The 72,089-nt window shown below is 33.7% G+C and overlaps 1 protein-coding gene across 1 annotated transcript; it reads left to right on the top strand.

Moving 5' to 3' along the window:
- Nucleotides 1-37,134: 37,134 nt before the first annotated feature.
- ANXA1 (annexin A1) lies at nt 37,135-54,084 on the top strand. The gene is made up of 13 exons (XM_016146196.2): nt 37,135-37,300; nt 43,366-43,445; nt 43,541-43,649; nt 44,169-44,263; nt 45,732-45,845; nt 46,251-46,341; nt 47,892-47,971; nt 48,162-48,218; nt 49,778-49,871; nt 50,734-50,829; nt 51,999-52,057; nt 52,960-53,082; nt 53,731-54,084. The coding sequence occupies exons 2-13, from the start codon at nt 43,380-43,382 to the stop codon at nt 53,785-53,787; spliced, it is 1,041 nt and encodes a 346-aa protein (XP_016001682.1). The 5' UTR covers nt 37,135-37,300; nt 43,366-43,379; the 3' UTR covers nt 53,788-54,084.
- The last annotated feature ends 18,005 nt before the right edge of the window (nt 54,085-72,089 follow it).

Genomic DNA, 72,089 nt, shown 5'->3' with positions numbered 1-72,089 from the left:
TGATCTTACTCAAATGATTACTCCTCTTGGGGCACATTCTCCTCATTTGAAAATTGACGAATGCTATCCCTGCTACATAGGGTTGGTGTGAAGATTAAATGGGCTCAGGTAAAATGAAAATACATATAAAGAAAATTTGGTGGTGACAAACATGTTTATGGCATAGATTGTGGTGATTTTTTCCCACAGATGTATACTTAATTACCAAGCTTATCGAGTGGTACTCATTAAATACGTACAGATTTTTGTCTGTCAAATATATCTCAAAAAAGTGATTTTAAATTTTTTTCACTGCATATTTATTAAGCCATTACATAAAAAGGTAGCTATTATTTTTTAGCATTCTCATTCTTATTAATAATAGGTAAAAGAATATCTACATTTTTTGTAAGACAGATTATATTTTACTAGCTTAATATATCAGTAGAATACCTGTATATGATTTATACCTCTCCTTACTCCTTTAAACTATTTCAATTCTTGAAACCTTTAATTTCACCAATATCAAACCAAAAACTGTTTTTTGAATATCTTAGGTAATGATAAGAAAATTAAAACATTCTTTATTGTGCTAGAATTAGTAGGAAGAATAGGCTAAGAATGTGCTGTGTATCTTGGTTTTGGTGTGTTTTATCAAACCTGTTCTTTACAGTTGTATTTTTTTCTTCCATCCAATGAGCCACCTGAAAAAACTGAGCTTTCTTTTGATGCCAAGTATACCCATCCAGGACACTCTCAGCTCTTTAGCTTCAAAAGAGACAAGTAAACTTAGGTGAAAAACATTCGTGGGAATATATCTAGACATGATCAAGGTCTAACCTCAAACCAGTAGGGTTAGACTCTAAATGACAGATGTGGTAATAAATTCCACACAGTAAAAAAGAAAAATTGCTCCTCTAATGAATACTTCCTCATTATGGCCCAGGATTTTAATATTTCATATGAAAGATGCTCATATCCACTGAACAGAGGCAGATTAGAACAACTCTACCACAATAACACATAGAAATGAAATGTGTTAATGCATGAAGTGAAGAATGATGGCAGCAATAATCAATTGTGTTATTTCAAATGTGCCCAAAGGCACATTTAGTTAGCAGGTAGCAGAGGCTGTGTTCATTCTACTCCGTTTAGTTGGAAACCTCTCAAGTTTTCAGATCTTCATCATCCAAGTGGAAATGTAAAGGCTTGAATCATGACCCAAACTAAGCTCAGTCTGTGCCTACTTAATTTACATTGTTTGATTTTATTAGGGATGTTAAGATTATATAAATACACACGCTACTTCATATTGGCAATAAAATCCTTGATGACACAGCTTTCCTTTTTTTTACTATCCAAGAGGCAGTTCACTTTGAGAATAAAGAGCCTGATTTTTTAGTGGTACAAAGATATGCCGAATTGCTTATGTAGATAATGTTTCAGAAAAAGATTTTTATTTCCAGAAGACAGTGGATGGAAGGGACAAGTTATGCTTCAGGTTCCAGGTACATCCTTATTTCCTGATTCAACATGGTATTAACCAGGCTAATTAGTAATATCTGAATAGTAAGGATGCTCATAGGAAAATCATAAAAAGTCAAAAATATTGCTCCCTGTTGGACACCCCTAAAGGTCAAACTTGACATAAGTAATACTGGACTATACATAAGACTTTTTGTTGTCTTCCCAAGCCTCCTTTTCAGAGCCTCTCCATTTTCTATGTCATCCTCTCCCTTTGCCATGAGCTATAAGAACTCAACTAGTTTTTCTCTCATCTTAAGGACCTGCTGTGGACAAGTGGCAGGCACTTCTTAATCATGAGAGAAAGGTAAAGAAGGTAAAAGAAATACTAGGTGTGACACCATTGAGCTTCTGAACGAATGACAACAGAGGCTTATTTTGAGATATCTTGCTATATAAAAAAAGCATACCTCTCTTGTTAAGCTCCTATTAGATATATTTTCTGTTATTTCCAAGTGAAAGCATTCCTCACATAAAAATGTATCTTGATCCCAGCCCGTTATTTGGAGAACTTTCATTAAGTGATTGACTATGTTGATCTATATTTTTTTTTCCTATTGGTTTAGTATAGCAAAATGATGTCTGGTTGACTATTTTTCTAGAAAATAAAAATATATTGTTAAAAGTCAGAGCAACCTATTTGGCCCATTTTAGCATTTCATTACTTATAGAAAAATAATCTCATATTGGAAAGAGAGAGATTCTTTAATTTTTACTGTATCCTCTCTTGAAAGAAAACTTCCATTGATAACACACAACCCAACATCAAAAATCCTCTTCACTTATCCTTCAATTGCCCCAAAGATTCACTCATCGCCGTATAGCAACTTAGTCCCAATCTTCTTCCTCAGTTCCTAAAATTTTCTTATATCTCTTCACTGAACCCAGTCCAACCTCTTGCCTATCCTGTTCCTGCCTTCAAACTTTTTTTCTATAGATAACTCCTGCCCCTGAGCAGCGAAAATCAGTCAGATTGATTTTAGCTCACTGTTCTTACTGTTTCTTTCCTTAGTCATTATTCCAGCTTGCACAACCAAGCCCCAAATTATGGAGACAAAGAAAAAAAAAAATCTTCTGTATGTGAGAGATGTAGGAAGTTCTGAATATTCATCTGTCTTTTTGTTTCCTGTACCATAACAAAGGGTGACAATTTATAAATCCTAATGTATTTCAAAGTAATTATAAGCAAAGGGAAAAATATTTTAATATCAATCAGTTCATAAATGACTAATTTACCATATTCTCCTATAAGAAACATCTTCAAGACTTCTCTCTTATGTTGCTTTGGATGTTAAAATTTTCTAGATTTGTAATAGTCCTATAAATTTTGTTTCCTGTTATTGGCTTTAAAGGAAAGTACTTGACAGTTTAGCAATTCTCTCTGTTAATCTCTGCTTAGCTCTAGCTAATTGCCATTGTCTCTGATTCATTGCATGAGAGGGAAAAAGTGGCTTTCTTAGTCATAAACCTGACTTCATATGTCTTGACTGAAACCAAAAGATTAAAACTCAATGCAAAATTATAAATAAACTCTCATGGTTTCTCCGAGTGCACATTTTCCAGTCATGAGATTTGGCTCTCCCAGAGGCTAGAAAGAGGGCATTAAGTAATTTCAAACTATGTATAACTTAGATTTAAGCTAAAATCTGCATGGTTATAAAAATAGTTTTATGGCATTACTACTGCTAGGAAAATATGGCATAAATAATTTTCAGTTTTAAAGAGGGTCAGGCCCTTTATTTGTGTAATATGTGAAAACAATCTGAAGCCAACACATTAAAAATATTATATAAGGAATGAGATTATAAATCAACAATTCTATAATCTACATCATGTCTAATTAAAAAATATACTTGAAATTATTTTTGACATGTCAGAATAGACAACTGGGAAGACTCATTCTAATAAAAGGGTTAAGTGAATGAAAATTTATTATTTTTTACTGTGAGAAAATGACCTCTCAGGTCTGTTATGAAAACATCTGTCAGCCATCAGTTAAAAACAACTTTAGTTGAATTTTTATAGATTCTTAAGGAAAAATGAAAAAAAAAAACATTAACAGTAAGATAAAATCTGGAGAAGAATTAGCTGTTAGATTTAAGATGTCTCATTTCTTCTAAACTAATAGATGCATTTCTAGCCACATAGCCTTATTCCTATTCCAGTAGTGCTATAACTTTGAGTTGTAATACTCATCTTTCAATAATAGCATTCTAGGAAACTGAGCTCCTTAGAACCTCCTCTATCTGAGGCATTCATCTTCACTGGAGTATCAGTAAAACTAGCTTGGGTTATGTTGTGGAAACAAACTCCAAATCTCAAGGCTCAGCACACTCTACTGTTCTCTTCCAAACAACGACTTGGGGAATAAGGCTTTTCTTTTCTATTCTTTTCTCGTTTCTAATCTTATAGCTCTCTCATTTGGAACTGCAGTCACATAGCAGGGGGAGAAAAAACTTGAAGAACCACATTGGCTCTTGAAGGCTTCATTCCAGAGGTGACACACCATTTCTGGCCAGAAGTAGTCTCATTATCCCAAACTAATTACATGGAAACTGGGAAGCACATGGACTATTTGATGAGTTCCATAGTTTGCGCTTCAGTACACATGTCTTTTTTGAGCCTCAGCAGTGAAAAGTCTGAGCAGAAACTCCAGCTCTCCCCACAAGACACAGCCATATTGAAAACCAAGAATTTCTAATTGTAGAGCTTCCAGATAGAAATAGCCTGAATATTGGTGGTAACATTGCAAGGAGTGCTGCTCTAAAGAGCTAACGAATTACAGCAAACTTTGGGCAAACAAGATGTAAACTTGACATATTAAGGTGGTGAGATTGCAGGGATCTTTTATATCTACAATATAGCCTATCCTATCCTGAATAATACAATTAAATTGAAAAATGTCTTCTGTCTTGCTTTGCTTATCCGAATCACCAATTTTGTTACAAATTCTGCCATTTCTACCATTTCTATCATCAAATCATCCCATAGTTTTGTCAGAAACTATTGCTATAACATGGCTCTATACCAATTCTCAGCTTTGTCCTGGCACTTCAGAGTTCAATGCTCTCTGATGTTTTGACGTATATGGGAACGTGGCTTCCCGTTTGCTGAAGAAAAGCAGGAAATTATTTTAAACTATTGACCTACAGAAAGCTCTAAATACCCAGCAGTATAATTAGATCTCATCAAAACTGTTAATGCCATAAATATGACAACTTGGGAAAGTTTATACCTAATTAATTTAGGTTAATTTACTAGAATTATTGCTATCATTGAGTTGGAAGATTACGAGTGGAAGTTTTTAGGAAGGTAAAAGAACATGTTTGAATCAATGGTTTTAAAGGTGTGTAAAAACATCAGACATCTTTTTTTTTTTTTAACAAGGAGTATTAAATGCTAGGATTCATGTACGTTTTGGATTAGTTTCATCACACTAAGCAATTAATCATAGTTTACACTGTCCGTATTCTTTATTTCTTTTAATATCTTTAGTCACACAGGGTGGATAAGTTTGCATTTCATCTGGAACAATTCCGGGTAAGAGTGCATAAAGGACAATTACTACCTGTGTCATGGCTGTGTGACAATCCTTTTTAGGTAATCTTTACTCCTTGTGAGAGTCATTGGATTTCTTGCAGTTGCCAAGATTCTTCAAGCAGATTAATTTCTTGATTATGTGTAAAGAAAACCAAATGCTTAAGTTTGGAACTTCTTCAGCCAGTTTGATTGTTATTTTATTTTGAATATTTGCATTGAATTTAATAAATAGGTGTTGAGATCTTAATATGTTCAAATCATTCTGTTAGGCCCTTTGGGGTTTGAAGTGGATAAGGAACTTAGGTCTTTCCCTTAATGTACTCACATTATTCTTTTTTAATATATACATATTTTTATTTCTTTTTATTTTTTGTTCTTATCTGTTTCATTTTGTTTTGTTTTCATTTTTATCGCATTTTTTAAAACTAGATTTTAATGCAGAATTACAAGATCACGTTCTTTAGAGCCATTAAGTAAAATAAGTAGACATTGTATCATAGGAGAGGAAATTTTAAAGTAACATAACCCTTATTAAGTTGAATACATAGATTGAGCAAGCTATGTAGTCACCGGATACAATAAAATAAAACAACATTTCCTTCCCACATTTTCACAAGGAGTGAGCCAGGTTATGTAATCTTTCCCCTCTGGTTGCAGGTCAGGGTGGAGGTGCCCTGTCTTTCTCACTCTAGAGACTGTTTACGCTTTGGAGCAGCACTTTAATTTGATAACTTACTCGGGGTGGCCTGAGAATAGAGGATTAGACAGCCCAAATATATCCTGATTAATTCCTTATTTGAATTATTCCTGTTATTGGTTTTCTGAGGATAAATGAGTAGGAAAATAATTTTCTGGAGCCAAATAACATGAGACCAAAGATCCTGCTAACATGAGTGGGTTTTCTCACATTTCCCTACATTAAACTAAAATGCAATGCCAGATTTTCACATTAATGTAGCTGAACCCAGAGACAGTCTTCAAGTTTATTGGGGTAACATTGGTTAATACAATTATATAATTTTCAGGTGTACATTATAATTTGACATCTATATATTCTATGGTGTGATTACTACACAAAGTCCACTTTCCTTCAGCTACTATATATTTGATCCTCTTTACCCACTTCATCCACTTCCATCCCCCTATATTTGATCCCCTTTACCCTATCTACCTCTCTCTTCCTCCCACACCCCTTACCCTCTGGTAACCACTAGTACATTGTCCATGTCCCTGAGTCTCTGTTAGTCCTGTTCATTTGTTGCTCTTAGGTTTATATCTCACATATAAGTGATGTGATTTTCTACTTTTTCAGTCTGGCTTATTTTGCTTAGCATGATTATCTCAAGGTCTATCCATGTTGTCACAAATGGCAGTATTTCATCTCTTCTTATGGCTGAGTAATATTCCATTGTATATATGTGCCACAGCTTCTTTAGCCAATCATCTATTGTAGGACACTTCAGTTGCTTCCATGTCCTGGTCACTGTGAATAGTGCTGCTATGAAAATTGTTGTGCAAATATCTTTTCGGATATGGACTTTCAAGTCTTTGGGGGTAAATACCCAGTCGAGGGGTTGCTGGATCATATGGTAGATCAATTCTTAGTTTTTTAAGGAACCTCCATACTGTTTTCCATAGTGGCTGACTAATTTGCAGTCCCACTAGCAGTGTATGAGGATTCCTTTTTCTCTGCATCCTCTCCAACATTTGTTATTACTTGTCCTGTTGATTATAGCTATTCTAACAGGAATGAGATGGTATCTCATTGTGCTTTTGATTTGCGTTTCCCTAATAGTTAGTGATGTTGAGCATCCTTTCATATGTTTGTAGGTCATTTGGATGCCCTCTAGGGAGACGTGTTTGTTCAGGTTCTCTGCCCATTTTTTGATTGGATCATTTGGTTTTTTGTTGTAATTGAGTTGTATAAGTTCTTTGTATATTTTGGATATTATCAGAGGCGTTGCTTGCAAATATATTTTCCCATCAAGATGGTTGTCTCTTTACCTTGTTGACAGTTTCTTTTTCTTTTGCTGTGCAGCAGCTTTTTAGTTTGTTGTAGTCCCATTCATTTATTTTTGTTTTTACTTCCCCCGCCTGTGAAAATGCCCATTATTTTTATGTTTCCTCTCCTGATGGTATCAGGTAGTTCTTATATTTCTCTTTCATTACTTTTCATTCTTCTATTTCTCTCTTCTTCTTCTAATTTATTTCTAGATTTCTGTCTTCGATATCACTGATCCGTTCCTCCATTTGGTTGACTCTATTTCCCAAGTTTGTTATTTCATTTTTCAAGTCTTTCAGTGTGTGTTTTTTTTTTATCTCCAAAAGTTCTATGTGCTTCTTTTTGAGGATTTCAATCTCTTTCCTCTGCTCATCTTGCTGTTTTTGAAATTTCTGAAATTTTTGATATGACTCGTTTTGGAACTCATTGAGTTTTTTCAAAAGCATCATTCTGATTTCTCTGTCACTTAAGTCACATGTTTCTATGTCTGTAAGCTCATTTTCTGGACATTTTTCTCTTTCTTTCTGAGATGCTTTGTCGCTTTGGTTGTTCATGGTGTTTAAAGGACTAGTTCTCTGCCTGGGCATTAATGGAAGTGTATTCTGTTGTTTTTACAGAAAGAAGATTTATTATATGAAAGTCTCTTTTTAGCCTGCTGCAAAAAAAAAAAAAAAAAAAAAAAGCGCTTTTCTTTTGGTTTCAAGTCCCTGGAGTCTAAGCCTCTTTGATCACTGCTTTATATAGAGCATAACGTCTTTTATTTCCTTGTAGATTTTAATCACACTCGATACTTTCAGTTTCAGTCCTTGTCAGTGTTAGGAATGGTTTTGGTAACATTTGCTCAGATTCCCTTGGGGCTCCACAGTGATTGGTCTTGGAGGGCATGGGGGGAGGGGCCCTATGGGTTAAGGGTTGGGAGCTGCAATTCAGCTTCAATTTTTCAATCAGGGCTGGTAAAAATCAACTGTTGTTTCTCTGTTGTCCAGTCTCGTTTCTCTGCTTTCTGCCCTGATGACTGGGCCCTACCGCTGGCTGCGTAGAAAAGTCCCAGCAGTTCCAGGCACGGCTGATCAGGGAAGTCACCACGCTTTCACCCCGCCCTCTTCTCCTGCAAGGAGCTCGGGCAGCTGTGAGAGTCAGCTTCTTTATTTGTCCCAGTCCACAGCCTGACACCTGGGTTTCTGAACTGTGGTAGCTCTTATGTGCAAATCCTATGCTCAGATATGCTGGTGTGAAGTTTGGGTGTTTTTTGTTCAGGTTTAGATGTTCACTTTATTGTTGTTTCAAGGGGAGAGATCTGAAGACATCTCTCACTCTGCCATGTTTTTCCAGAATCCAGTATTAATTAATTCTTTTCCCGATGGTCTCAGGTCAGTGAAAGCTGAGAGATCTGGGAAGCAGGAATAAAATCTGGTAATTATAAAAATTCTCCAGGCATACTGAAGATCTCCATGTATAGAATAAACAAAACTACAAATGGGATGGAGCAATGTGATATCTAACACAAGGTGTCTTGTGGGTCCTATTCATTCCCTTCTTTTGATGCTTTACAACTACTAGTATTTCTCCTGGTTGAATATGAGTTATTTTCTTTTTGAGCCTGCTTTAGTGACTCTCTTGTCCCAATTTAATGTAATTGTTTCCTTGTCTTTTCTGGATTTTCCCAGGATACCATGTGACTGTTCATGCCTTGTTAGAGTCATCAGTGCCTTCTGAATTTGCATGAATGAAGCAACATGAATTCCTGGAGCTCTGTCTTCTATTTCCTGGCCTTGCTATTCCAAGCTTCAAATCCACTCTTGCCTGCCTATATTCTCCCTCAAATTATCTTCGGATTCAGCTACAACCTCTAATTCTGCTGCCTTGAAGTTTCTTGGAACTTGCTGGTCATCTGCTTCATGCTAAATAAATTATGGCATATTCCACTGAGAAATTAGATTGATGACAAATTCTAAAACAGGATCATTTATTTATAAATTCAGTGTAGGCAAAGCATGTCTTCTGCACCATTCTGCATCCACCTTCAGTGTCACCTTACCTTTCCTTGTCTCTTTTGGGTTCTGTAAACCAACAAGCAACTTTATTTAGCAAGTAAATATCTCTTGGAACCTATACTGACCCAAAGCCATTAGGAAGACTAAGAAAATCAACTTTTAGTGGTTTTTAACTGGTAGAATATTGGGGGTTGGAAGATATTTTCGAGCAGATTTATCTCCCCTATTCTCAAGAAATTGTATAAATTAAGTCAGCACCTTTGTCGTTAGGAAACCAGTCTTGGAGTAAAATATTTTTGTACTTGATAATTAAACTTCTTACTTTTCTGGTCTGCAGTATTTGAAAAGCTAACTCATTTATTTTGTCAACAAATTTAGTCAACAAATATTTATTCAGTATGGATACCTTGGAATAAAAATATGAACCAGATATGGATTCTTCCCTTAAGTATACTCTGCTGGGCAAGATAAAGCAGGTACGCAAATAATTATTCCAGAAGGTAAAAGGTAAAAAAGTGGTAAGGACTATGAGAAAAGTAAGAGGAGAAAGAGACATTTGGAAGATGGAGAGTACGGATATGGGCCTGTTGAGGGTGGGGCAGTGGGTGGGGCATTCCAGGTAGAAAGGAAATGTGAGTCATTTAAAAAAATAGCAAACGTGTTGTTTTAACCAGAATATAGTGTTCATTATGGAGCCTAAGAGGAACTAAAATTAGAAAGGAAATGAGAAACTAGGAGGCAGTGGCAGGTCTTAAATTCCTGATGTAGGTGTGAACACATCAAAGGCATTTGATTAGAAACCTGAATGGTCCAGAGTTGTTAATGAGTTACCCGGACATTTAATCTGGTGGTAGTATATAATATATATGACAGGTGGGGAAAGGTTAGCTATGGGAAAACCTTTTGGGAAACTATGGCAAATATAACAATGCAAAAAGTATTAAGATTCTAAATTGTCTAAGCTCAGTGAGGATAAAGAAAGGAATTAGATAATAATGGTAGCTAACATTTATTGAACATTTACTATATACTAAGTAGTGTGCAAAGAGTTTTGCACGGATTGTCTCTTTCGAACTTTATAAGTTTATAAGGTAATATGGAAGAAACGAAGCTTTGTATTGTGTTTAGGGTCAACAAGCAGACAAAAGCCAACTTTAGTACCTGCCAATGACAAGCAGCTGCTGAGAGAACTGCTTTCTCTCTCATAAGAGGTTTCATATGGTTGGAAGATCAAAGAAAGGAAAAGGATAAAATAACTCTGAGTTTATTCCCAAGCTAAGTGATTAATAAAAATCAAAATTTATAAACTAACATCATTTCACATAATAGATAGCTATGATTTTAATACCCTTTTTGTAAAAACAAAACAAAACAAAACAAAAAAAAACACCTATGATTTCTAAGTTTTGGAGTTAACGCAAATGATGGTGTCTTTAGAAAAATGATTTAATATGTTGGATAGTCTTTACCTTCTTCACATTAGAATGCCAGAAAAGATACAGAAAGAGCTTAGAACTTATGATAAAGAACAGAACACATTTCAATTTTCCCTGGGGGCCGGTGCCTCCATACAAGCAGTCAGTTAACAAGGTTCTTTGTTCATTAGATTGTCTATAATTCATATCTTTCTTTATATTTGACTATGTCGACAAAGGCAATTTATAGCACAAAATCTGATTAAAGTGTATGTTTATGTATGTGAACTTGATTTCTATCTACATAAGGCTTCTTGCCCAGTCTAATTGTGACTCACGATTCTCTCTAATGAAGACTAATTTTATCTCAAGGAATATATATCCTTTCTTTTATGTATAGTCATACACACACATTCCATTCCCATCTGGAACCATATGATCATCTTCATTTTATAAGTTTAAAAAAATCTAAGTTTTAATAGGTTAAATAACTTACTCAACATTGAACAATAAGAAGAGTCAGGATTTTAAGATCGTTATTTATTTATTTGTTTATTTATTTATGTCTTTCATACCAAAAAGATATAACCTTGATGAAAGCAAGTATATAGACCTTTGTTCACTACTATATCATCAGTACCTAAAATACTGCCTGGCTAGATCCATACTGGTTGCTTGGATGAGACGGCAGGTAGGTCGTCCTCTCAGCAGCTATGCTCAGCTGGTACACTCTACTACTTCTCTGGAGACATTCTGTGGGTCAGAGAAAATGAGGAGGATGGTAAATACATGAGTAAGAGTATATTTAAATGAGATAATATTAGAATATATACTGTTTGTGTTTTCACACAGTTTCCACCATCAGTTTATAATTTGTCCAATTATGCAAGAATTATGTACTTTTTGTTCTCTTCCACCATGCACCAATAATCTATAAGCATAAAGTTATTCAGCTTTAAGAATTTTCTTTAATCTACTTTTTCCTGCATGTATTCATTGGAGGTTAGCTAAGTTGGGACATTAATACTTTTGTCTATATTTTGTTTATAAGCTCTGAATGCTAATTTAGTTTTGCTCCCTTGAAAAACAATTGTCTATTTGCATCACAACAGGAGATTCTGCTGTTTTAATGGATATATTTAAAAGTTAATTAACACTGAGTGTGAATAAAACATTTGTGAAACTGTCAAAATAATTTTCCATATAGAACTAAATGTAAGATTTATTTAGATATTTATTTTATCTCTGAAAATTGTTGAAGATTATTCTGTCAGAGGTTGAGTTGTTTTGGGAGTATTTTGCATTCTGTAACTATAAAAAATGTCTCAATGAATTCATTCCTGCAGATAACCTATAATATTCTATATCACTTATAGTCACGTGAAAATTTTAATTTCCATTATTAAAAATAGTACTAAGTGATTTCATATTCATTGTCATATTTGACAGAATCTAAAATATAAAAGTTTGATTTTATATATGTTTTTACAAAGTACTCCTAATTTAAAAAGATCAATGTGCTCTTTTTTTCTAAAATAAGAATTGCATCTCTATATTTTATCCTTAAAAGTTGAATTATTGTTTTTGTGACATTTTTCCTTAAATAGATAATAAGAAAAGTTATAGATCTGTAGTAAATCTTTTCTTTTGGGAATGAAAATATAGAATTATAGCCCTAACTAAAGATAAAAATTGCACAAGCAATAGATTTATAAGGAATGACTAAAATAAGATCAACTTTAACATTGCATTATATAGTAGAATGCCAATGCAATGAGACATTATACTAATTAGATTTAGAGATATAAAAGCATATAAAGTCATATTTAACCTAATAGACTACGATGTGAGTCTTATAATTAGTCCCTTAGGGAAGCAAAAAAATTCTTCCATTTATGTAATTGTTTAGTGTATTTTCCCATATATAGACAATGATTCCTCAAACTTGGCTATGAATTTTATTTTTTAGGCTGTGATGTAAATCCCTTGTGTATACAGATATGAAAACAGAATTTAAGATGTACGGAATTAAGACAACAGTTTTCAAAAGCAAACAATCAATTAAGGGCTCTTCTCACACTTCCATTAACTATTCTAGATTTTCCCCATCCTTGGTTTACATTGTACCTGGTCTATGCTTTGTGAAATGACCCATTTCCTCAACTTTAAAGGGTTTGTGCCCTTCTCACCTTGCCCTCATTCAACTGCAATTGCTGCATTTACCCACTTACTGTTATTATCAGGGGTAGAAACCAGGATAGAAACAAATGAATTTTCCAAGGTCCAGACATACTTGTTTCTGAGTCCCATAAATAAAAGCAAAGCTTGGTAAATTTTTCAGAGCCCACATTGACAAAGTATAAGTCACAGCTTCGGATTCCTTATTATGTTCTTTCTGGAATCCAGAATGTCCGATGGAGCAAAGGCTGGAGTTGTGGAGACAAGAAGCACACGTTCTAGAAATGGTTCACTGGGATTATGGATTAAGTCCAGAGCAAACACCATGAGTACTCTTCCCACAACCCCTCAGATTCCTCTTCCAATCCATGCATGCCTGTCCCCAGCGTGCTCTCACTTCTACAGGCTGGCTCCTGTATATTTTTCAGTGGCTACTGTATTAATTTACTAGCTTGCCAAATCTAAATACTGCAGGCTGAATAGCTTAAAAAACAAAAACTTATTTTCTCATAGTCTGGAGGTTAGAAGTCCAAAATCAAGAGGTCAGCAAATTTGGTTTCCGACTCAGAGTTGTGACCTACTTGTCCCCAGAACTCCATGGCCAGGTCAAGCAAAAGCTATCCTCAATTAAACACTGCTTGATAACGTACCCTTGACTGGGTATTTTCTTACCATTCCCATTTCCTCACTCTCCTGTTTTATGTTTTTTTGGGGGGGGGACTATATCCTAATAAATCACACACAAATTTCCAAAACATGATTTGTCTTTATTTTGTCTTTGCAAAGCTAGTGTGGGTTGAATTATGTTTTCCAAAAAAGATATGTTGAAATCGTAATATATAAATGTGACTTTATTTGGACATAGGGGCTTTACAGATGTATTCAAGTTAAGACAAGGTTTTAACTATACTAAATTGATCCCTAAGTCCCTTATGACTGATATCCTTAGAAGAAGAGGAAATTTTAGACAGAGAGACAGAGACACACAAGGAGAATATCACGTAAAGATGGAGACAGAAATTAGAATGACGTATCTATAAGCTAAGAAACATCAGAGATTTCCAGTAGGAAGCCTGGAGAGGGGCATGGGATAGATTCTCCCTTGGAGGGCCCAGAAGGAACCAATTCTGCTGACATTTTTGTTTTGGGTTTCTAGCCTACAGAAGTGTGAGATAATACATTTCTATTGTTTTATGACACCTGTGATATTTTGCAATGGCTGCCTTAAGAAATTAATGCAGAAACCCAACTGAAAGTAGGTAATTTCAGAAGTGGATCGGGGATGTAATTCTGGAATTCGATCAGTTACTACCTGGATAGCAATAGGAATCCTATTGTTGGAGATTAAAAACAAAACAAAAGAAAACAAAACAAAAACCTATTAAAAACCTCCTGCTCATTATATCATTACAATTACTATAACTTTCACCAGTGTTGAGCTGGGATGGGATACAGGTGATAGGAGATGCACTGACTTGCACAATGTACAGAAGATTTCAGAGATTTGGAAGGATTCATGATTCTAAGGACTGAGTTGGCTGGTTGTTGCTAAGTGCCACCGTTTCTTTGGGGAGGAAAACTGACAAATTTAAATTTGTCATTTATCAACCTGGGGCACTGTGTGAAAGTTAGAAGGCCTCCATGGAAACATTTAAAGAGATTCCAAAATTTCTATAGCTAGAAGGCAGACTGAACTGCAAGTCGGCTGTTGCATCTTATTGTAAAAATAGTAGAACTACAATGAAGGCTGAATTCATCATCTTAGCCAATCTTTTATGTTAAAAAAACAGAACCCTGATATCAAAGGAGTTAGACCCTATCGAATGTAAACATATGGGTTGATATGCTCAAGAACATAGGAACCCCAGATTCCTTGAACCCCCAGGGCCTACAGGTATGGCCTATTTGGTTTTGCTGGAGAATGGTAGCCTTCTCTTGCCGGAAGAACATGCCAAAACCACAACTGATAGGGATATGTTGAAGGATAATATTTTTCCTCTTCAAGATCTGACCCCACATCCTCTCCTGTCTCCTAGTTCTATAATTAGGGTCAACTCTCAGCATGGGCCAAGTAGGAGAATACTTCCCTGATAGACATAAAAAGGAATTATTCACCAATGAAACTTCAAGACATGATTAAGTGTAGCAAAAAAAGTTTGGGGGAAAGCATGCCAAGGAGTAGATCTTGATAGTGTTGAACTGGGGTGGGGATAGTAGTGGTGGAAGGTAAGTTCAGAAAAAGCGAATTGGCCAATAATGAAGCATTCTCCCATGACTGAAAACTCCCTGGCAGGAACACCTGGAAATGGTCCTAATACACTGTGGAGATAGTTACTAGAAGCTTGTGGGAGACAAAAGACTCATATTAAATAAAACAGAAATGACAGAAGTGCCTTGGCAGAGTTTTGAGGAAGGAATCAATGGTCTCAGAGAAGTGAGCATGCTAGAAAGATTCTATTGTATAACACTTGAAATCCTCCCAGCTGGATATGTTTTTGAAGAGCCAGAGAACATTCTCATTCCTAAGTTTATGAGAAATGTACTAGTGATGGAGGTACTGGCAAGTTTGAGCTCAGTGGTGGCTGCACAAGGGTTGATGATAAGCAATATTGTTAGAGAACTCAGTTCCCTGTTGTCAGTAAGAATGATATGATCCCAGAATAGCAGAGATCTAATGGCAAAACTCGACCATTAGGGATCTATGTTGATGGCTAATACACAAAGGTGTTTCTGAAGGAAAAATAGATGGACAGCTGAGAAGAGTATGGCTTGATATATCTGATAGCATAATAAAAATTATTAAAATTGAGTGAGCAAAAGCCTGATATCATTAGTGCTTATAAAATATCACTTTCTTATTTAGTTTAAAAACTTAAACTGGTCCTCACACTCACAGAGGGACCCTACAGTGCCACAAGTATATATCGTAGAGACTTCTGTAATGTCATTTTATATATTTTGCAAGTGATTCACTTATAATTTGAAGTTTCAAGCCCACTATACACATTCTTGTCTCTTTATATTGACCAATGATTCATCTCATCTCCTGAAGATGTTCTTGCATCTCTTCTCTCTGAGTACTACTCTAAGGCTTAATAAAGCCTCTCCCAATGACCTCCATCTCTTAAAAATGACTCCTTCCTCTAAACAGCTATCTTGTTCATTTAACAGCTTTGATTGGTTGTTGAAATTTTTATATGTAAAGAAAAGTTCATTTTCATAGCTCGATTCTTAGACCCTTGTAAATAGGATTAATCTTATATCCCAGAACTAATTACAATGCTCTATTTTTAACAAATTCTTAATGAGAATTTTCCATTTAGCATTTTAATTCCTTTCATTTTTTGAACTAAGAATGAACCTGTTTATCATTGCTTATAAAAATGCAAATATTACAGCAATATATTTATCTTACATTCTAAACTGGCAGCATTACTTGAAATCCTTGAGATAAACTTAGGAGTACTTAATATAGAATGCTTAACTTGGGCATACATGTAAATTAAACTCAGAGTTCTTTTTTAAGCTGGAACTATAAATTTTTAACGCCAGATGAGTCAAATGAAAATTGACAGGCACTGTAGCACAGATATACTGTTTGATGACTTAGGCCCTTTGGTAACTCTGTCATCTATTACTTCATAATGACTAAAAAGCCACAATTACTATCATAGGATCCAACCATAAATTATCATGCTGAAATGAGATAGCTGCTGAAAATTATCAAAGTTTCTTGGCCCAGAGAGATTTGAAAAAGATGTTGGGATGGCCCTATCCCATATCGAAATGTGTTACATAACTTTAGAAATTATGATACTGTGGTACTGGTTAAGAGAAAGGTCAAAAAATGGATGGAAAGTGATAGAAAAAATAGAAAGATATCTATTTATATATACATACACAAATACATACATATGCACACATGTATAAGCTTATCAAATCTTTCTGTATAATAAATCTCACATAAAAAATTTAAAAAGAAGAAATAAAGTTAATATGGTGTTCACAAAAAAAAAAAATGGCTTTGATTTTTTGGGGAGTTTTTTTCAAGGTAGTGGCATCCCAGCATATACCAGAAACTTAAAAAGAGACCACTCACAGGATGATACCATCCCCTTCAAAGATATACTTATCCTCAGTTTCTTGATTAAAATCAGACAGTCTTCAACTTGCCAGAGGCCCTAATTTCCTGTTTTCTTTAGCATTTGCTGGTTACTCTGAGGGCTTCAGTAAACAGCTCTCACTTAACTGGTCTGTTGTGCTGAAATGGAATACTTGGTTAAATTATAAAACATAATTCTAAATGTTCCTTTCAAAAAACAATGCCTTTCGCTTTTAATTTTATCTCCTTTTTAATCTTCAAAATATTAGAACAAACACACAAAGCTTACAGCATTTCCTCTTTAACATTCAACTGCTTTGAAGTCTCAAAGTTGTGTAGTATTACTATTTCTATAGCAACCAACAGAGGAAGTGCCTTGACAGCATACAGACTCAAAAGAAAAGCATGCTGTGACAGACTGAGAGCTCGACAGGGTTTCTATCTCCTAGTCTCCTGTTTCAGTACTACCACTGCAGAAGCCCTTGCTGTGATTCTTCTCTCTTCCTCAATTTCTAGTATTAGTGATATTTCTGATCTTACGGTGTCCATGGTATTTTTTTTCTAACATGCTGCTCCTTTTTCTTCAGTGTTTTTCATTGGATTTCTTATAATACTCCCCTTGTTCTTGTCTTATGCCTTATAGTCTTCAGATAACAAATTGATAAACATTTTGCTTGCTCTGAATGACAGTTCATAAACACAGTAGGAGAAATGCAGTAATAAATGATTCACTTCTTTCAGCTTCTTAAAACCTCTTTTAAATCTATTTTCCTTAAGGGCCAAATTCATAGAAAAATTGGATTATGTATGTTTAAAAATGCAGAACGAAGATCAGAGATCACCAAAAAAGTACCAAAAAGGAAAGCATTCTCCCCAAACACTTCATTTTCACTGTGAAAAAAAAAATGCAAAATGGTAAAATAACCATTTCCAATAAAAAAACTAATCTTGTCTTATTTTAAAACTCACTTTTATCTTAGAAAATTATTTTCCTTAATATGGTCTAATTAGGGACAAGTTTCATTTTTATTTTTATGTCTAGTTTTTAGTTCATTTGTTGTGAGGAAACAAAAATGAATATTAAGAACTATCTAGGTACTAGATATTGTGCTATGTTTTCTACACAGACTGTCTCATGTAACCCACTAACAACTATATGAAATACAGACTGTTACACATATTTTGAAGGTGGGAAATTAAGGCACTTGTTCAAGAATCTGGCCAACAATTGGCTTGATATTTGCATTTTGTGTGTGAGGTAGTTTTTTCCTTGGCCCCACCCTGATGAGCCAATTTTAGTAAGCCCTATTACTTGTGTTCAGAATATGCTCTGCCTCTTGCTCACCAAAGCAGCATTCTATGTTCATGACACCTGAGAAAACTGTCTACAATCCAGGTACTTTTAAAACGTACTTTCAGACCGGTAACTCCCTATGTTTTCGCACATGTCCTGCCATATACTCAGAGAGTACTCATGTCGTCTTAGCATCAGGCATGCATCATGTGAAATAGTACAGGATATTTCCCAGAATATTTCTTAATTGCATTGCTCCTTTACTTGAAATTGTGCTGAAATAGAAACCAGTGACCACACTCTTGCGGAAAAAAATGTATGGATGACCCATCAGAAGTTTCCAAATCTCTCATTTGAGAGTGATGAACTTATGGTAGATTGGTTGGTGTTTTTCTTTCTCTAACTTATTTCTTTAAGAAGAAATACAAAGTTTCCTAAATTTAGTTGGTTTCTTTAAAATTATTATTATATTTTAAGCCCAAAATCTGCAGAAAGTATAAGGTTGTTTTTTTCTTCTGGAGTTACTATCTTGATGATTTTAAAAAAAAAAAAACAACTAAGATTAGTAGCTTGAGACATATGAAAACCAAATAATTAATTTTGCTCTTTAACAATTAGCAAGGTCTTTAAGATGAAATTTGTATGACTTTCTCCAAATTATATCATTCATGGCCTTGATACAAACAAAGTATTTTATATTATAAAAGTTCGCAAATTTCTTGAAAGATGAATAAAACATAAGTTCCAGCCAATAGTATCATCAATTATTTACATATATATCAGATATAAAGTAGCAGAGTATTTAGAAGTTCATTTAATTGGATTATTCTCCAAAACATGTGAGATCAGAGGAAACCATATCTATCTATCTGATTTAGTTCATGCTTTAGAATTTTTCTGGTTAGTTTTGAAGTTAGAATATGGTATTTTTTATTACATTTGCTTTAATCAATAGAACGTATTCTTAGCAATTTTGTAAGAGTTATGACTTATTTGAATCCAAAAATACAAAGAAAGTTGTCTAGAGAGTCAGCTTATTTATTCGTTTTTCTGAAAAACTCTAACAAAATTAGAACTTAAGCATTTATTTATCGTCAACGATTTCAGTGAATAAGAGCAAAGAAATAATTAAAGATTTCAAAATAAGAACTGAAGAGTAAAAGGTAATTCAAGGATGAAAGAATTTCAGAGATGATGTCAAAAAAAATGAAGAAAAACAGTAGAGTTCAAGAACAGTCAATCCAGAGAAAGGTTCTTAAATGGGCAAAAACTAGGTGTGCACGATGGCTTCTCATTGTATTCTTTTCATTATAAAGACAATGAATAAATCAAACTGTCTCATTATTTCATCACCTGGCTTTGTGTTTCAGCTGTCAGGTATGAAAAATTACTGCAAAGAACAAAAGTTTTCAAAAGAAAGAAAACTGAAAAATATAAGCACGCCATGAGTGCTAATTCCAGAAGAGCTGGTTTTTCAAGAATCATACGGGAAATTGAATAATGATATAATAATTAGAAACATAGTGTTCTTTTGGGATTCCCACACCTTCCCAAAGAAGGGAAACAAAGCGGATGCCTGTGATTCTATATTATGAGAATGAGACTGTAGATCCAGGAGTTAAATGGACAATTTTTCAGTATTAAAAAGTAGCTAGCTGTACATATGTAAATTCATAGTCACTAAAGTGGTTACATTTTCTGATCTCATTTTTGTATTTTATTGTCAATCTATAATTTTGCTTTCTATTGTCAATCTATAATTTTGCTTTCTATAATGTTTTATTAATTTTAATTTAGAATTTTAGATAACTTTATGCCTCCAAATATTTAAGCTGAGTTGGACACTATACTCTGAAATTAAAGAAGGTAAAAGATTTGAGTTCAGGTCCTAACTCTCCTATTTATTTATCACTGACTTTAGCTAAATCTACTTCATTGGGTTTCAGTTTTGAAATCTATACAATGATTATATCTCATGCCTTACCTTTCCCACATTATAATTATGAGGATGGAATAAATAGGTGACAAAGTTTTATAAGCACTAAAGTGTTAAACAAATAAAGTTTCACCCTTAACTGATATAGCAGACAGGATTTCATTTTCATCTTTTTACTTTAAAGAACTTCATAGTTACATATTTGAGAAGAAAACACTAGGCACTTTTTCTGCCTTCAGGGCAGTTTTGTCTCAGCTCAAGAATCAGGCAGTCAGAAAATAAAGTTTCAGATAATCAATGATATACTTCTTTGGCACAGTGACATAATTCTCAGCATGAAGACAACTTTATCAACTATACTTTAAAATAAGTATGTGTGTGTGTGTGTGCGCGCGCGCGTGCGTGTATATATATATATATATACACGCGCGCACACACATATATATTTCACACAGCAATGTAGTTTGAAATTCATTGCGATGTCTCCTAAATATAGCAAATTACTAAAAAAATTAACAGTTTTTAGTTTTAGTAAGTACAGTTCTAGTGTTATATTTTCTTAATAAAACTTCCTTAAATTGAATAGTGACCATGATTAGATCTACCTTTCTACATCAATATTTGCTCTATTATTCTTGAAAAAAATTATATAATGTTGTTCAGCAAAGTGTCAATAAAACTTCTATGCAGAAATTAGAGTAAAATAAACATAAGAGGATAACTGGGGTCCCCTTTGATCCAGATCCAGTATCAGAATCCACTACTCCAATGTGTTTAAACCTTTCCAGGTGAAATGCTACCAATTGTTATTTAGTCAAAAATGTTGAGAAAATTTGTTACAGCTATCTATGGACCTTGACTTTGAGTGAATGTTGAACACACACACACACACACACACACACACACACACACACACTTGCCTGTGCTATAGCAAAATAGAACCAATTCAGTTTTATAACCTAAATGATTAAACCTTGTCATAAGAGGTAAACATTTCTATTATAGCAAGATGGATCACTCAATGTAAAAATCTTAGAGAATAACAGCTGTTTATACTCTGAAAATTGCCATGGACAGGCTCGGATCTGCTGACATTCCTCTCTATCCTCCTCAGTTTTCATTTACCTCTTTGAGGAAAGTTCAAAAGTTTCCTTGCCTCAGGGATCTCGATAGGTGCCTGAGGATATAGAGGGTAGGATCTGTTGAGTTTCAGTCTAAAACTACAAAGAGTCAGCTGGTTGACCAAAATAAACACAATCACATTATTACCTTGTCACTTGTCCGCCTAGGCACAACACCCTACAAAGTTTTATGTTTCAGTTTCAGAGTCATCAGTAGATAAACACTGTTGATTGATTGAAAATGTACATTATATCAACAGTAGTCAGAACATTAAAGAAATAAAGAGTATTGAATCAGGTTTACCATGAGGGATTGAATTCCTTTCTTACTCATTTGATTGCAAATAGCTCCGCATTGGTCCCAGGTAAAATATTTATTTACTCAGGAACTTATGAGTGTTGACAGTGCTTCTTTTATCTTTGATATTTCCCCTTTAGCCTTAGTACCTTCTCTCCAACCACCCACCCTTACCTTCCAGTCTTGTTTTTTTTTTTTTAATTATAATCAAATAACATTTATTTTTCTTATAATGAGATCATTCTAAATCTCATTCTTATCACTCCAAATTTTGTTAGTTAATAACATGTCTACAATAAGTTATTAAACAAGAAAGCTATTCTTCATTATTGTCATCGTATCATTAATTAACAGTGAAGGATTTCATTTTAAGATGAAGAAAGGGAGAACAAAGAATGCAGAAACTGAAACTAGAATGGATTTCACAGATATAAATTTTCAATACTTGTTGCTCAATCACAGGGCCTGTATTCTATTATGTTACAGATTAGTGTTGGCTCACCTGTCCCCTATCTAAGCACTCCTGGTAGATTTTCTGTAGACTATTGTAAGAGAATATTATCATCGTCCCAATGGTGGAGCATAAATTAGATCGTCTTGTCTGATTACTTATTAAAGAATGCCTTAGACAAACGAGCTCATTCTCATAGAGACATATCTCATCACTCATTATTCATTTAAGTGTCTCCTATGTGCCAGGCACTGTGTCAGGAAATGGAACTAGTAAGAAATAAATCAAGGAACTTAAAGTTTGTTGAGAAAGATAGCTATCAAACACATAATTACATAGATACTACACAAGTGACTATATATTTATACCTAATTCATTAAGAGTAGTTCAGCACAATCTTCCTCTTAAGCCATAATGGTAGTTTCCTAATTTTTTCCTTTTGACTATGAATAAAATGTAAATAACAACTAATCTAAACATCCACTATATATTGAGCCCAGCTCTATGTGGTAGATAGATATGTCATTTATAGTTCTAAACAAAGTGACCTGAATTCAAATATTGTCACTAAATTCTCTGTTCTTTTAGGAAAATAAATGAAATTCTGTGAGTTTCATCTCATTTTTATTCACAGAAAAATGGAGAGAGTGATAATTTATCACATGATTTTTTAAAAGTATAAATTAAAGAGACATTTAAAAAGGAGTTTCTAAGACTGTGGAAGTATTATTACTAATATAAACAAGAACATATATGATTGACTATTCAAAAGACTGAATTAGAAATTATAGTTAAGGAGTATATAGTGTATGTTGTGGCTGAATTTTAAAGTATGCAAAGATTTATGAGAAAAAAAAGAGAGTGTCATTACTGGGAACAGGATGAGCAAACCTACAGCAGAGGAATCGAGATTATTTAGCAAATGGTAGAGAAATGGTCTTGAAGACAGAATGGGAGAGGAGAAAGCAAGTCATCATAGTCTTAGCTCAACTGCAAGATGAGAAGGAAAAAACAAAACAAAATAAAACAAAAATAATTAATCATTGTGTTATCTTCCCATTTTTAGGTCTTTTTAAACATTAAGGCAAAAGACAAAACTCATATTTTTACTTCATAAAAAATGTGTTCTGTATTTTTCCTCAGAAATGATATTGAGGGAAAGAGTTTTCCCCGAGCCTGCAAAATAAGATTTCATATGAAGGATGGGCTCTTAATGAACATCATGGTTGCTTAAACTGGTCAAGTAGAAATAAAAATAATTTTATTATTTTACTATATATATTTCATATGCATTCTCAACAGTGATAGAATGTATGTAATAAATATATACACATAACTTTTATTTTCTTCCACAAAGTTCTACCTAAAACCATCATTTTTCTTTATAATATTGCAATTACCATCTATGAATCTGTGTGAAAGAGGATCATCATGACTTCAGGGATCAGAAAATAACATGAAAATGTTACTGTTGGGGCCGATCTGGCATTTGGTGTAGCCCCAACGGCAGGGGGAGGGAGAGGGATAACAATGGCGCAGGCGTATAATTAGCATTTTGCCTCGGTTCTTCCTCATTGAAGCAGTGAAGAATCACAGATCATTGAGATTTAGTAGTTTTATTAGAAGTATATTTTAGAAAGACAAAGTATGCCCCATGGATGCACACGGTCCCAGCGTAGTAACCAACACAAAGGGGTCAAAATGGCTACAAAGGAATGAAAGGCCACTAAAAAGAGAAAAAATCCAGAGGGCAAAAAGGGACAAAACGGGGAGAGCCAGAAGGGCAAAAAGGACTCAGAAATGGAAATGTCTGCCTTATATTTGGGCTGTGATGGGTGGTTCCACTGGCATTCCTAGGTGATTGGCAAGTGATATCATTTTGATTGACACCTGATTGACTCTAGGCAATAACTTTGCCTACTGCGTATGTGCATACCCAGAATTCAGTCTGTTATAATTAGATTCATGAACTTCCAGGCATAGTCATGAGATTATAATGATGGTATAGTGAGGCTGAAGTTATGGGGCAGTATTTTCTGTGCATGCGTTGGTAGCTGGTTTAGGCCAGCAGCTTTTATGGCCTTTGTGCTCTAGGATTTGGTGAAATTTACAGCCCTAAAGGGGAAATATTTCTGGGAGGTCTTTAAGGAAGATCTTCAAGGGAAGTTTTTATGACTGCAGAGCTGTTTCCCTATTCCTTTGTTCCCCTGTCGCTCATGTCTGACTAGTTAACTAACAAAAAGATCAACCATTAGGAGGAAAAAAGATTTTAAAGCGAGGAATATTGGCTAATGTTCTCGGTAATATATTGAAAATCAAGTGCCAATTTTGTAAAAATATTATTATTTTTTAGTGGAATAGTATCTTCCTTACTTCTTAAAACAAACAGAAAAAAAACATTTTTTTTTCTTTTGAAGGAAATCTAAATTTAATATTGCACACCTGGCCTCCAAGGCTTTGAACAATTGCTTTGTATTTTCCAAGACCTGAATCAATCCCTCTTCTGGAGATACACACACACACACACACACACACACAAAGAGAGAGAGTAATAATTATAAAATGATTTAAATTAGTACCTTTGGTAAGTACACCATTGACTTAAGTGTGGATTCTAAGAACTCATATAAACATAAATTTCAGATTCCATATGAAGAGTGGTGTTTTTCCTAGTGAAAAAAGATGGACATTCCTCCAACATCAGCATTGAAATTCTAGAATTTGGAGTAGATTGTAAACCTTAATAGGATCTTTCTTATCCTTTCTGATGACTAATGGACCTTCGAGCTAAACAGTAAACTGGCAGAGATTGGGGCCATTACAAACCCACCATGAAATATCTAACAAAAGTGATGCTTTTAATAAGCTCTATTATCTCAAATGTGCTACCTTTGAGTACTCTTAAGTTGAATGTACATTTTACAGAAGGTCATGAAAATTCAGTTCTAATCTTTATTTTATTTCCAGCTATACTTATACAACAATACAAATCTTATTTAAAATTAATCACTCTCTAACCCTAAAGTGTTGGATTGAGCTGAGTTAAGAAAGTACATGGCCATCAATTATGATAAAATGAGATAATTATATAATGAGAGGATTTTGCAAATAGTGAGGTACTATAAACATTTTAAAAATTGTGAGTAGAGTAACAAAAATGAAAGAACAACAAAAAGATCATGTTGGTGGCATGTAGTGAAAGGGACTATATATGCCCCACCTTTATAATATTTCACTAAAATAAAGAGTGCAATGAAGTTCCATGACAATTGTAAAAAGAAAATAGGTCTAATTTATGTTGTCAAACTTTGTCATGTTATAGCTTTTTATAACAAGCGGTTACAGAATTTATACCACTTTTGCAAAAACATCAGAAGCATAAAGCTTTTAACCAATTAACTTTGATGCTAAAATAATGAGATGATATTTATACTTAAAGTGGGATTTTTTTTTCAATTTAGTACCAAAGGAAGAATTTTTCCATGCCTGTTGTTATATGATAGGAGCAATGTATAAAAATTTACATACTTTTAAAATTCCATATTACTTATAAATTTTACTAAGAGGAACATAAAGGCAATTAATTTAAGGATCTTAAAAATTTTAAGCCTTTCTAAACAATAAAGTGGAAGTACAGAGAAAGACAGTGAATTCTGTTCCTGCAAAAATGTTGTGGACATTTGTTATTTTGTGTAAGAAGCATTCCTCCTAATGCTAAGAACAGCTATATCTTCTATTGGGTAAAACCAGCCACCTGGTTCAAGTAAGTTCTCCCAATCATAGTACATCAACTCTTTCCACAGTGGATGGTTTTAGGAATAGGCCAGTGATCCAGGCTAGGCCAATGTAACACTTCTCCAGGATTTTTTTTCCCAAAAATAGGAGAAGAAAAAATGCTTCTCTGGTAGAGAAGTAGAGAGAAGTGTGAAGGACAAGGATGTTGGCTGTCATGTTTCCTATCATTTGGAGAAAAATTGGACTGATTAATGCAGAGATGGAGAAAGAGAATGAAACTTCTAATGACGCTCACATTTCTAGTTCGAAGAGTCTGAGGGCCACATCTGTACTTGAGTTACAAATGACACTTTATATCTTTCTTGTACACTTCCCCTTTCTGACCAACCTTGCTGCAGTTGAGCTTCCGCACTAGCAATCCTGACCAATCCAAGGGGTTTATATTTAAAAACACAAAATCAACAATACCACAACTATTATTTATATTAAGACGTTAGTTAACTTATAAAATGATGAATCACTAGTTTTGAGAAGCTTCCCTTGCTCCTAGTGTTATTTTCCCTGGTGAGTTGCTGAGGATCCTGCAATGGTTACCTTGTCAAGATCTGCCCTCTCTGTCTTAAATCTCTTATTCTACCCCTCTCCCTAGCGAAGCCTACTTGCCGTTACCTGGCCCACTGCAAGAGCTCCACAAGTGTTAGTAGTTTCTTATCACCGACATCCTCAACTCTCCTTTTACCTAGAATTTGAATAATCTCACCTTTTGCCACTCTACTACTGAGAGCTACTATAGCTGGCTTTAATTTGTCTTCTGATCTTCCTCTTGTGTGTTCTTGCTTTTATTGGCCCATTCCTCCTGAATTTGATTTTCACTCTTGGACATAATGCTTTTCAAGGTCTCCTGTCCTAGCAGCCCTTTTCTGACCCGCATTATGGAGGGGTAGTGACTTCTTCACAGCATGTCCACAAGGGACAGTTAAAACCTCCAAAGGTTTAACTATCATTGCCTTATGTTATCAACCTTCTCTGTTTTTGTTTGTTTGTTTGTTTGTTTGTTTGTTTAACTGAAGATATTGGTTATGCTTATAAGAGAATGATCTAAGCCATCATTATTTCATTTATGATCTGTTGGTTGCAGTCACCTCATAAGGCAAAAGTATAATTTTGATGTCCGTACTATTTGTAAGTAGACTATTTTGAAATTCCATAAGGAGAAAAGAGTAAACTTTCTTTTCAGAGTAGATTCTCTGACATATCACAACTACTTGCATCATTAGAATGTAACTTCTGTGAAGGTGGTAGATTTTTATCTTATTTTTTACCGAGTTCTCCAGTGCTTGGAATGTGATTGCTAACATATTTAGGAGAGCTAACACGTAGAGACTGGGTAGAGCCGAATCACTTCGCTAAATAATTTAATAAATGTTTTGTTTTCTTTGTGTGTGCCCCTACAACATGCGAAGCCCTGTGAACAGTCCAGGTACGAGAATGCATCCTGAAGAAACTTAGTCTGATAGAGGAGAAAGACAATATAAAAATAGATATATTAAAATCTGAGTGAAATGATCCTGTATTCAAGATATAACCAATGTGCTATTTGCTTTCCAGAGAAACAACTTTCCATTTTATAGAGACTTGAAGTTATGCTGTAAAGGATTGGTTTTTGAGCTGGCTTGTAAAATATGAATGGAATTTCGACAGCAAAACTCAAAGTCAGAGAATGCCTTGCTTTAGAAATCAGTCTTAAAGTCATTTCTGAGGCTCCATGAGTCCAGCAGAAATAAAGAATAATATGTTTTAATATATAAAATAACTTTACTGTAGTTTACTAAGAACCACAGCATCTTCAAGACACAAGTACTTTAAGGGGTTCTGAGTGCTCACCCTTGGGAAAAACTGTGGCTTGTCTACCACTTCTCCTTTAAGTGAAATGAGTAAATTTTTTTTAACATTTTTTTTAAGAGTTCACATTTCAGTTCTAAGCATCTGTCATGTTAAAATTGAACTGCCTATGAAAGAAAAATATAGGTATTTCAAGAAAAAAAAAGGTATTATCTTCTTATCACTTAGATTTTGACAGGGCTATCTATGCAGTCCCTTGAAAAGCTCCCTCTTCCTCTTACCCGCTCTGGGGCAAATGTTAAAGTTATGATTCATCAAACCACAGTTAGACATCCTGAACTTGAGTAACTCCTGCAAAACAAGTTTGTTCACAAAATGGATTCTTCATTAATCTCAAAAAGACTCTTTCATTGTAGTGATATTGACTATACAATAGACACTTCAGTGCAGTACTTGTTTTCACAAAACCCCATCTATAGAGTTCTTAAAAATATCTCACAGTGATATTAAACTTAGCACACTCGAGCTACATAGAAATGTAACTTAGATGTTTCAGTTTAAAGGAAGTTTAGGAGTAGGAGACACGGCATTTTAAGGAGTCCATGAGACGGTTCTTCTGATCTGCATTTCATTTTCATATTGCAAATATCAAATGCTATAAAGAATATTTGCCTAACCCATCATTTGTAATCCCAGTGAATTTTTGTGTGCTCCCTCTTCACCCAACTAAGCCTTTATTCTCTTTACACTTTGAGTACTTTAAGCAAATTTACCTGTGTCCACAGCAAATATACCTCAGCTCCAGGCAGCTGACTTCTTGTTCACCCAAATGGAAATTAAACTGAAATGTGCATATTGCAAGCACCTGCCACAGCCTCTTAAAAATGCAAAACCTTAACCAGGCAACAGGATATAGTTTCAAATACAAAGAAGAGCTACGGATGAAGCCTAAAGATCTTTAATTCTCTGGATTGCCCACTGCAAATCCATTAGCCGAATTTAAATTTCTTGGGGTTCTTCCAAACCTAGATATTACATGTGGAATTTAGATTGTTCCTTTTTCACATTTTGCTTATTTTTAGTCTCTCCAAAAGACTCCTGGTTATGTAGCAGATTTAGGGAAAATGTTAGAATTTGCATGTTTGGCTTTGAGCTTAAAGATGATCTTGGTTATAAAAAGTGTGCAGCTTTCCCCCTCTTTTTCTGTCTTATATTTTGATGCTTATTTTATGACAGTTTCATGACCTTCCATATTTGTATGGATGTCTAAAAAACATAAAAATCTAAAAAATTAACAGAATGATTTTTATATATTAGCTAGCTATATAGCAGTCTCAATTATGGCACCGCAAGACACTTAAAATCATTCAGTTATTAAAATTGGTTTTAAAACTCATGCTACCATTATGTATGTAGAAAAAATGTGGCGTGTTGTTGCAAAACTCAAGAAGTATCTCTTGCCTTGAACTATAGTTACATATGTTTTGCAATAGGAAAGTGAAATAGGTTGGTTGCATTATGACCTTGTCAAAATCAGAGAAAACCATATACTCTAGATAAAATATTTTTAAAAAATTTTTCATAACAATAAATACTTCAGGACATCAAGAAACAAAGATTAGTCAAAGGGTTATTCTACTACCTATTCTTTATCCAAAATAGTGCAAATCAAATTTGTTTTTACTCTCCATTGGTGAGATCAATTTCTTTTTTAACTGCAAGCAGTTCTGGGCCTGCACACCAAGGGATTTGTTGATCTTTAGCTATAGTTCTATAGGCGTGACAGGGCGACCACTTCATGGGGAAGGTATTTGGACCCATCCATTGTCTCCCTGAAGACTATATGAACATCTAGTCAATGGAGAGGAGTAAGTAGGAGGCAAAAAAGAATACCTTTGGGACAAAGAGATTTTTCACACAAATCCATCATATGTTGCATCTTCTTCCCATTACAATATATGTATATTTTACCTCTGAAAACTTGGCCCACCGATTTAGTGTAGATTATGAAAAAGCCAACACTCACAATTTGCTAATTTATTTAAATCTCTGTAAGGAAAAAGATGATAATTATATAGGGAATGTTGGTTGGGCTTTAAATCTGGACAGGGGCATTTAACCAAGGGTGTTCTTAGTTAAAAAATAAATCTGGGGGTGCCATAATGAAATACTACAGTTTGGGTGGCTTAACCAAAGTAAATTTAACTTCTCACATTTTTGGAGGCTACAAGTGCCAGATCAAAGTGTCGGCAAGATTGGTTTCTTCTAAGGGCTGTGATGGAAAGATATGTTCCAGGCTGATCTCCTTGGCTTGTAGATAGTCATCTTCTCCCTGTGTCTTCCCTTTGGACATAAGTGAGGTGTATTACCAGGGCTTTTCTGTTGCTGCCCCTCAGAATTACTACGTGTACCCCACCCTAGGACTAGGTGTTCTTGTTCCTTCCACCAAATCTTCAACTGGAAAAGACGGATATGAGGAGACACTCAGTGGATGGGACATTTCTTATCCCTAAGGGTAGCAACTCTTTCCTGTACCGATGGGTATATTGAGATATTCATTGTTTCTTTAAACAGTATTTTCCTCACTCCTGTAAACTGCAACTTTTCTTTTTGTTTGGCCATTTGGATTTGCTTCTCTGAATCTTGATATTTTTTCATCCATTTTTGTCATTCTTGTTGTTAAGGTTATTTGCTTTTTCCCCCTTAACGATTTATAAAAGCTCCTGACATAATGTAGATATCAGCCCTTTGTTAATGCATGAAAATAAGTTTTGAACTTTTAATGAGAACCTATGAGTTTTGTTTATACCTTTTTCCCACGTAGATTTTTATTTATGCATATTGAAAACATCTCTCTTTTATTTATATTAGGTTTTCATCCATGGATAGGAGTCTCCCAATCCAAAGATTATATATCTTATTTCCAGGACATCTTGAAAAGTTTTTCTTGTTTTATATATTAACTTCCATTTAAATCCCAGATCCATCTGGACATATTTTTTTTTTATGGTGTGAGATGGAAACCCAGTTTTTCTAATTGTTCCATTTAAAAAAAATTTAAAGCTATTCCAAGCTATTGAGTTCAAGTAGAAGTTGAAAATAGTATCATTACTAAATTTAAGGCTGTGAACTTTTTGTTCATGCCATAAACCCTTAGGGGTTAAAAATGCTAATGTGAAGACTTGCTCTATTTTAAAACACTCATGTGACCTTTTTTGTCTTGATTATATAATGCTTTTTGAATTAGTTCATTAATCTCAGGAATTATATAGCCAACTGGGCATTTTTATTTTTATTAACAGACTTTTTTAAAGCAGTTCCAAGTTTACAGGAAAATTGAGTAGAAAAGTGCAGAGAGTTCCCATATATTCCCTCTTCCCCTGGCCTCAGTTTCCTCTGCTATTAATATCTTGCATTGGTGTGATACATCTGTTATAACTGATGGACCAATATTGACACATTACTATTAATTAATGCCATAGTTTGCATTAGGGCTCACTCTTTATTTTGCTGAATGCATAATGTTGTGTATATATCATTATAATATCATACAGAAAAGTTTCCCTGCCCTAAAAATCCCACTTATTTATTCCCTCTCCCCTCTTCCAATCCCTGGGCAATCATTGATCTTTTTACTTTATCTGGAGTTTGCCTCTTCCAGAATGTCACCTAGGTGAAAACATAACAGTGTATAGCCCTTTTGTACTGCTTTATTTCACTTAGCAATACACATTTAAGTTTCCTCCATGTCTTTTTCTGGTTTGCAAACACATTTTACTACATTATTGAATAAAATTCCACCGTGCAAATATACAATGGTTTGTTTATCCATTCACCTCTAGAAGGACTTCTTAGGTGCTTCCAACTTTGGCACTTGTAAATACAACAGCTGTAATCATTTGTGTGCAAGTTTTTGTGGGGACATAATTTTGCTAACTCATTTGAGTAACCACCTAAGAGTGCAATCACTGGATTGTATCATAAGACTGTTTAATTTTGTAAGAAATTGCCAGGCTATCTTTTAAGGGCTATGCCATTTTGTATTCTTATCATCAGGGAATGAGCGTTCCTGTCAAGTGGGCTTTTGAATAAATAATACCTATTACTCAAACAAATACTGTCATATAATGAGTTTATATATATATTTTTTTCTCATCAAAAGTTTTGCTACAGGTGGTTTGACATAGAGGGATAAGTCTCTGTGATAGCACAAATTAGAAAGGGTTATAGAAGAATTTGTATCTTAAGTGTATAGTAGTTAAACTGGCATTAGGAAACCTGAAATTTCACAACTTTAGATTTAAATAGCTCCTTTGCTCTCCTTGAACCTAGAAAGCAGACTATGACCTCTTAATCTTAACACACATCTTAATTTCCCTAAAACTTCTTGGAAATTTATTGGAATAAACTTAGTTGCAAGAGCCAATGTTAGTCTCATTCTCTTTTGTTAGAATAATATAAAGGAATGGTGATGCCATATTTGAGGATAAAAAAGAATTGTGAAACATAAAATTACTAATCCTAGCATAATCCTATGGGTAGGAGTGTAAGAAATAACTCATCGAATCATTCACTGACTTTTTCTAAGTCACGCAGGAATAGATACTAAACCATCATTGAACCTGAGTTTCTATCATCTAAGATTACTCACTCACATGAGAAAATGTAGAAGGATAGAGAGATAAGATCTTAGTTCAAGTATGTTAGCTATTTTTGTTTGGTAGCTATTGGAATTACAACACTAGGATGAAAGAAATATAAAATTACTTTAAGTTACAAATCAAATTAATATTTACCTTAAAACATACCCTGAGAAGAGGAATGAGTTCAATATGAGTAAGTTTTCAGCACGTTTCCTCTTATACTTGGGTTTACTCTAGAATACAAGATTTCAGAAAATCTAGTCCAATAGAAAGGGCACCACCTTGCTCTTAATTCCAATAATCTCAGTGGTGGTGACCAGCTCAGTAGCAGGGACCTGCCTTAAGGACCCTAGAGCATAGCAGTTGGTTCTGACTTCTCTTCTGTCCCATGAGGTCAACCCCTTCTCTGATCATGCTAACATAGAGGCATTTGAGCAGATTCAAGTATACCATATGCTCTAGAGAACCCAAATCTCTTATTTTCCTCCCAAGACCTAGAATTGTAATTGCTTCTTTAAATCTGGCCATTTTTTTTGTGCATGCTGTGTGTGTGTAAATAAATTTATTTAATAGTAAAATTGATAAGTTTTGCATGTTGTTGAAGATTGTACAAAGAATCTAGATTATATAAATAACTCATAAAAATCAGTAAGGAACAGGCAGAAGACCCATTAGAAAAATGGGCCCAAAACTTGAACTGGCAATCTAAGAAAGAAAGAAATCCAATGTCCAATATATATGTAAAAAGGTACTCAACTTCATTAATCACTGAAGAAAGGAAAATTAAAACTCCACAGGAATACTACTTCACAACATCAGAACTGCTAAAATAAAAAAGACAGTGCCAAATATTGAGAAGGATAAGGAATAATTGGATTTCTCACTGCTGATTTGGAGTGTAACTTGGTAACTCTTTGAAAAACTATGTGGAAGTATTGACTAAAGCTGATTGTATGCATACCCCATGAAACTAGCAAAAGAACCAGAAGATATGTATAAGAATGTTTATAGCAGCATAGTTTGTAATAGCCAGAAATTAAATACATTTCAATATTTGATTAAAGAAAAATTGATTTAAAAATTGTGATATAGTTATACAATAGAATACCATAGATCAATGAGAATAACATAAGGACAATAATATGCACAATAATAATGTACACAATTATATGAGTGAATCTCATAAATATAACACTGAATGAAATGGCCAGACACAATGTCTTATTCCTTTATCATATAAAGTATTAAAATTTTTGAAAATATAGAAAGTAAAAAAGAAAGACATAATAAACACCTTTGTATCTAACACTAAAGTTTAACAAATATTACTTATTTAAGAGAGCTTTTTCAAAAAGAAATAAAAAGTAGTTTTGAAAAAGCCGTACTTTATGCCATTCACTTTTCTTCCTCCTCAGGGTTAACCTTTATCCAGAGTTAGTAAGTATCCTTCTCAATCATGCTGTTATGATACTGCTTCATATTCAAACATTTAAAAATTACGTACTATTGTTTTGATGTTTAAAAGTTTTTCTTAAGTGATATCATACTTGTCCTTTATCATTGTTTTTTTTTTTTTTTTGGTCAATGTTATGTTTTTAGCATGTATTCATGTTTATATACCTAGTTCATCCATATTATATCACTTTTTATCCATTCTTCTATTAATGGCTAATTGGATTGTTTTCAATTTTTTATTATATAAGCAATAATATAAGCATATATATACATGACTCCTTATGATACAATAGCAATCTCTAGATTTACAATTAGGAAGGCACAATATTTTCTACCTTCCTTGAGTACATCTGTTTTGATGGTCATCTTCAGTCTTTTTCAAACTCTTTAAAGCAACATCTAATAGGGATACATTTATAGCTTTATACCGTGCACTCATACACACATGCATACATGTAATACCATAAGTCAAGGTTTCACAATAATGTTTACCTAAGAATATGTGAAACACTTTGATAATTGCCATGTTATTCCATTTTATTCTATTCTTTTCTATTTTATTTTTTTTTAGATGATGGTTAGAACATAGCAAATCGACTCTATAATTTACTAATGTTTTAAACTAAAGGTTGAAACACATTGCTCGAATGTCTCTGGACCTTCAAAACAAAACAAACAAACAAACAAACAAAAAAAAAGTCTTACTGGGGCCTGACCTAATAGGAAAATTCTAGTTTCTTTCCAAAGTCCGTGAGGATAAAAAGAGTCCAGTCTCAGAGAATTCAAATCATAGTTTACTCTTTTGATGGACAAGGTGATAATTCATTCTTTCTTGCTGAGTTCATACCAAGGAAGCAGGATAATTTATCAGAATGCTAATCTGTCACATTCTCAATCAATCACCTCCCAATGCTGATGTTTTGAGGCAACGAAGTTACATACAGATGATTCCTTAAACTTGTTACATACAGATGATTTTATCTATTTTTCCTTAAGTGAAGTCCGATGATGCATTCCTTTGTTATCCATTTGACCATATCATTACAACTTCATTAATTTGACAAAAAAAATCTCTATTTCATGTGATGTTGGGAATAACTGAGAAATAATAGTAATAATAATAATAATAATAATAATAATAATTCCCAGTAATTCAGTGTGTATGTGTGTATGCATGTATGTGAGATAATTATTTGACATATCTAGAGGTAAACAGAAAACAATTTAGAATACTATTTCTTAAAATTCTTTAACCTGAGAACATATTAGAAATACAAACTAAAACAATGATTTTATTGTCTAAAAACAAGACAAAATGAGACTATATGTTTCTTTGGGGTAGTTATATTTTATAAAAGGTACATGGATAGCAGGTATAAAGAAGTTATGGAGAGATTTTGGGATTTCAATGAAATATTGGTTTTCATAATTCTGAATATACCTTTTCTTCCTCCATATGAAAAGTAAATGCTTAAATAAAGCCTAACATAAAAGGATGGGAGAAACATCTTAGTAAAATCAGATATTTTGCTAAAGTCTTATGTAAATACTTTCCCCTGTTAAGATAAAAAATGTTCGTGAAACTCCATATGTCATCTTATTGTTTTGTTTTTACTGTTAGACCTCCATTAAAGGAGTAGAAGTAAATACGCGATGAAAAATGCAACATGTAGTGGTTGCTTTTAACTATCTTTTTTTTCTTTTCCTCTCTTCCTTTACTTCCTGTGTTCTCTTAGCAAATTAAATGGAGTTTATGAGTCATCATCTTCTAGAAACAGCAAGAGTGGTGAGTCATTTCTCCAGTTGCAGTACGTGGCATTTCAAGTACATAAAGCATTTAACCCGCAATTATCCCTTAGCTGTTAATGAAAACATGTTTTCTTTAATTTCCATAAATTTATTTGGCATTATTATTGTGTGTGGGGGGAGGAAGGGGGGGGAGTTTCCAACAGATTATTCACAGCAATTTTCATACATGATTAATGACTTCTTTTCTTTTTATATTTGGGAGTTTCACTTGCCTTTAGAGTTTCAACTGGAAGTTAATTTTGGAAAAAAATGTTCTAACTTTTTTCTTAATTCTTCCACAAGTACCACTTTTATTGCTGCTATTATAGGTTTGCCAATGCATTACAAATTTAAATATACAGAGCAATTTCTCTGGGTTTGTGTTACTGCAAAAACAAGACAAAATGAGACTATATGTTTCTTTGAAGTAGTTATATTTTATAAAAAGTACATGGGCTTTTTTCTTTATTTCACAAGATCATCATTGTACAGAGGTGTTCTATTCCATTACCAAAGTCAGAAATACAAATACAAAAAGAAAAGCAAATTTTGTGTAATCATCTTTTCCCTTCTCACCTGACAAAATAAAACATGGTATTAGAAAACTGGTCTACATCTGTCAAGACTGATTTGCAATAATGTCAATCAATTAATTAGCAGCTAATTGATTATCAACATATATTTATGGTAGGTGTCAAAAATATAGATTGGCATTTTCTCTAATATTTAAATTGAAAATCATTCTACCTTAGAATATGTTGATTTCATTGAAATTAGCATTAAGAGTTTAGAGTGTTATAAAACCGACAATCTTAGGAAAGTATCTTCACTGGTTTTTCTAAACCTGACATATATATAAATACTTGAGATATCTATGAGAAAAAGAAGATAAAGAGCAAACCACTAAAATGTAGCGTAGACTGAACCATAGTGCTGTGAGAGAAGTTATACTTGTGCATAGTTTAATAGAAACATCATATAATATTTTGTAAGTGTTCATGGAGAATAAAAATGAATCACTATTGAGGCTACCAGAACAAATTTCCTTTCTTTGTATCAGGTGGGAAATTTATTATGGTACTTGTTCCAAATAGTTGCTACTCCATTAATCCTTTTAATTTATAGTTCTGATTTGTTGTTCAAGTGTTCTAGAATGTCAAGGATCTATTTATATCAAAGTTTTTATATGATTGTTTCTATACAAACAAATTACTATAAATAGGCCTTCCCCTGATACTTATTTTGGATATCATAATGCTCATATTTTTAGCATTAAAAATTTGAGACAAGCTAGACTTTTTTTCATATATGCAAGCAGAAAAAGTCTTTTATTTTGAAGGCAGGAAAAATGCTAGTGAAATGAAAATAGAAAATTATTCAATGCTGTATAACATTGGAATTTACAAATATACATTATTTCTAAATTGTCACAAGAATTTTAGTAGGTAGGAAGATTAAATAGTATTATCTCCATTTTACAAAAGTAGAAACAGGTTCAGGAAAATTAAGCATGTCCATAAGGTCACAGAGTAGTAAGTAATGAAGCTGGGAATCAAATCAATTTAGAAAAAAAAATTTTGTTTCGTTTTTAAGTTTAAACATTTTTCATTTCAAACCTATTAAACTAAAAAAAAAGTGCCAATCATTGGTATCAGGATTGGAACACATAGTACTACATATTTGAAAATCTATTGCATTCAATACCCTCTGGAAAAAACCGCAAACTAAAGAGGAGGAAGAAAAATCTTTCCTTCCGGTTCTTTTCCTTTGTGCTGTCAGCTATGAGTTGGTTTAGTGTGTAGTTTTGCAAGACTTGTTTCACTTTGTTTTGGGCAAGGCTGAGCCTCGTATTTCAAACAAAAGGCAGCCAATTACTAACATCTGGTTGCTGGGTGTGGTCTCCTTTCAAATTCTATAAAATCTGAAGCCCAAGGATTCACTTCCAGTGTGAAACAGTTGGAGAAGAATCTCTTTTTAGCTCCTGAAAAGAAGGTTGAAAAAAGGTAAGTATTAGTTTTCATTTTAGTTAGTTTTGGTTGTTTTGAAAACTTTCCCATCACGATGTTACATGTTACTGCTTCTGTAGAATTTAGGACTTATTGCATTTAATATGTTTTGATAAATCTTTCTGTAAAATTACTTTAGATATTTATATTTTGGGGATCACAAATTGTAATGTTTTGTTTTACCTAGTTAAGAAATACAATTTAAAGAATATGGAAATTCTGCTTAATATTGGCTTATTATGCTGTTAGTGAGTTACCATGGAAAAGAAGGAAAGAATGTTTTCCTCCTCCAAGTTATGAGTTTCTAAGAGCTGTGTGTGCCCAACATGGAAATTATGATAGAGGCTGGTGCTTGTGGTGAGCCAGGCCAAAGTGGCTTTGAGGGAACTGTTTTGAAATAGCAGGATTTACATTATTTTCTTCTTTTGTAAGGAAAACTAGATTCAGGCCTCATAGTGGTATCATGCCCTTTGTAATTAACATTTTGAAATTAATGTTATTTTTACTCATACAGTGTAAATAAATAAGAGGATCCGCTTATTAATCATTTCATTTAAAGAGGGTGTGGCCACATTTTTATTCCTGTAGTCTCTGTGCCACAGACAGGCTTTTCAAGTGCTGATTGGAAAACCTAAGGGGAAAGGAAACATTTTCTGGGTGATGTCAGATAAGTTATCCCTAGGGAATGCCACTTGAGTCACCTAAAAGCTATTCTACTTAGTAGCATCTTGATTGTTGAATGAGCTAATGGCCATAAAAATTTTTAGAAAAGCACAAAGCCAATCCAGAGTGTTTATTGGTGCTGGGTACATTTGCGGAAGTAAAAGATTTTGAATCATAACCATATATCTAGTTTATTCATTACAAACGTTCCTTAAAGAATTTTTCTCTTAGCCCGTTTTGAATGTTAAGTTAAATGCCTTGATATCTACTTTTTAATGTTAACTAGTTAAGAAAAGTGTGTTTTTCTTGTCCCGTTTATGTCTAAAATTATGTATGGACTTTGAAAAAGTAATATCCTTCTCTAACTGCAGGAATGTATTTTAGTAGCTGGAATAAAAGGCACATTGAAAAATGATTCACATGTGGTGAAACGTTGGTTTCATAATTCTGACATGGCCTCTTCTCTAGAAGTTATGTTACCACCCTAGCCCCATGCTCGACCACATTTGGCAGATATCCAACATTTGACTGATGTTGTCAAAATAATTGATTATAACACTAAGGAACCAGCTAGAGTCTCATGGTTATTAAATACTTTTCAATCAAAAGACCTGCAAAAGTTGATTTCTGTATATGATGCTATCTTGCTGAGCTGGTTGTCCTTAATCCTCTCTAGACTCATGAATTTATGACTTATTTTAGGAATCAGAGCTAAAGCAGTGAACCTATTATTTTTTTAGTAATAAGCCAAATGTGGTTTTGGAGTAAATGAGTTCCTATTTCTATAAAATGGGATAGACTTTTATCAGAAAGATAGAACAGATACAATTTAATATTCTCCTTTATTATACTACTTTTCTCCACTTCCATCCACTTGAGGTGAAATTTAAGTTTGGCATTTCAGAGCTATCATGCAGTTTAGATACTATTTATTCCAACACTCTTATTCTCACAAATAAGACCCTTAGAGAAGTTAAATGTTTTCCTGAGGCCGTAAAGTCAGTTAAAGACTATCAAAACCGCTCAATTCTTATTTTTATATCCTATAGTTATGGGCAGAAAATATTTGTTTAATTAGCATAGATATATTTCCTAAATAATTAGCACTCATACATTATTTATTAATTCAATAAAACTTATTAACATACTAAAAACCAGGCATTTTGCCAGGGATTGGAGGTTCATAATGAATGGTGGATTAGTGTTGGCCTTGTGGAATGCTGCTGTAACTATAGATATGTAACTACAAAGTAATAATACAGAATGGTAGGGGCTAGTGTAAGGGTAAAGGCAGGATATTTTGGGAAAGTACCGGTCACCTAACCCAGTGTTAAACCAATGAAGGTTTTCTGGAGAGTGCGATGAGGTCTATGCTGAGTCCTCACTTAGAAGCAGCAGTTAAAAAGAAGTAGGCGTGGAAGAGAAAACAGCATTTAAGGCAAAGGGAACACCCTATCCAAAGGTCTAGAAGCAAAACATTTATAAGGCTACTTTTCATATCGTTATTCTTCACAAGTCTTGCCATTGTACAGTCTAATTGTCTTCTCTCACATGGGTAGGTGTGGAAAGGACTTGTGAAATATATATTCGAGGGAAAAAAAACTGAGCACAAAGCCAAAGGACTGAAATAGAAACTCCCTAAGTCTGAGGTGAAATGTGCCACAGTCTCCATAGGTTAACTGTTAGTGAATTTGATTCTCAAGTATGCACTATTAGAAATAACACTGATCTTGTTGCTGTCCTTTTGCACACTAGTTTAAAAGATTATACCATACTTTGGAATTAAAAGGTATTATGTATGCCTTGATGCTTGCCACTATTACCTAGAAAAATGCCAGAAAATTACACTTTTCTTGGGTAGAAAATGGGAATAATGACACTGTCTTACACAAAGATTAATCACTGCTGCTCTCAGTGTAGAACTCTAGTCATCTACCTCGTCACCAGGAGGGCATGACAAACCACAAAACTCGGCTTCCTCTGTCACAAACTCTGAAAGTCACTTTTCATGAGGCTGATGGAAATAAAGCAGTTTTAAAAAAATCAGTACATTAACTTTGATACAAAAGCCTAGTGTTCTCAAACTGTTGAGCTGGTAAAATTACTAATGTACCATTTGCGGAAGACCTCTTTTTTTTTACATTTAGTAAGCATGAATTCCTTTCTGTCTAATATCTTAGGCATATATTTTATGCATACTTAGTTTCTTTAATTCTTTGCTAAGTGAAATGAAGAGAGCTCTCTTAAGACACATAAATATACAAAAAATGCTAATCTCTAGAAAGCTATACATTTATTCACAGATAAACAAGATTGGTGGGCAGTACACATTCACAAATAGATCATTAACCAGAACTCTGGATTATTGCTAATTTCCGTATAGGCCAGCCTATGTATAAATGGCTGACTTCTTCAAATTAGATGATTTTAAGAACTAAGGCAAACTTGGTTTCAGAGCTCATTGGTAACCAGATTAAATATGTATTGAGCCAAGGTCAATTAATAAAATAACTCTTAAATACCTAGTACAAACTCTAAACATCGCAACTAAAAAGAAAGAGAAAAAAACAAAACCTTTCATGAACTCGTGTTATTTAAGTGATTTTTTGACTGTACAAGTCTATTTTCTAGACCAGGTCATTCTCTGAATAGTAATAATATCTGGCATTTTCATAACATGTAGCAGTCTATAAAACACTTTTGCATGCCTTATTTATTTACAGTTAAGCATGCATTACCTTCAAATAACTGAATGGGTTTTATCAAGTATAAAATGTTGATTTTCATGCAGAGGGTAGATATTGAACAGAGAGAATGGTTTAGCAATAATTTTTGGCAAAAATATTTTTGCCGTGAATTTATAAGGTATGTCTTAACTGTTAAGAATTTCTGTTAAAACATGCAGTTGACTTTCAGCACTTAACTAGAAGCACATGACAATTCCTAAAATTCCTTTAGAGTGCTTTCTGACACACTGCCAAAATTCTTGTGTCTTTATGTTTTGCTAAGACACGGGGAATCTAATTTGGCTGAGTTGAGATTCCATTTTCTTCTAATTGCTTTCCCGCGATAAATTCTATTTAGGCTGTTATTCTTTTCCAGACTATGTTTTCAGGCCATCCAAATTATTTCAGACTAAAATCTAGGAACCCAAGATATGTTACCAAACTTTCTCCTCTACAGACACAATGGAGTCAAATAAATTATTCAGCCCCTTTATTATTTATTTTTTTTATTTTGTGTTATGTGATTCATAAAATATTTTCTTAGGCTATCTCAAGTTTATTTTAAAGAAAGTGATGCATTATGAAAGCATTTTTTAGAAGCAAAAAAATGAGTAAAGTATAGGAAAGTTTTAATAAAATTTATTTTGAAGTTGAGGGACTCATTCTAAAAATTATATTTTGAATCTCTTTGGAAGTTTTTATTTTCTAATTGAAAAGAGTGGAAATACTTTTTTACAACTGTGGAAAAGTACTTAGCTAAGTGACTGATCATATCACTCATTTTTAGGATTCTACTTTATGAGGGCATGGGCGAGGTAACAAAAATATAAATTTCAAATATCTAAAATGTTGCCGGAAATTACTAGATGTTGTAGATGTGCCAAATAAGCAATAAGAAAATGAAACTCCACATGCCAACAGCAGTTTCACCAGATTATGGGAGCTGACACCTTGTGCAAAATTGTACATCATGACTTTACCTTAGGAAACAACTTCAAACTTATCAATTGCTTGGGAGAAGAGATTAACTAAGTGCACAGTATATTGGTTCTTCTCACAGATGACAGGATAGTAATTTGAACAATCCCCATGATACTTAAGTGAAAGTAATTTCTGCTTTAGATATTATTTCCCTTATGTATTTAATCTCATTCCTTGGAACTATAATTATTTTTCAGCAGGTATGGATTGGAATACTTTGTCTGAACATGCTGTTAAGAAATCAGGTTATAGGTTTGCTCCTCTTGAGTCATTTAGCTTCAAGAATTTAAAACTGCCTAGATTGTTCTGCTATCTCTTACATGCATCCATGAGAGTTGTCTTGAAAAGGATACACGACATGTATGATGAGTATCAGTGTGGACCTTAAGTGTGGGCTACCAAAAACACATTCCCAGACAAAAAAGATCATTGGTGGCTTCTTTGTGGATAAAACAGAGAATATATTAGCTTTTAAAATACTTCAGGTTTTAAAAATATACGTAGTTGAATAAATAAAAGCATTATTGAACCATGATAACAATTCAAGAAATTTCCTTCAAAATAGTTTACTGAAAGATGGCACTCATGTTACAATTTTACCCTAATGCTTCCTGTTAGAACAAAGAACCTGGTTTGAAATAATCCTTTTCTGGGTTCTTTGTGTTCGGTGGGAAAAAAATATGTAGGACTAGTATTTAAGATAGCTCAAATAGGAAGAAATAGGAGCACTGCAAGTGCTGAAATAATTTTATATTAAGGAATGGGAAAAGATACTGAATTATTTGAGAGAAATAGCACCTGGATATCTTTTTATGGATAGAATTTTAGGTCTAAAGCCATTCCTGCAGATTGTCAAAATACTTTATAAATGTAAACATTGTGCTCTTTCTGTAGCCATTACTTTTTGTTCAAGCCCTCAGGAATCCTACAGTCTCTCTAATGGCCTACTAAATGGTCTCTAATCTTCCATCTTGCCCATATCGTAGCCATTTTCTATGATACAGAATGAGTAATCTTTCTGAAATATAAATGGAATCATGCCGCTTTCTTTTTGAAAGTCCATTAATGTTCTCCCAAAGCTTTAGGGATACATTGAAACTCTGTTGGAACTTCCGTCAACATTCTTAATTCCAGTAAACCTCTTTCAACTTCCCAAATATGACAAGTTTCTTTCTGTTTTGTTCTCTTTAACTTTTCAGCCAGGTGAATCTCAGCTCATTTCAAGGAAGGCTCAGATCAGCCAGCACCTCCTCTAAACAGTTTCCTCAGCTTTTGTGTTTTCCTGTGGAAAGCACACATTAGCTTTAAGTTTATTGAAGCAAAAGATGATGTGTTGATGTTTTTGCAGCTTTAATGGTTGACGTATAGTGAGCTGTCTGTAAATTTAGAGCAATGAAGTGAATCACCAGCTTCTCTCTTCAGCCTACATGCTTGTTTGTAATAGTCCTCACATACCTAACTTAGGACTAAGTATGCCAAGAAAGAGCCAAGTTTCTGAGTGAAGGCTATGGGTTTCTGTACAAGGGTAAGACTCTTCTTTTAAAAAACTTGCATCTAGCATTTTATTATGCTTCTAAGAGTAATCCTGGAATGTAAGGACAAGGCCACTGTGTGCCTTATGTATGTGGGGAATGGAGCGGTGTCTATATGCAGTGGGTTTGTGGTTTGTAAAAGCATCTGTTTTCTTTCCAGAAACTTCTTCAAAAATGTCGATGGTATCAGAATTCCTCAAGCAGGCCTGGTTTATTGAAAATGAAGAGCAGGAATATGTTGTAAGTCAAGTGACAACAAAATAACTTAATAAATATTAAAATAAAAACTGATATGAATAAATGGACATAAATAATTTCTTCTCTCTCATCCACAGAAAACTGTGAAAGCATCCAAAGGTGGTCCCGGGTCAGCAGTGAGCCCCTATCCTAGCTTCAATCCATCCTCAGATGTCGCTGCCTTGCATAATGCAATCACGGTTAAAGGTAATCATATCTCCCCCAAACAGTGTCCCCCTGGACATTTCGGAGTGGTCATTTGAATGGCTATTGGAAAACAGGCACGTGCAGTAGAAAAAGTCTGTTTCATTTTGAAGATAAAAAGATTTATTTATCAAACAAAGATAGATTTCTTTTATTATCACTTAAAATTTTTTTTCTGGTTAAATCAGTAGAATCTCACCTGCTACAACAAATATCCTTACCATCCTAGTTTTAGTAGAAACTCAATGTTGAAACCAAGATCTCTGCTCACATTTAGGGTTTAGATGAAGATCAAACACTGCAACACTGAGGGTCAGGGACAATTTCCTTTTTTTACTCATCCAAATGAGTAGAATGTCATCTGAAGTGTTTCCCTTTTATATGTAGTGCCGCATCTATAGAATTCATACTTCTTAGTGTGTTAAGAACTTATGTGTAGAATCTTGATAATGAATCATTTAATGTCAATTATCAATGAGGAATAAAATTGATCTTAAAAGCCAAGTATCCTTTTGTTTCCAGGTGTGGATGAAGCAACCATCATTGACATTCTAACTAAGAGAAACAATGCACAGCGTCAACAGATCAAAGCAGCATATCTCCAGGAAAAAGGAAAGGTGAGTAGGAGTGGTAAATTTAGATATTTAATTTCAGTTATATTTGTGTTAAACATGGATACTGAATCATGGTCACCTAGTTCTTTCAGTCTCTAACACTGTTTTCCCAGTACAACTAAGACTGGGATTGCAGTATTTTTCCACTTGATTGAAGTCAAATCAATTATAGCAAATTTACCGGTTTAATATCTAGGTCGTCTTGGTTTGAGTTCTTTGTAGATGTGTTCTGTGTTGGAGACAAGCCTTTAATTTGAACACAACAAACATCAAGATTACTATTGGTAATGAGAAATATGTTCTGATTGAAATGTGTCTCCTACTGAAATTTGAGCTGTTTAATACCAAAATGTAAAATTTATATATAATTCTACCCCCCACATAAAAAAAATTCAACTTTGTAGAGAATATTATGAGTTTATTTGAGCCAAACTGATGATAACTGACAGGAAGCAAAATCTCAAGAGATTGAAAAAATGCTCTGGAGAATGGTATTTTTGCAGCTTATTCTGTAGATGAGAATCAAAGGAGGAGACGAAAGTGGGGGGTTTCATGAAATCCATCGGTGGTAGGTTAAGGCGGTGGGAGGAAGCAAAGCAAGGAGATCTCTGGGATTGGATAAAAAGTAAAACAGAGAGAAACATACTTTGACATTAATAGGTACTGGATAGTTCATAATTAACATTTACAGCACATAGAGATGGTATTCAAGATATCAATGAAGGGTTCTGTGATCTCATGCTCTGGTGCTATGGGTGTGCCCTGTGAGGTCTGGAAAAGGAGATTACACTGATGTTTCAAAGATATATTATCTTAGATGCCAAAAGACAACAGATATGCTCACTTAAAAGATGGACCTCTGTCAAGGAAGCTATGGGCCTAGGACATGACTACCCACCATGACCTGCTTTTAGTTAGGAATTTTATGATCAGACTTTCAGTCTCTGAGTTTGTAGAGACTGCCATGCAGGCCTCCTCTCTACTTATGGCCCCTTTTTCATCCACACTACTTTAAAAGTAAGCTTTATATTTTTTGTATAAAATATGGGTAGTATTTTTTTTTTAAATGCAGTTAAAAAACTATATAGTGTTAATATCTGATGATAGTACTTATTTGAGCAGTGAGAACCTCAAGATTTGGAAACATCATTAATACATTATATATTTTTTAAGTATTCTTACAACTATTTCTGTTACTATGCAATGCTGTTTTGAACTCTGTGTTTCTTCCCCATTAAAAAAAAAAAAGATTGAGAATCCTGTTTTTAAAGAAGTTATCAATGAATTTAGTAAAATTTCATTCTAATTATTCTAAAAGATTAAGATAATGTTCTAAATATCTGATACCCTTTTGTATGAGAAGGGAAGGAGCTCCGAAGATGGTTAGGTTTAAGAATCAGGTAACCTTACAAGGCTATATAATCTAGCATGTTACTTATCAGAAGCCCTGATGTTAATCTCTTTGCTATAGCCCTTGGATGAAGTTCTGAAGAAAGCCCTGACAGGTCACCTTGAAGAAGTTGCTTTGGCTCTATTAAAAACTCCAGCCCAGTTTGATGCTGATGAACTGCGTGCTGCCATGAAGGTAAATCACCTGATTTAAGCAGAACTCCTCACCTGAAAAGAATGTATAAGTCAAGTCCACTAGGGCTCCTATTGTATTCTCAACGTCTAGTACAGGGCCTGTCAATTACTGGAAATATAATTAATTAATGAGTCATTAATTAATGTTGGTGTTAACAGCTGTGTTATTTCCACCTTTCTCATGATGTCACTGTATGAATCATAAATCTCTCTTTATATCTTTGCCCAAAATATTGGCTTTAAACCCAATTTTGTTTTTAGAGCAATCTAGTAGCTTATTGTAATTATTAAATATTGTGAGAAATGTACTAAATGCCAGATCCAAACAAATTTTGGGACACAAAAATTAGCTAACAGTCTTATGAAGATTTTCTTACATTTCTTCTTTTTTTCTCTTTCAATTTAGGGCCTTGGAACTGATGAAGAGACTCTGGATGAAATTTTGGCATCAAGAACTAACAGAGAAATCAGAGAAATTAACAGAGTCTATAGAGATGGTAAGTTTTAATGTCCAACAGTCCAAATGCCTTAGTTGGAAAGGAAATCCCATATACTTTTCTTTTAATTGAATGTGGATGGCAATTATGTGGGCTTTGGAAACTCTGCATACTAAAATATTTCTTCATTGTTTGGTATATGTCTACTGCATGCACATATTGTTACTGGACAACATTCAAGTTGCTGGGGTTCTGATAAGGGAGATAGTGTCCCAGGCCTCATCAACTTTGCACTTTAATCAAAAATGTCCCTCTAAGACAAATGGCCACATATAATTGTAATGGAAAACTCAATTCAAAGCATTGAATTCAAAGAATTTTTAAAAACTTTTTCTATTATTCTGAGGTTCATTTCATTAAAATATCCTGTTGTTGTTTATTTTGAAAATATAACAAAAAGAATTAAAATCTCCAAAGAAAATATTTTCTGTTTGTCTTTGAAAAGGTAAAGAGCTAGGTTTTTATAATCTTGTGATGAAAACTAACTGTACCATTATCAATGTAAAGGATTCACTTACTCTTTGTCTCTAGTTGGATCTGTAGGGATGAGAGACCAGCCATGGCTCATCTTATCCATTCAGTGAAACGCCTCACTTAAATGCTATTGCATAAGGGTAGCTGCACCTGGGTTCTGGGCAGGGCTGTCTTTCACTATTTTCCTTTTCTAGTTTCCCAAGTCAATATGTGGCAGCATACAGTATCTTTTTGCTTGAATTTCATCCCAATCACGGAGAATACAATAGCCCTTGTATATTGTTTTCAGAGCAATTTAACAAAATAATCAGAACAAGGAAGCTTTTAATCTCATTTTCTGCAACTTTTATCTCATTACCATTATTTATCTTAGAACTTTTATCAGTGATAATAATCAAGAGGGGCATTATTTTTAGTTTTGTTTTTGTTGTTGTTCAATGAAACATCATTTATGAAGGTAAATATCCATATTTCTCCATTATATACAAGATATAGTCCAAAGATAGCTTGTAAAATTGACCCGTTTTCTAGCTAATATAAATTCAGTTAATTTTTTTTCTAAGATGGCATTATTTTGCATAGTTAAGTAAGGGTGTTTACACAAATAAAATGTTTAAATCTATATGTATACCTCCATATATACCTATACAATTAAACTATATTATATATTTTTATAATTTTTAAAGTAAATAAATAATCTGTGTTTGAGCAAGTTCCTTTGGTTTATTCTTTTAAATAACTATTCTATTCATCATCTTGCTTAAATTCTGGTATATTAATTTCAGAATTAATACCTATTCAATTTATTCATATTAGCAAAAGCTCTATGACTGTTAAGTTTTCATTTATAGTATTATCTAAATTTCTTTCATTGCCTTATAGGAAGTAAATTTGATGATCCAAAATTTTATCTGCTCCGCTATCTCTATTTTTATTTTAAAAAGATAATATTTTTTAATGAATTCCATAAGTCATTGACTATTGAGCATTGCACATTGCAAGCCAAGATAGAGATATTAGATATTATTATCACGATTATTTAATTTACTGCAAAATATACTTTTCTTGTTTTTCAGAATTGAAGAGAGATCTGGCTAAAGACATCACCTCAGACACATCTGGAGATTATCAGAAGGCTTTGCTTTCTCTTGCTAAGGTATAACTCTGATGGTTCAGGAAATGCCTCTTTTATGAGGAGTAAAAGTTTAGATTTCATTTCTCTTTAGAAATGAACAATTGACTCTCTTCTCAAAGAATGTTGTTTATTAGATTTTATTAGAATTAAGTAAATCATGTGATTACATGCTAGAAAACAACTTTATGAGAGAATGGAATTTTTTTTTCAGGGTGATCGATCTGAGGATATTGGCATAAACGAGGACTTGGCTGATTCAGATGCCAGGGTAAGTGCGTGCTCATAAACAAATACTCCTAGAATCACCTACCTACCTCAAACAGGTCCTACCTTAGGTAAAATTACGACTTGACCTGCACATGAAAGCAAGTCCTCCAACATGCTAAGGACGTCTATTTGTGAATTACACCATTCTGTATTTGAGTAATCCAAGAAAAAAAAATGTAATCTTCATGTTTTCAATAGATCTCATTATTTATAACGCCAGAGAAGACTGAGTGAGAACAATGAGATTTTGATTTGTTATTCTCAAAAATTGTAATGCTGAGAAAACTCTATTTTTTTTTTATTTTACCAAGCATGAGAAAGGGAAAAATAATTTTCTATTAAGTGAAGTGGAAAGAATAAGATCATCTAACATTCTTTTAACAGTGAACACTGGAATGGTTTATAGATGTAAGTTTATATTGTAAAAATATTATGGTAATAATATAATTATAAAACAATTATAGTAACATGTTTATGTATTTTCAAGTATATTGTTACATACAGTTTCAGTGAGGTTGCTGGTTATTTATATACCAACTCGTTGGCAACATTAGCAAAATCATCTTATTTAAGGGCCTGGAATTTATGTTTTAAAAAATGAAGACTATTATTTGCATATGCCAAATGAATTCATTACAGTGAGTTTGTAAGAATAAAAACTTACTTCTTCAGCCCTACTCCCTTCCCGTGGCAGTACATTATCTTGCACATAATAGGCATTCATTAAGTTTTTATTGAATAAATGCATACATATCAGATCAGTTGCTTGAAGAGTCCAAAATAACTTCTTATGTCCTTTAGAAGTGTGACAATTTTAATAGAAATTGTGCAAGCATACCAAAGAACAAAAGTTAGTATTTGAATAATTGCCCATAATAAAAAAAAAATTATTCTTATTTGCTTGCAACATTTCTGAATTTGCTTTCCATTTTAAGACTATCAGGGCTCATAGATGTATATTTCTGGCAGCTTAATGGGTTAGTGTGACCCAGGAAGATGATGGTAATTAACATTTCAAAGTTAACAGAGCAATCTGTGAAAATAAGGCAGGAATTATCTCTTACATTTACAAAAGGGAAAGTGTAGTTTAATAGGGTTCAATTATTTATCTAAGATTATAGAGTTATTAAGGTGCAAAGTCAAAATTTGAATTAAAATTTCAAGATTTAGGTTATAGTAGAATTATACATTTATTAGTACCATTTGCTGATAATTACTTTTAACAATTAAGAATAAACAACTTTTTTCTTTTTACAGAGTCCTTTGGACTTGTCTTAATGTGGAGTATAATCTTAAAGCAATTTAATTCAACAAACATTTCTTCTGCAAACATACAGTTAGTCTGTAGTGTTTGTGAGGCACCTCGAGAGATACTTTGGAAGATATTTAACAAATAAAATAAAGCCCCTATTTTTAAGAAACTTGCAATCTTAGTTTTGCCTGCTCTGATCTTATTGGATACCAATCAGCTGCTTAGAAAATCTTTGAAGAGATCTAACATTCTTGTGCAGATATCAAGTCAGCAGATAGTCGAGTGTTTATTTTTGTGTTTCTTAATAGGCATTATATGAAGCAGGAGAAAGGAGAAAAGGGACAGATGTGAATGTGTTCAATACCATTCTTACCACCAGAAGCTACCCCCATCTTCGCAGAGGTAAGAAGAAAAAATAATTTCTGAAACTTATTTATAAAAGATGCAGTTTTGGTTTTGAAGACAAATAAGAGAAAGGAAAGAGAAAACCCTTAATCAGGATTACTCCTATACCAAAGGAATACAGTAGAGAGTTCCTGACCCCTTATCGATATTTGTACATTTGTTCAACTTTGTATAGTCATCATTTTATAGTATTTGAAACACACTTTGTGACTTTGGCATGTAGAACATTATTTCATTATTTTCACTCTATTCCCCAAAAATACTTGGAATAGATGTGACAAAATATACACATACAACAGAACAAATGAAATTACAGTAAAGAAAAAAAAAAACTCAGGGCTAAGTGAAGAAAAGAGTATGTAGATGCTCCAGAAATAAAAACCAAAAAGAGTTCTTGCCTTTGAGCACAAGATTCAGCTCTGAGCCTCCTAGAAGCCATGGCACAGGGCAAGTCTTGATAATTACCTAAAGTTCACTATCTTATAATAAATAGCACGCTGATTTCCAATGTCAAAATTAAGAGAAATTTACTACACAGATGTTTATATAAGGAAGATTCATTTGCTACGGCACTTAGCTCAGATGTAGTCAGTGTTATGATTGTCAATCACATGCCATTTCTAATAAATGTCAACATTTGCAAAAATATCCCCAAAATATACAAGAACACCGAAATAGCCATGTGAGTCATATATCTAGGAGAAGATGCAGTATGCAAAATATATTCAGTTGGGTAATTGGCTTTAAAATATGAGTTTTGAAAAATCAGTCGTCCCAAGGAATGCTTTGAGTCAGTTGCCCTGATTTTGCTAAAGTATAGATTGCTTTCTACATCTCTTAGTTTAAATGTAATATTCAGTGTTTCAGAAGTACACCAAATACAGTCAGCATGACATGAACAAAGTTCTGGATCTGGAGATGAAAGGTGATGTTGAGAAGTGCTTCACAACTATCGGTATGTATTCTGGAAGGAGAAGCATTTTCTAGATGGAAATTGCATTGCCAATGATGTCCCATAATTATAATACACACACACACACACACACACACACACACACACACACACACACACATTTATATATATATATATATATGAACAAAAAATAACTCAGATATAGTTTATGTTTCAGATACAGGCAACATGTAAGATAATGGCAATGAATATTTAGCTAAAGGTACATAATGGCTTTCTTAATAATAAGAGATATTATTCCTTTTTTCAAAAAGATAGGCAGGTGGGAAAGACTTACTGAGCACCCACTTATGCCAAGTGATTCACCAGTCTGGACAGAGAAAGTCAGATGGTCATTAAGAACATGGGACTTGACATTAAGTAAACACAGGTTCAAATCCTGGTCTGTCACTTGCCAATTGAATAATAGTGGGCGAATCCAGAGGGTTTGATTTACTATTTCTCTAGTGGCTTCTGGAAAAAGTCTTTAGGAGAAAAAGACATGAAATGGTTCTTTTGTTATTCATATGACCAGTCAGGACTGGGAACCTGTGTTCTAAAGCAGTGCATTTCAAATGTTAATGTGCACATGAATCCCCTGGAAATCTTGTTAAAATGTAGATTCTGATTCAGTAGGTTTGGGGTGCGGCCTGGGATTCTGCATTTCTAACATGTTCCCAGTTGATGCCAATTTTTTTTTTCTTGAATCACACTTTGAGTAGCGAGCCAGAAAATCTTACTCATTCACACATCTGTTAGTGCTTTATTTGGCAGCTGCCTTTAAAAGCCTGTCCTAGTCCACTTTTTTTTTTTTTTAAATTCTTGTTACAACATAAAAAAAGTATGTACTATATGTTAATATGGCCTTTTACACCTACTGCTTTCCCTATTTCCAAGAAGAGTATACTCAGAATAATATAAACTATAGAAGCTGCTATTCTTTGGATGAAAGATAATAGAAAGTAGGTGACAGTATCAGGGGAAAGGATATACAAAATCACCATCTAGAGAATAGCTTCTTATGAACCAAATATCCCATACTGGGAAAGGGGACGAGAAACGGGAGTGAAGAATAGAATCTTGCTTGCAAAATACTGTGTCTCCTGTTTCTATCATATGAATCTTTCATCTTTTGTGGTAAATATGTCAACTAAAGTGTGCCTCTCTTGCAGTGAAGTGTGCCACTAACAAACCAATGTTCTTTGCTGAGAAGCTTCATCAGGCCATGAAGGTAAGATTCTACTTATATAATTAGCTTAGGGAGAAAGTATTGTTGGTGGAGAGACCATAAAACCTTATATTGTTTGAAAGTCACACTTTAATATCTTCCTGTTAAAAAGAATCACTGTTCCATCCAATGCAAGAGGCAATACACTTCCTTATTAGAATGAAATTGTTAGATTTGTTGCATTTGTTTATAGATAAGATGGTAAAGTGAGCTTGTTGATAATTTGTGAGTTACTTATGCCTGGTCTAGTGGGATAATTCAGTGGGGATGATGGATGCCTAGTAGAAGAGGAAACTGTACCCCAGACTTTGGAAATCAATACAGCCTCAGTGTCAGCTAAACTAAGACTTGATAGTGAAGAAGAATTAGCCAGATGAGAACAGGAGGGAAAGAGATAGAGGGATAAATATAGGCTGGTCCAGGAGGAGGTAGCATTACCCTTTCAGGATAATAAATAGAATTAGAGTGATGGCGCACAGTGGAAGAAGAGGTAGAATTAGACAGGGCATTGTAAGCCCGGATAAAATGAGTGATTTTCTTCTTAGAAGAAACAGTAGGCCACTGAAGGACTCTTGATAGATGAATTAGATGATCAGATTTGTAATTTATACAGTTCACTTTATTTGTAATTATTGAATAGTTTAGACAAAAAGAAAGACTGAATGGTAGAAGACCAATTAAGAGGTTGTAAAAGCTCTTAATATAATTAGCAGTTAGAGGCCTGCCATTTTATTACCACTTATGTAAAGTATACTTGTGTGTGTTTGTACTTTAATGTAGAGATAGTTTCTCCATAGAAACTATATGGGTGAACAAAAGAGCTTCATATTCAAACCTTTTTCCTGCTTTTTTTAAGAGTATGCTCGGAATATGAGAGACACTTAACCATCATTTGTTTTGGACAGGGTGCTGGAACGCGTCATAAGGCATTGATCAGAATTATGGTTTCCCGTTCTGAAATCGACATGAATGATATCAAAGCATGCTATCAGAAGTTGTATGGTATCTCTCTCTGCCAAGCCATTCTGGTATGTTGTGATATTCATTATGCTACCCCCATAAATAATTATTTTTGCAACTCCTTCAAAGAGAAAGGGTGATTTTTATTGTACTCACAAATTTCATGTGTAAGATTAATTTGTTAGGATACATAATTCATAAGTAAATTTAAATTTCACTGGTAAAATATACTAGTGAGTTCAGTACTGAAAATATACACACATTTTTTAGCAGTCATGGAAATATTTAGTTTCCAATACATAAATTTGGCAACCAAAATATTATAGTAGGGAGATAGAATGATTTATTTTGCAATGAATATTGATCAGAGTATTAGAACCTTATTCTAAGTTTTTTCTTAATTTGTAATATGTAAAATCTATGAAATTCATGTTCAGGTGGTCTTATTATACAATTATTAAAAAATAAAGACAAGTCAAAGCTATTCATTTTATATTATCATCAATTAACAAATATCACTTATCTGCTATACGAATTATATTATTTAATTAAATATATAATATTCTTATTAAAGATTCTTGATAATTGACGTATTGTGATGTATGTTCCACAACTCTTAAGTCTACTAATACAATAATTATTCTAAAGAATTACAATGCCTTATATTGATTATAGTTTCAGGTAGCATTAAGTATACTCTATTTTTTAATCAACAGGATGAAACCAAAGGAGATTATGAAAAAATCCTAGTGGCACTCTGCGGAGGACAGTAAATATCCCTTTAATGATCTCAAGCTTTTTGATCAGAAGATTTTTTAATCATATCTTTTCATTCCATTTTACAGACTTAAATAGAAAAGTTTGTTCAGCAGAACTAGTTAGGTAACTGCTTTCTGAAAACTATGGCTCATAAATCATTTTTATATCATAACTCTGTATAATAGAGATAAGTTTTTTTTTTTTTTAAATTTATTTACCCCAACTATAAAACCCCACAAACAGGTTGTTCTAGTAACATTACTTGAGAAAGATGTTTATGTAACAAAAAATAAAATGATTTTGCAGGACAATTGGTGTGTCTTTGGTTCTTCTATTCTGATTTTTTTTCTATGTGTAATGCAGTGGTTTAATTTGATGTAAGAAGATGGGAGCTTGAAATCTAAATTATAATTATTTAATGAAATAAATATTACATAGTAAATTAAAGTATTCACAGAGTTAGAAAATGGACTCCTTGAATTTTACATTCTTAGTACAGATTGTTGAGACTGTCTCTATAATAATGAATTTATTGAATCAGCATTGTAACAATTGGACATTCTGCTATATTTTGCAAATCAGTATAAAAATAAAGTGGTAATGGCAATAAAAATTCCTCACTTTTTAAAAAATGGTAGTTGCATATTTTCTAAGAAACTCTCAAACTGTTTTCCAAAGTGGCCATATCATTTTACTTTTCATGATAAATACACGAGTGATCTAGTTTCTCCACTACTTTGCCCACGTTTGGTATTGTCACTTTTTCTGTATTTTGGCATTATTTATTTTATATTGTTGAGTTTTGAAAATTCTTTACCTATTCTAGATACTAGTGCTTTGTCAAATATGTGGTGTGTGATATTTTCTCTCTGTAGCTTGTCTTTTTTCATTCTCTTAATAAAATCTACCTCAGAGCCAATATATTAAATTTTAATGAGGTCTCATTTTTCCATTTTTCCTTTTATTGACCGTGCTTTTGGTGTCACATCTACAGACTCTGTACCTAACCTTAGATCCTAAAAGTTTTTCCTTATTGTCTTCCCTAAAAGTTTTACAGTTTTTCATTTGTCATTTAATTTTGTAAGCTATTTTGAAATAATTTCTTGTGTAAAGTGTGAGACTTAGGTCGAGGTTCTTTGTTTGTTCTGTTTTTAGCTTATGGATATCCAGTTGCTCACCATTTGTTGTTCAGGCTATTTTTTCTCCACTGAATTGCTTTTGCACTTTTGTAAAAAAATCAGTTGTTTTCCTCTGACAGTATTCTTACCACATAAGTGGCAATTATTCATCTCTAAGAGAATTAAGTTGGATATTTGATTTTCTGACTATCTGCAGCTGCATCACTTGATGCTTATTTGCTTTGGTCACTGTTCTTTACTTTCTTTCACATACACCTGTCTTATGCATTCTATGGAAAAATTATAATAATGTGGCCCATAATATATCAGGCAAATTGAGGTTGGCAGAAATACTAGTCATTGCAGTCCTTAAGTTTTTTAGTTATTTCACTATTATATAAAATACCTTCCTTGTGTGCTTGTTTAAAAAGGAGAAATGCCCTAGTAGGGAATCAGAGGGAAGCTGGGGTGGTACATTGAAGCAGAATGGATTTATCAGGAGACATTTTATCATTACTAATATAAAAGTAGCATCAACATGGTACAAATATTTCTGCCAATCTACATTGCATTCATACCTCTTCCAAATTAATTTTTAAAAAACTGAATTAGTGAGTTATTCTCTTCACCCTCCTTTCCATGCCCGCCCTTTATTCCTTTCTGCTCTCTGAAGGCAATGTCTGAAGACCTCACATGGATTCTCTTGCCTTCTAACTTCTGGCTGCATTCAGCCCATGGGGGAACCTGGTAGAAGATGGGAGATCAGGTAGAGACGCTCCTTCTCCTTCTTCCCAGATTCCACACAGTTCTATTAGCATTCGTGTTCTACAGTTACAGTTTCTTCTCCATGGTTCCAGCTCTCAACACTTTTCTCTCCTTGCTTTTGGGGCCCTGGGATTCCCACTGCTGCCCCTTGAGTGCTGCAGCATTCCACGATGGTTCCTTTAACCTGCTCGCACCTCTGTACATAGCCCCTTAATTAAAATCAGCAAAATTCCCGGCTTGGTGTGCCTGTGCCAGACATTTATTGCTAAGACCATGTCTGTTAATACTTTCCAAAGTTGCTAAATTACTTATTTTATCAAAAACAACTCGAGAGGCTCATGACTAAATTTCAGACATTAGGATCAGTAAATGGATACACAGTTGAACAGGAGAGTAGTAAATAACAATATAAAGAAAAATTTTAGAAGATAAAAATATATGGCTCTTTATGATCCTTGAGAAAACTGTTAGACTTCACACACGCACAAAAAAGCTTCTGTGAGAGATACTATTAAGAGAATGATAAGACAAGCCACGAATGGAGAAAATCTCTGGAAAACAAATATTTGATAAAGGACTGGTATCAAAAATATACAAAGAACACTTAAAATTCGACAATAAGAAAAAAACCTAATTTAAAAAATGAGCAAAACATTTTAACAGGCACCTCACCAAAGATCTTCATATGGCAAATAAGCATGTGAAAATGTACTCAATATCATATGTTGTTAGAAAACTGCAAATTAAAACAACAATGAGATACTACTACACACCTATTAGAATGGCTGAAATCCATTTCACGTGGAGCAACAGGAACTTTCGTTTACTGATCATAGATATGCAAAAATGGCACAGCCATTTTGGAAGACAGTTTGGCAATCTCTTATGAAGTTAAAGTGTCACTGTACGATTGAGCAATCATACTGCCTGGTATTTACCCAAATTAGTTGAAAAGTTATGCTCACACAAAAACTTGTACTCAAGTAATTATAGCAGTTCATTCATATCCAAATTTTAGAAGCAACCAATATGTATTTCAAAAGAAGAATGGATAAACAAACTGTGGCACACCCACACGATTGAATATTATTCAACAATAAGAAGAAATGAGCTATTAGGACATAAAGGAAAAGATATGGAGGAATCTTAAAAGCATATTGCTGAATTAAAATAGCCAACCCGAAGAGGCTCCATACTGTATGATTCCAACTATATGACATTCTGAAAAAGGCAGAACTATGGAGACAGTAAAAAGGAGTAATTGCTAGGGGTTCGGGGAAGGAGAAAAGGATAAATGTGTGAAAAACAGGACACTTTTAGAGTAATTAAACCATTCTGTAAATACTGTGGTGGTGGATACATGCATTATACATTTGGTAAACCTACAGATCTGTATACAGAGAGTGAACTCTATATAAACTATGAATTTTAGTTAATAATAACATATCAATATTGGTTCATCATTATTTCTGTTACATTAATTTGGTTACAAGCAAGTCACAAGTTTGCTCAGGGTAATTACATTTCACCTCTGAAAGGGAAAGTGGCAAAGTCCTAGATGAATTGGGGAAAAATAAAGATATTGTGACAGTCATTTTTGCAAAACATAATATGCCATATGTAGGATGATAGCATGTTATTATATTCTATGTAATATTGTTTGCAACATTGCTCATGGAATGCCTATGCAAGTTCACAAATTGTCATTTCTTTAAAAAAAAAAAAGTCGAGTCTTCTACTCTATTTTAATACAAGAAATAGATAATCACCTTGGAAAATATTTTTGTGGAGGTGTTGAAAATGCATGTGCAGTTTATTAGCATACCATACTTAATCATTCAAAAGCTCACACTCAGTAAGTGAGGGTTGATATTTATTATAATTTTTTTCTTTGGGAAAGTCATGGAATATTGCTAACCAAGAAGAAGAGGAAGAAATGAATATTTGGCAAGGGTTCATTATAATGTGGGAGCAGAATGGTACAGAGAGTAGTGACTTGGGAGCCAGGCCAATCTGAGTTTTTATCAGCTTCCACCATTTACTAAGTGACCCTGAACACAGTACTTATCTTTTCTGAGTGGTGTTTTATCATCAGTAGAATACTGCTACTATTACTATTACTACTTCTACTACCACCACCTGCCTTACAGAGCTGCTATAAAGACTAGACACAATGAAGTTAAAGTGACTGACAATAGGTATATAAGAAATTGGAGGAACAGCTACATTCAACCACTGGAGGGACAGTAAAAAAAAAAAAAAAAAAAAAAATTAATGCTTCCAAATACCAAGCTAATTGGCAGTGATAGGCCAAGCAGTCGATATGATTGGATGAATTTTTATTTTTCATCCATCTCTTTTGCTATAGATGGCACAAATCTTGTGGTAATTAAACTTAGAGTAAGTTAATTCTTAGCTCCAAACTGAAATGACTCTAAAAAATTGAATAGTATGAAAAAAACGTTCTTGTACTGGTATTTATGTACCTGCTTCAGGTGGAGCCAGAAATACAGCAAGAGAAAGAAAGGGCTTTTAGTACCTGGAAACTCAAATGCAGTCATGTGGAAATTATTCTTTGCTTAGTTTCAATGGTAGAAACTTGGGATGGTGGTGACTCAGTAGCCAAAGTGACCCACCTTGCAAATTCTTTCTTTAGCTTTGATGGGTAAACAATGCACCTTCTTGTAATCATTACCACTGTTTATTTTTTGGCTTTGAAGAATGACTCAAAGAAGTTGAATGCCTTCACAAGCTGAACTTAGAGCTGGTCAGGCTGCTTGATTCAAATTACAGCCCCACCACTCTCTGTGGGGTGTGGCCATATTACCTTCTCTGTACCTCAGCCGGCTTATTATGAGGATGCTAATAGCAGTGAGGAAGAGCAGAATTTGCTACCCCCAAATATGCCTTTTGGGGGATATTATTTTAAGCCAGTTATTTACAAAAAAGGAAAAAAGAAAAAAAAAAAAGATTCAGAATGAATCTGTGACCTTCCCTCAAACTGCCTGAAAGAATTTAGGTAGAGGAACTGCTCCAGGAAGGGAGATAGTATCACATAAATAACTACATCTTAATATAAACTAAGTATGGAAGACAGGGAGGAACCTAGCAATTTTGTTAGAACCCCTGTGGGTCCCATTGTTTCTGGGTGGCCCAGCAAAAATTTGTTTACCAAATGTTTGTTCTTACTCATCTCCCTGTGAGTTGCCTACCTTCCCTTTGAAGTCCAATCTACTACCCCACTTTCTCCTAGGCCCAGGATGGTCTATAAGCCTCAACTGCTTGATTTGTCCTTGGGCCTCATATTCTTATGGAACCCCTGTATATACATATGTAAATAAATTAGGTTATTTTCTCCTGTTAATCTGTCTAATGTCAATTTGAACATGAGACCAGTCAGAAGAACCAAGAGTTTTGAAAAAGAGGGCAAATTTTCCTCTTCCCCACATTGTGATGAAAACTAAATGAGATACCCAGCATCTAGCATATGTAAGGAACACAATAAATATTAATTCATAGAAGCTGCTGCTACTATAAGGAGCGTGCAATGCATTTCTAACAAAGAATGTTTCTTTTGATATGATAATGCATTATAAAATGTTCTGTAATATCAGAAATATCAGATCAATTCTAGCTACAGCAAAAATAAAATGGAATGAGATTTCTAACATGTAGTAAACTAAGATATGGATTTTATTCTTTAGATTCTTGTCTCACTGCCGATTGTTAAATTCGATAGTGTCAGTCTTAAGTAGTGGAAACTTATTTATTGACTATCTTTTTCTGTGAATATGGAACTACAAAGGGATCCATTTGTAAAAGTAGGAAAAGTATCTGAAAAGAAGCACAGTAGAATGCAAAATATTAGATACGAGATAAAGGAAAACAAATGAAAATGACTTGAATATAGCAGCACATCAGGAACTTCAGTGTATGTGTGTGCTTGTGTGCGCGCATGCACACGCGTGTGTATTTTAGGCCTGTTAAACAAAAACTTTCATTGCTATAAGCTTTTCTAAAAGAAAGGGTTTATTGAGACCAGGTCCTAGGGCATGAAGTCTAAACCATTAGCAGCAAGATTAGGTTGAAAAAACAAACTTATCTGCTGTCCTGTTGCTGATGGGCGGTTTTACACATTATGGCTGCGGAAGAAAGAAGTAAATTGTTCTGAAAGAATTAAAATTGGCTACAGATAAGGGGAAAGAGAAAAGGTGAAGCAATGGCAGGGAGTTTTATGATAAGTGCAGTCTGTAAGAAATATTTATTACTTTTGACTGGTAATAGTCCTGAAAGTTCAAACATATGTGGGATGCTGTAGTATCTGGTCGTCACTACAGAAGTTGATTCAGAAATAAGAGCAGTCTATTGTTAGCTATCCCACAGCTATTAACTGGTTAAATGCTCTTGTCTCTTTCTCTCACTCTCCTGTCATTTAACTTAGGACATCTCAGAATTTTTCTTTTGTCAGGCCCCACCATAGAAATTTAGTTTTATTCCCAAGCTCAGTCATCTACCAAACAGCCCATTTGGAAAGAAGTTTGTTTTGTTTTGGCTCGTCTAATGGAAATAAATGTCTACTCTCTTCCTTCTAACTGGAAATAATTATTGTCATTCCATTTGCATGAAGACTGTAGCCACTGGAATGTTTATATTCTCGGAATGCAAACCAACTATTGATTTCGAATGTCTCAACTTTTATACTTTATTTTTTTTTCCGGTTTATCTAGCATCTGTGTATTTTCTTTTTAGATTCTCTGTGTTCAGTTCTCTAGTTTAGTCTCTCTAAATCTATTACCATAGGAAAAAAAAATCAGAAAAACACACAAAAACTTTTCTACATAGTCATATAGCAAAACCAACTTCTGCGTTACTTTTCAAAAGAAGAAAACAAACTTATTGCTTTATCTCTAATGGGATAAAATAATTTGAAGGAGTAGAGAAAATTATGAAGAATTTCGAGATGGTGAGAGGAGACCATTAAACCAGGCACGGGGCCCTTTTGAACAGCAACTCCTCCACCCACCCCTACACACATACCTCACTATGCTACCGCACAGGTTATGCACCTGTGAAGCTGACCCCAAATATAAATTTCTTATGTTGCCCCAAAATAATCTATTTTTCTTTATAAACCCTCGCACTCAGTTTATGAAGGAGGAAAATGAACTTTTGGTACCATCTGGTGAGAATTTTTGTCTGATTTAATAATTTATTTTAAAAAACTTAGTTTCTCAGTTTCTTTTTTGCTTTTTCCCCTGGCTACTCTCAAGAATTTTTGGAGTATACTGAGAGGAAGGGTGTCAATTATAGAGAGAAGGATTGAAGTCTCTAGCCCAGTGTCCCCTGGCTCTATTGTTTTCTGATTAACATCTTTTGTCTACCTGGGGGGAACTTGACATTGGAAGTTAACCTGGAATGTGAATGACTGGTATATGTTCCTGAAGAAACTATCATTATTAGATTTTAAACAAGATAGCGTTCAAAGTTATATTTTCTTCCAATGTTCGGGAACTTGGAAGACTCAATTAACAAAGACAAAATAAAGGATTTTACGTTTGCTCTACATCTAAGCTATGATGTGAATTTTGTGACATAATCATGCATGATAGTTTTTCTAAGATTTCTTTTTAATTTATAAGAAAATATTGATTTATATTTTGAGTAAGTTTTAAGTCTTTTTCTGAAACAAAAAAAAATCAAAAAAAACCCACTTATATATAAAATTGCAAATTTGACTTCTTATTTAAAGGAACACTGCAGTAAGATTATTTATTAAATAAAGTTTTTAAAAATGTGAATACAGTTAGTTCATTGTTTCTTGTTTCTCAGCATTTTGACAGATTCTGTGGAAAAGATATGTAAATACACCCAATAGGAAAGCATTTATATCTCATGGGGTTCACTGTTGCTTATTTCTATTTTAAATATTTCCCTTTACTGGTTCTTTCCCATCTTTATTTAAAGATTCAAGAATTTCCCATCTTAAAAGAGAAAACAAAATAAGAACAAAAAACAGCGTCTGGTCCAGTATATGCCACTGGCACCTGGTGCCACTATAATCATGAGCTACACACTTAAGTAATGAGTGAATCATCACAGGGGCTGTTTAATGAAAAATGACATCAAAACAGGGACTTGAAGAGAAATCTGCCCCACTGAGCTATTCAATAAACCATCTACTTTTGTGATTCTTTTTTTGGAGGTGAATATGTCCTTGCAGATGTTAGAGGCTCCCTTAATCTTTGTTCAGAGGGCACAAATGGTCTTGTTTAGACTGTGAAGGCTTCAAATGAAAATGATTTATCAGAGTCATTCACATTATGCAAAGAAGCAAAATGATAAATATGCTTAATTTAAAGATAGCAAAGAACACTATAAATTTTCTAAAATAAAATTCTGGTAAAAAATTAAGAACCGTGAAATTATTTTAAATTAAAAAAATGCCATTAAATATAGTGAGAATTATTATTCACCATTTGAATACAGTTAAATATGTTTTTTATTAGCCAATTGATCCAAAGAAAATGAGGGAAATGCTAGAGTGAAAAATGCTAAAATACTAAATAAAAACATTTCTCTACTTGTTGGGGAAGCGCATGTGTTTTGATAGAAGGTACAGAATTGGACTTTAATGTTTTAGGCATAATTGTCACATTGTGTAAAAAACTTGTAAGTTTTTTTCTAGGGAGTTATGGAAGGCATAGCTGTCATACCAACATCTGTGTTATTGCTCAGTTTTGTTTTTTAACTGCTTGGCTTCAAAATGTCCATTATTTTGTCCAAGAGAATCTGCTTTTTAAGAATAGTATGTCAGCATCTTTTTTCAGATATATATTAGCTATTGTATTTTTTAGTATAAGTTTTATATTGATTTTAAATGCACAAATTCATAATTTATATCAAAATTACTAGTGGAAATTTTCGACCCTAGCTTCATCCAACTTTTGATCTTTACTGCCATCTAGTGATATGCATTAGAAACTTCTTCCTAAGTATATACAAAGAAGTGTATAAGAAAATGTCAAAGAATTAGAACACATGTTCTATTTCTTTGTATGGTTTATAGTCTAGCCAAGGACACATAAGCCATAAGCATACAAAGTATGGGGAAACATTTTTAAAAGAATAAAAAAGAAAAACATTATCAATAATGGGGAAAACTATGTCTACACTGTATATGTAACACAGTAATGCTTTTATATATTTTTATGCTTATCATTTTTATTTAAAGTGAGGCATTAAAAAGCTAGTTTTCCCTAATCTAGTTGTACATTGCATGAGATTAATGGAGTGTAAATTTTTATAGACATCACACAAATCATTCTTGTCTTCATTCATACCTCCTAAAAGGGTTCACATCAGTGAATATTTCTGCTTCTTCATGCCTGTTTATTCTTCACTTCTCCACTGAAATGACCCTTATCAATCAACAGTGACTTCATCAACAAATACAATAACCATTTTTTATCTTCATTTTCCTGGGCTCATTTCATTATTTGACATATTCTTTTACGCTTTTCTATCCACCTAGGATTTCAGTCCTCTGGTTCTCCTGGTTCTCTGTCCATTCCTCCTTTTTCATGGACTCTGCTTCTTTTGCTTACTCTTTAAGAGCTATTGGTTGTCTGAGTCTGTTTGGGCCACTATTACAAAATGCCACAGGCTAGGTGGCTTATATAAAATAGAAATTTACTTCTCACAGTTGTGGAAAATGGAAAGTCTAGATTCTGTCTGATGAGAGGTCTTGTCCTAGGTCACAGAGAGCTGGCTTTTCACTATAACCTCATATGGCAGAAGGAGGAAGGGGTCTCTCTGGTGCCTCTTTTTTAACAGCACTAAATCCCAATTTATGATGGGTCTGCTCTCATGACAGATCTCAAAGACCCTGCTTCCTAACACCACCACTTTGGGGATTAGGTTTCAACATATGGATTTCGGAGAGACACAAACTTTCAGTCCATAGCATCGGTATTAGCCAAGGTAGCATACCTGGCTCACTAATGGTCACATGATGCTATTCATGTGTATGTTTTTTACTTTCCACTTGTATTTTGAAGACCTTCAAATATAACATATAAGCACTGATTCCCCGGAGCTCCAACCTGCACATCTAGTGACTTGTATCACACGCTTTGTATTTAGTTGTCATATCTCTGTAGTCTTCTATATTCTAGATTGATTTCTAAGTTTACCTTTGATGTTCATAACCTCAACATCTCATAATCAACCCATTAACATCATAATTTATTTTGATGTGCACGTTGTCTGAAATTGGATAGTGGGAACCTCTTTGGGCCGGCTCCTGAGTCATTTTGACATGTTCCCATCATTCCCTAAAAACTTCCAGATTTTGTGGGTCAAAAATATACACTAGGCTCACTCATACTTTGTAATACAAGCCCTGGAATCATTCATTTCTCCAAAGGGCCCTGGTTTCTTTTAAAAGAGACTGATTTTAGGAACCAAGATCTGGTCAGTAAATGTGCATATCTACTGAATTGTGATTACTTTTAGGAATGTTCAGCATGCAGAGCTAGGAAATGAATGTATACATATGCCCACATATCTGTATTTACTTCCATACCTGTCTCTTCCTGATCTATCTCTGTGCATCTTAATATTTCAGCCCTAAGAAAGGAATATGCACAGTTTTACATGAAGCAATTTATATTCTGACTCTTTTGCCAGACTTGGTTCTTCTGAAGAGACCAGATTCCTGTGGCACACCAACCAAGTGGAGGTTTGGTTGCTCCAAAAGCAAGGCTCACATGAGTGCTGCCACCTGGTGGCTTCTGATGCAAGCTCCACTTGGTGGGTCTCTAATGTAACCTCAGTGGTTGCCTTCATAGCCATCTAGGTTCTCAGTCTGAGGACTCTATTTATTCTTATGCAAATATGTTTGTTAACTATAAGCTGTATAACTTAATATGAGTTGAAAGATTAGTTAAAAACAATCCTGAGTTTTCATTAATTAGTAACAATAACGTAATCAAAAATATTTGTAAAAGACAGCCTGAAATTTTTGGTTTTATATTCCAAGAACTTTTTCATTGAGGTGGAAATAACTTATGAAACGGGAAAATCTTAACATTCTTCTTCAGTTTATATCCCTTCAAAAATGTAATTTACTTGTTTATATGTGTTTAACATAGACTGGGGTGCAATTACTATGAAATTGATGAAAAGATAGTTGATGGGAGATGAAAAATTTGTCGAGTAATTTACTTCTTAGGCCAAATACAAAAATCCATATAATATTAATTAAACTTATGTTTTTATTATACTTCATAACTGCTTCCCTTCCAATGTTTTGTAAAAAATCATGAAAGAGATTATTGGCAGACTCTATACCTGGATATTGAGAGACAGTCATTTCTGGAGGCCAAATTTTCACTGAAGTAAATTGAATTATTCTTTTCCTTGTAAAAACTGCAGGAAGGTGTAAAATTTGGCTTAGTAAACATCTATTCTTCTTGGGAAAAATTTTAATTTCTAAAGATAAAATACAAATTACATTCGGAGACAAATTTGTAAATAAATGCCTCTTTCTGCATCTGCTAGTGAAGAGAATATGATGATTAAGCTCGTTTTCACCACTAGATGGAGATATTGTCATTTACAGAAGAGTACTGTCTGAGTTACATATTTTCCTGCCCTCAGAACACAGAAATTATATATGTCCTCTGTGACCCACAGCATGCATTTTCCATCACCCACTCCCCCCCTCCAACACACACATACACACAATAGTGAGCTAGTGTTGAAAGGCACAGAGCAAAAGCAAAAGACAACATGCCACCTCTTGAGTGAATAATGGATTGGCCACAATGGAGCTACAAAATAAATTCAGAGAGAAATATCCAGCAATGAGACTGAGATTGTAATTATGGGAGGGGAGTGCAGGTTTCTCCCGAAGCATCGATGCATTTTACATGGGTAGGATAGAGCTGTAATCCGATCAGCTGCAACTGCCACAGTAACAGAAGGACCCTAAAAATAGAACCCCTGTGGTAATCTGTCTGGATTACTAAATTCAGTGACTGCTTGGCAACAAATCAGGGAAATGTTTGCGGAAAAGGATTTAAATATATCATGAAGTTTTATCTGCATTATGGAGAAATCCACGAGGCCCCAATTCAGAGCTACTGCTTTGGGGGCTGCTTCCAAACAATCAAGCTCATTTTGTCAAAACATCACCTTTCTGTCCTGCCTTTTGAAATTTAGTGATATTAAATGCATTTGTGGGGGCAACAAAAAGAAGCTTTCAAAAGGGGCCTATCTACTCCATTCTCTGATGTCCAAATTTTACACCACAGAGGCCTTATAGGTTTCCTTTCTAAATGGTGGTAGAGAAGTTAATTAAGAGACAATGTGAAAATTGTCTGAAAAAAATACATTTGAAATATAAGTAAGGTGTTTTTTTTTTTAAACTATACAAATATGTGTTTAACATTCATAGCTATATAGACAGAAAGGAGTTAAATATTTTAGATGTGTGCTAAGTGTTACGATTGAAGAGAAACATGCTTTCTGTTGTTGACCATGAACTCGAGATTCAGCATTTAAAATAAAGACAAGTACTCTTGGTGTACCTATTTCTCAGCATTTAAGATTAATTATTTTGAGGGCATTCATTATAGTTTTCCTACACGTCAGGAAATTGCAGACAGGCCTTTTGGCTTCTCAGCCCCACACTCCCTTTGCAGGTCCAGGAAAGCTCTTCAAGGTTGACTTTGCTCAGGCCTCCAATATTTAGAACTGTGTTTATTTTCTTTCCATAACTGGTACTAATCACCTCTCTCCCAAGATGCTGCAGCTCCCCACCCCCACATCCTGGTTACTCCCAGACAACCTTTTAGTCTCCTCTTTTAATTCTTTCACTGAAAAGCACAGAAAGGAATCAGAGAGTGACTAACTAAAAATATAGGAAAACTTCGGAGAGCGCAGGCAAGATTTCTCTTCTAAAGCCTCTACCTGCCCTGAGATTACTATATTCAAATTCTAAAACCCTTAGAAATCTTAATCTCTCTTTTGTTTGCTATACTATTTCCTAAACCATGTAGGTGACATATCCCAATATTAGTTTCGCATGGATGATATTCTTTAAAAAATGTATAAAATATAGGGAACTCTAGACACTGACTCGTGTTAGTAATTTTTAAAATACGTATACTTATTTTGAAGTCTTATTCACTGTGATTTGTGGGGTAGAGGAAGTGAGTGTTTTCTTTTGCTAACCAACAGTCAGGTATTCTGCAATTACTTTTGCTTTAGCAAGTCACTGAACTTCAGAATCTTATCAATACTGGAAATTTTATCATCAGCCAATGAGTAAATTCATCATCAATATGAAATTATACAAGTGTGAAATATGGTAATGAAAGTCTGTCAAGCAGGACAAATTATAACCAATGTGTGGCAAATTCTCTTAAACTCTACAATTTTTAAAACTATAAACAAAATATTTATAACATTTGACACCACTGTAGATAATAATATTAAAGAACACTGATAATTTATATACTACAGAAATTTTGCAAACTGTCACAACAAAGCATTTGAGTGATGTTTGTTTTGGATTGCAATATAATTACTTTATTTGTATGGCTGCTGTATCTTTAGTCATCTGTAAGTATATACAGTAAAATTGCCCTATAACACAAACCAACAAACTTCAAAATTTATATAAAACAATGGGTTCATATTGGTATTTGTCCATACAAACTAGGTAAATTATTCTCTTTTATAGGCTACTGTGAAATAGCGTTTTCTGGTGAATCTCTAGAATATATTTATTACTTGATATATTACTGGTATTGATTTCAATGGACTCCAAAATCATATTGATATTGTTTAGAAATAAACAATTAGCATCTCTTCATAGTTGTTCTTTTTCACTTTCCTTTTAGTCCCTTAAATAATTGGAAAATATTTCTCCATTGATATACCGAATGCTAAACTCAGCTCTCTTTGGTTTTATTTATTTTAGATAAGATGCATTTTGTCCAAATAAGTATTACTCTATTTGTTTGTAGGAAAATATAGAAATTGGTGAAAATCAAGTCAAATATATAGTAGTTGAGCAACTATTTACAGCAGATTTTAAAGTATGGTGTCCATACACACAAATCTTGTGTTCAGTTTAATGAACTGGATAATTTGCAATATTTTTTTAAGTGAAAGAGTAATGACAATGCATTTGTTGATATTTAAAAGCACAACGATTTTAATATGCATCGCTGTTCTTCAGTCCTCATTCTCTGCAGTTCTGCAAGATTTGACAACTTTGGTTGAATCTCAGTTTTTAAAACATTGTCTTCCCTTTTAAACTCCTTTAGATTTTTCTTCCTTCCAACTTTCCTGTGCTCACTTTCTTTCCTTTCCCCTTAACTAAAAGTCTTTTACCCCAGATTTAGTCTTTGGCCACAGACTTAGCTCATTTTACTCAAACTGTATATAGATTCTGTATGAGAATGAGATCTTTTGCTTGAATAACTTTCAAAGTTTAACCCCCACATTGCCAACAGTATTCAGAATATTTTTTACCAAATGTTAATTTCACTTCTACCTGCAGACACATGCTCATGCTGAAATAGGTTGACATTCTACCTGGGTGAAAATAGAAGACTGGATCTTAAACTTTAAAATTAACAAATAATTTTATTGACTCCTTCATCTGGGTGAAACATATGCTAACCATTGTGAAGGATCCAAGCAGAAAGGAACAGATTTTGCCCTCAAAGGACTCAAGAAGATCTAAGGGGAATAAGATAAATATACGATGACTAAATTAGAGCAAAGGAAAATATTATTTTTTAATTTCTATAAAGGAGAGTGAGAGAAATATTCAGGGACATCTTCAAAGCAATAGTGGGTGTGCCTTGAAAAATTAGAAGTATTTCCATAGGCAAAATAATCAAGAAAAAGTAGTCTTACAAGAAAATTTTAGAACTAGTTGGTGAATGAGGGTGAATGAGTTAGTGGGTATGTATGTAGAGGAGTAATTTTATTTTCAGTTTATTACATGTAATGCCCAAGGTCTTAATGGAGCATCCAAGTAGAGATATTGAAAAGATAACTGGAAATTGATTTAAATATAGAAAATTGAGTAGAACTATAGATATAAAATTTATTTTTTAAAAAATAAAAGTTAAAAGCTACAGTAGTAAGATTACCTAGCAGAAAGAAAGAAGTATAAAGAAGTAAAAATAATTATGCACAGGATCTTGAGGATATTTCAATAAAAACAATTTGCCCTTCTCAACTCCTGTATCTAAAGGATACAGCTCTCAGTTTATTTAACTGTGTAGCTTATCCTATCTGAAGTACTAGTATTTTCCAGATTTACTCATGAATTGTCTATGGCACAGCAACTTCGAAAGGCTGTTTTAAGACATTGATATTTAAAAGTGATATTCAAATGGACACAAATATCTATTTTTTAAAAGTACTGTATTTTTATCCTCCTAATCATGTCTACAAGAAAGCAAATTATCTGGGCCATATTTTCTCTGTCTCTCTTATAAAATGTTCTCCTTGAGTTACTATTTACTATAATCTTTTCTGTCTTTGCAGAAGAGCAATTCAAAAAATAGTTGACTTGAATAATTCTTCTATGCCTGGTAAAATTGTGATTAACCATCTTTTCTATTTTTCCCTAATGTCTTTTTAAAAGAATCAGTGTGATAAATTTATTCTTGAGGTTAGTCAAAAGCAACATGGTATTCTTCACCTTTTGTTGGAATATGTTGTTTAGAAAATGAAAACTGTGTACTTCAGTGTGTTTTTTATTTTGTTTACTATAAAAATACTGGGATTCAGGATCCCTGGCTAGTTGTACTGAGGTACTCTGTTTTCATACATGTTCCTTTGATAATTAGCTTTGGCTGAAAACAACCCACACCAAACTTAGCACTTGAAAGAATGATTTTTAGCTCATGATGCAGCAGGTTGGCAATTTGAGCTCTGTGCAGCTGGGCAGTTCCTACACTCGTCTTATCTCAGCTCCCTTGTGCAGTTGCAGTTAGGCCACAGGTTTCCAGAATCTGGAAGAGCCTCTTCAAATGGCAGCTGGGTTCTAATAGCAGCAAGGGAAGGCAAGCACTTTTTAAGCCTCTTCTTGCACTGCAGTTCCTAATATCTTAATGGCCAAAGTTAGTGAGCAGGCCAGCCTGGGGTCTATGGGTCCGGAAGGGGCGCTATCTACCTCTTGAATGGGAAGAGCTACAAAGAAAAGGCTTGATAGTTTTTGTAAACTATCAACTATGCTTTATTTTGATAATTTCAATTTTGTTTTTACTTCTCTTTAAATTTTGTTTAATCTTCTCTTTCTTTGGTTATTGTGACATATATCCTGGGTAGCACATAAAACGTATACATAGTTAACAAATAATTATAAAGTGAATGCTTATAGTCCTACTACCAAGATCAACAAATAGCTAGGTTATAATAACTAGAAACCTCTGTATTGCTACTCCACTCCTTCTATGCAGAGGATATCATCATCTTGACTTTTACAGTAAATCATTTCTTTGCTTTTCTAAATGATTTTGCTATAAGTAATACAATTTTGTTTCTCCTGTCATTGTATCTTTTTTTGAATAGAGTAATAATATATGTATCATTGTGTCTTATTTCATTTACCTAATATTATTTATAATATTGCATAGAGCTATAGTTTTTTCATTTTTTTTTTTGTGATAGAGAATCCCATTGTATTTTCCTTACACATTATATTTTTGATGAACATTTGGGTTGTTTCTATATTTTTTATTATTATGAGCTATGTTGTTATGAGTTTATAAAACCTGTTGAGAGACATTGAAAAATTGAAAACCTAAATAAATGGAACAAAACATCATGTTCATTATTGGAAGACTAACTTTTTAAAGACATCAATTCTTCCAGATAGATTTATAAATTCAGTGCAATCTCAAGAGCACTACTTATTTTTTCTACTAACTTTCCTAAACACTACTGCCAAACTAATTTGTCTAAAATACGGTTTTTATCTTATCATTTCCTGTTTAAAATCTACGGTGATTCTCTACTCTCTAGAGCAGTGTTGATTTAACACCAACACCACTAACCTCATGTGGCTACTTCGATTTTAATTTTAATTAATTCGAATTAAATAAAATTAAAATTCAGTTTCTAAGTTGCTTTAGCTACATTTCAAGTGCTCCATAGCCACATGTTCCTACAGTATGGGACAGCACAGATGTAAAGCATTTCCCTCATCATAGAAAGTTCTTTTGGGCAGCTCTATTCTAGAACATAATGTCATTTTCAGCATAGCAATCCAAAAGTTTGCAATCTAAAACCCAATGCTTCAGTCCAAACTATTTCTTCAAAATTCCTCTAAAAGAGTATAATTGTTCCCACCTACCCTTACTCAGAACTTGGATGCGCTTCTCTCCTTTTTTACTTTGAAATTCAAGTGGCTAGCTCTTATTGCAACTCCTCTAATAACTTTTCTTGGCTTATTTATGTTAAACTTTTTTTCTAAACAATAGTGATAATTATATTTAGTACATCTTTTGGTAGCTATGTGTATGTATACTGCTATGTATTATTATGGACTCTTGTTTGTGGATCTCCAAGTCGAATATAAGTTTCTTGATAAAAGGATCATAACTGTTACTTCTCTGCATTCTCTCTATTATTCACTACTGGGCTGTTGCCCAGTGATAATAACCAGTCCTAATAGATGACAGCATTATTACTTCAACAGTGTTATTCATCCACTGTTGCTTTTCCAATGAAAATTATCTCTCAGCAGTAATGCCAACTTATTTCTTCTTTTTTATCATCATCTTCACTCCTATGAAATCTTGACACATCCCCAAGAAAGCTCCTTTCAATATCAAGTTTTGGGGATGAAGCTTCCCCAATACTCACCCAATAACATTTCCATCCCCCTCACTGTAAATTCCTGCATCGCACCACTGATCGTGACAGAAACTGATGGTCAAAACTGTCCACTGTCTGTGCCATGACTAATTATTTGTGTATTGTCTCTAGAGTTGAATAATACAAATTATTAATGGGTTAGTATGCCTTTCATATCAAATTTTACAAGCTAAATTTATATCTATGGTTATTGGCCACATGTCATAGGTTGATACATGCTATATGTAATATTTTCAGAAAGCTTTGTTAAAAGTTGTTTTAAAAAGAATTGATAGACTCAGTTCCCCTCTCAACAATTGAAGTCCCCATGTCTCCAGCAATTTTATCAGTGCTGACATTAATGTAGCCTGACTCCCTCCTTTACCATCCTAGCAGGGAAGCCAAGGACTAAGTATATTAGAAAGCTCAAAACACAGACTTTTCAAACTTTCTCCATTTTAGTAAGAGACCCATTTTATTGGCTTGCTGATTGTTGTAGTTTATACCAGGACACTTAATTATTGATGATTCTGTGACACTGA

The sequence above is a fragment of the Rousettus aegyptiacus genome, unplaced genomic scaffold (genome assembly GCF_014176215.1).
Source record: "Rousettus aegyptiacus isolate mRouAeg1 unplaced genomic scaffold, mRouAeg1.p scaffold_m13_p_3, whole genome shotgun sequence".
Lineage (NCBI taxonomy): Eukaryota > Metazoa > Chordata > Mammalia > Chiroptera > Pteropodidae > Rousettus > Rousettus aegyptiacus.
The sequence above is the reverse complement of the archived record's forward strand: the minus strand, read 5'-3'. Positions and strand labels throughout refer to the sequence as shown.

Excerpts from the sequence above, each read along its gene's own strand:
- ANXA1 (XM_016146196.2), top strand. The coding sequence starts at position 43,380 with ATGTCGATGGTATCAGAATTCCTCAAGCAGGCCTGGTTTATTGAAAAT. Across the intron at positions 43,446-43,540 it reads ATGAAGAGCAGGAATATGTT|AAAACTGTGAAAGCATCCAA; the intron begins GTAAGTCAAGTG and ends TCTCATCCACAG. Across the intron at positions 53,083-53,730 it reads CTCTCTGCCAAGCCATTCTG|GATGAAACCAAAGGAGATTA; the intron begins GTATGTTGTGAT and ends TTTAATCAACAG.